At 49.2% G+C, this 67793-nt stretch overlaps 5 protein-coding genes and 2 long non-coding RNA genes across 18 annotated transcripts in view; 3 read left to right on the plus strand and 4 right to left on the minus strand.

Moving 5' to 3' along the window:
• Window positions 1-2504: 2504 nt before the first annotated feature.
• HMGCL (3-hydroxy-3-methylglutaryl-CoA lyase) lies at window positions 2505-26143 on the plus strand. 3 transcript variants are annotated; one of them, XM_004024896.3, is made up of 9 exons: window positions 2505-2643; window positions 7409-7492; window positions 10417-10524; window positions 11231-11326; window positions 13668-13816; window positions 17200-17263; window positions 19668-19856; window positions 23469-23594; window positions 25461-26143. In XM_004024896.3, the coding sequence occupies exons 1-9, from the start codon at window positions 2584-2586 to the stop codon at window positions 25560-25562; spliced, it is 978 nt and encodes a 325-aa protein (XP_004024945.1). In that variant the 5' UTR covers window positions 2505-2583; the 3' UTR covers window positions 25563-26143. The 3 variants fall into 3 exon arrangements, with proteins under 3 accessions (XP_004024945.1, XP_055243674.1, XP_018868212.1); XM_019012667.3 differs by having other exon boundaries at window positions 2546-2643; window positions 19776-19856; XM_055387699.2 differs by lacking the exons at window positions 13668-13816; window positions 17200-17263 and having other exon boundaries at window positions 2531-2643.
• Window positions 22807-25469, minus strand: LOC129533720 (uncharacterized). The gene is made up of 3 exons (XR_008680055.2): window positions 25435-25469; window positions 24066-24104; window positions 22807-22905 (listed from the first exon to the last, which is right to left on the minus strand). It is a non-coding gene; the product is annotated as an uncharacterized lncRNA (long non-coding RNA).
• A 1059-nt stretch (window positions 26144-27202) lies between the features above and the next one.
• Window positions 27203-32425, plus strand: GALE (UDP-galactose-4-epimerase). Of its 8 annotated transcripts, none has more exons than XM_004024890.3 (12): window positions 27203-27314; window positions 28586-28656; window positions 29010-29135; window positions 29292-29407; window positions 29801-29914; window positions 30160-30336; window positions 30885-30998; window positions 31090-31156; window positions 31250-31335; window positions 31446-31523; window positions 31767-31881; window positions 32025-32425. In XM_004024890.3, the coding sequence occupies exons 3-12, from the start codon at window positions 29015-29017 to the stop codon at window positions 32081-32083; spliced, it is 1047 nt and encodes a 348-aa protein (XP_004024939.1). In that variant the 5' UTR covers window positions 27203-27314; window positions 28586-28656; window positions 29010-29014; the 3' UTR covers window positions 32084-32425. The 8 variants fall into 8 exon arrangements, with proteins under 8 accessions (XP_004024939.1, XP_018868178.1, XP_055243649.1 ...); XM_004024891.5 differs by having other exon boundaries at window positions 27290-27639; XM_019012633.3 differs by lacking the exon at window positions 31446-31523 and having other exon boundaries at window positions 27221-27314.
• A 66-nt stretch (window positions 32426-32491) lies between these two features.
• LYPLA2 (lysophospholipase 2) lies at window positions 32492-36913 on the minus strand. 2 transcript variants are annotated; one of them, XM_004024894.4, is made up of 10 exons: window positions 36781-36913; window positions 35272-35375; window positions 34993-35024; window positions 34816-34881; window positions 34280-34327; window positions 34102-34172; window positions 33895-33968; window positions 33708-33809; window positions 33433-33606; window positions 32492-33351 (listed from the first exon to the last, which is right to left on the minus strand). In XM_004024894.4, exons 2-10 carry the CDS (start codon window positions 35347-35349, stop codon window positions 33301-33303), a joined length of 696 nt encoding a protein of 231 aa, XP_004024943.1. In that variant the 5' UTR covers window positions 35350-35375; window positions 36781-36913; the 3' UTR covers window positions 32492-33300. The 2 variants fall into 2 exon arrangements, with proteins under 2 accessions (XP_004024943.1, XP_018868150.1); XM_019012605.3 differs by lacking the exon at window positions 36781-36913 and adding an exon at window positions 36014-36619.
• Window positions 36914-39784: 2871 nt separating this feature from the next.
• PITHD1 (PITH domain containing 1) lies at window positions 39785-51382 on the minus strand. Its single transcript, XM_004024892.3, has 6 exons — window positions 49213-51382; window positions 48445-48488; window positions 47985-48062; window positions 42228-42332; window positions 41582-41690; window positions 39785-40730 (listed from the first exon to the last, which is right to left on the minus strand). Exons 1-6 carry the CDS (start codon window positions 49408-49410, stop codon window positions 40629-40631), a joined length of 636 nt encoding a protein of 211 aa, XP_004024942.1. The 5' UTR covers window positions 49411-51382; the 3' UTR covers window positions 39785-40628.
• Window positions 50024-56666, plus strand: LOC129533719 (uncharacterized). Its single transcript, XR_008680054.1, has 3 exons — window positions 50024-50110; window positions 55474-55632; window positions 55727-56666. It is a non-coding gene; the product is annotated as an uncharacterized lncRNA (long non-coding RNA).
• Window positions 56667-63649: 6983 nt separating this feature from the next.
• Window positions 63650-67793, minus strand: part of ELOA (elongin A) — an 18775-nt gene continuing 14631 nt past the window's right edge. For both annotated transcript variants that reach the window (XM_004024889.5, XM_019012584.4), the window contains exon 11: window positions 63650-66226. In XM_004024889.5, the coding sequence (XP_004024938.4) occupies window positions 66165-66226 (62 nt within the window). In that variant the 3' untranslated portion in view covers window positions 63650-66164. The remainder of the gene's footprint in view (window positions 66227-67793) is intronic.

Here is a 67793-nt window from a genome sequence, read left to right on the forward strand (position 1 = left end):
CACCAATTAACATCCAACCAGTAGCCCCTGTGACTATTTAAAAATGCAAATTTAATCAGATTTCCCTACTCTAAATCATTCAAAATCACTGCTATTCGGACAGCTGGTATTAGTGTGTTCACCAAAGCCCTGTGAGACAGTTCCTGCCAAACTCTCCAATCTTAGTAGGAAGTCCCCTTCCTACTCCCTCCCCGCTCTCCAATCATTCCAGCCTTCTTTTCATCTTGCTAAAAAGATGTTTTCAAACAATTCCAAGTGCAGCCCACAGTAAGAAATTTATTTTACATTGCAACCTTGTTGATATATATCATGAACAAAAGTTTTGCAAAGCAGTACTTGGCTTTACTACTTTTATACATTGTATTCTAATATTTTTCTTATTTATTATTATTTATTTATTTATTTATTTTTTAGACGGAGACTCGTTCTGTCACTCAGGCTGAAGTGCAGTGGCGTGATCTCGGCTCACTGCAACCTCCGCCTCCCAGGTTCAAGTGATTCTCCTGCCTCAGCCTCCTGAGTACCTGGGATTACAGGCACACACCACCATGCCCAGCTAATTTTTGTATTTTTAGTAGAGATGGGGTTTCACCATGTTGGTCAGGCTGGTCTTGAACTCCTGACCTCAAGTGATCCGCCCACCTCGGCCTCCCAAAGTGTTGGGATTACAGGTGTGAGCCACCACACCTGGCTATTTTTCTTATTTATTGAATAGACTTGGGGTCTCACTTTATTGGCCAGAGTGGTCTTCAAGTTCTGACCTCAAGTGATCCTCCCACCTCGACCTCCCAAAGTGCTGGAATTACCAGTGTAAGCCACCGCACCCAGCCTTTTCTCTTTTATTATTATTTTTATTTTTTTAGATCACTCTTTTATTATTTTATAGAGCAATATTTTATATTTGGGGCCTGGCACAGTGGCTCACGCCTGTAATCCCAGCACTTTGGGAGGCCGAGGAGGGTGGATTGCTTCAGTGCAGGCCAACATGGTGGAATCCCCCATCTCTACTAAAAATACAAACATTATCTGGGCACGGTGATGGGCACTTGTAATCCCAGCTACTCCGGAGGCTGAGGCAGGAGAATCGCTTGAACCCCGGGGGCAGAGGTTGCAGTGAGCCGAGATCACGCCACTGCACTCCAGCCTGGGCAACACAGTGAGACTTCGTCTTAATAAATAAATATAGATGGATAGATAGATAGATAGATAGATAGATAGATAGATAGATAGATAGATAAAATTCTAGTTCTTTGTTTTAAATAAAGTTTGTACCCACTAAATTGATACTGTGACCAATTAGTGGGGTACAACATACAGTTTGAAAAACAGTGCTCTGGCCGGGGGCGGTGGCTCTCGCCTGTAATCCCAGCATTTTGGGAGGCCAAGGCGGGCGGATCACCTGAGGTCAGGAATTTGAGACCAGCCTGGCCAACACGGTGAAACCTCGTTTCTACTAAAAACACTAAAATTAGCCAGGCGTGGTGGTGCACACCTGTAATCCCAGTTACTCGGGAGACTGAGGCACGAGACTCTCTCTAACTCGGGAGGCGGAGGTTGCAGTGAGCCGAAATCGCGCCACTGCACTTCAACCTGGGTGACAGAGTGAGACTCCATCTCAAACAAACAAAACAAAACAAAACAAACCAACAAAACAAAAAAGAGAAAAACAGTGTTCTAAGCATTTTCTTTGCCTCAGGGCCATTGCGAATGCTACACCGTCTGGAAAGTTTTTCTTGTATCCTCTTCACCTGGATAGATTTTTTTTTTCAGCCCTTCAGAAAGTACACCTAGATAAATCTTAATCATTTTTTTAAGGTATGAAATCTAAGGATGCCCCCTCTCTGGAGCTGCCTACCTGTGTTTGAATCCTGAAGATCGTGATGCGTGAGTTAATCCGTGCTAAGAACTCGGAACAGTGAGTAGCAAATCGTTGCTTCTTATAGTGCAAGTTAGAAATGACACAACTGTTTGTGTAACTATTAATATGTGTCTCCTCACACCTCCCACACTCTAAACACAACAAGCCACAGAATTTGGTTAATTTCTTTTCATGTTTTTGTTTGTTTGGTTTTGGGTTTTTTTTGTTTGTTTGTTTTTGACAGGCTCTCACTGTGTCGCCCAGGCTGGAGTGCAGTGGCACGATCTCCGCTCGCTGCAACCTCGCCTCCCGGGTTCAAACAATTCTCCTGCCTCAGCCTCCCAAGTAGCTGGGATTACAGGCGCCCACCACCACGCCCGGCTTTTTTTTTTTTTTTTTTTTTTTTTGTATTTTTTGTAGAGACGGGGGTTTCGCCATGTTAGCCAGGCTGGTCTCGAATTCCTGACCTCAGGTGATCTACCCGCCTCGGTCTCCCAAAGTGCTAGGATTACATGGTGTCCAGGCTGATTCTGTTCATCTTTATATTCCTAGCGTCTCACTTGGCCTGGCATGGAAGAGGCGCTCGGAATCAAAACCTAGAGAGGCTGGGGGTGGAGCCAGCTTCGGAAGTCACTGCGGAGGGGCGGGGGCGGGGCCGCGCCCACCAGACAAGCCATCGGTCACGCGGGGCCCAGCTGGACTGCCGCGGGGGATTCTGGGCCAAGATGGCAGCAATGAGGAAGGCGCTTCCGCGGCGACTGGTGGGCTTGGCGTCCCTCCGGGCTGTAAGTGCCCCGAGCCGCCGAGGCGGCGGCCCTGCAGGCACTCTGACTGTCAGGGTCGGGGGCTTGGCCCGCGGTGGCTGCTCTCTTAGAGGCGAGGCCGGACAGCTCTCAGGCCAGAGTCGGGAGGGCGTTGGAGTCCTGGACCCTCCCTTTTCCCCTCAAATCCTTTGAAGGGGATGGGAAAACTGAGGTCCGGAGAGGTGGAGTGACTTGTCTGGGTCATGGAGACCTGGGACGCCATCCTAGGCGCCCTGATTCCCCGCCCAGGGCCCTTTCCGATGACCCTGGCCCCTTTCTCCCTCTAATTGAACTTCAGACCTCTCCAACTCTTCATTAGTGAAAATCAAGAACACCCTTCCATTTCCTTCGTCTCCATTTCCAACTCTTGTTGCTTTTAGAGATGCTTGGGGAACTATCCCAAGCCTACCGAGCGGGACTTGAGTTGATTGGAGCCGAGCTGTGATTCCCTTGGAATTGCACTTTGATCCTGTTCGATCCTGATGTTTTCCCCTCTCCCATTCTCAGCGCAGAAAAAGTGTGGGAGACGTAGCTGTATGGAGCAGAAAAAATAAAAGCTGAAGCTAGGGTGTCCCAATAGTTCTGCCACTTTCTAGACTTAATGACATAGTTATTTACTTTCTCTAAACCTCAGCTCTTTCATCTGTAAAAGGGACAACATTCCCTTGGGGTTGTTTTGGAAATTAGAGAAAATGTAAGTAACACATTTGGCAGTGTTCTGGCTCCTAATAAGTGATCAGTCGGTGGTGGTATTTTTACCTTAGAGAGTTGAGAAGGAGTTATAGCTGTATAGAGGGAAAAATACACTCCTGGCACTGGGTCCCTCTCAGAAAGCCACGTTAATATCTTTACTTGGCCATTCACCTGCACCACCTGCTCATGTGTAAAATGAAGATGGCAATTCCAACTTGGAAAGTTAAAATTAAACGCAATAGTAGATATTAATCAGCTTTTAAGAAATATTTGGTGTAATGAGATGGCCCTCCATGGGGTTCCAAGCATAGGAACCAGTATTAGTATTAGGACCAGATATGGGTTCAAGTCCAAGCTCTGTCACTTTCTAATTGTGATTTTTGGGTAACCTTTCTGAGGCTTAGTTTCTTCACCTACGGAGTTGGGATAATAATAGTCCCTGGCCTGTAGTTTAACACTGGGTTTAGTCAGTATTCGCTGTTGGTGTTGATGCAGGTACACCATACCTCAGGACACTGTGGCACAGTACTTGTGTGGTTAGGGGGACCCTCTCTGAGCAGAGCTTTACAGAGGAGGAACGGGATGTTTAACCAGGAGAAGACTGTGGACCGAACGGTGGTAAAGAGGCAACAGTGGCCCAGAGGTTAGGAGCTTGTGCTCTAGAGCCACACTGCCAGGTTTAGATACTGCCTCAGTGAGTAACTCCCCATGTCACCTCGGGAAGATTACTTAATCTCTTTGGGTCTCAGATTTCTTTTCTTTTTTTTTTTTTTCCTGAGATGGTGTCTTGCTCTGTCATCTGTCACCCAGACTGGAGTGCAGTGGCTCAATCTCAGCTCACTGCAACCTCTGCCTCCCAGGTTCAAGCAATTCTTCTGCCTCAGCCTCCCAAGTGGGGCCTTAGATTTCTTACAGTAAAATGGGGATGATGATAGTTCCTACCTGATAAGATTGTTGAGAGGACAGTATGGGTTAATATGTAAATGGCTCACCAGGCGCGGTGGCTCCTGCCTATAATCCCAGCACTTTGGGAGGCTGAGGTGGGTGGATCACTTGAGGTCGGGAGTTCGAGACCAGCCTGGCCAACCTGGTGAAATCCCGTCTCTACTAAAATACAAAAAATTAGCCAGGTGTGGTGGTGCGCACCTGTAGTCCCAGCTACTCGGGAGGCTGAGGCAGGGGAATCACTTGAACCTGGGAGATGGAGGTTGCAGTGAGCCAAGATTGCGCCACTGCTCTCTAGCCTGGAGACAGAATGAGACTCTATCTCAAATAAATAAATAAATAAATAAATAAATATGTAAATGGCTCTTGTATGTGCCTGGCAAATATTAAGTATTTAAAAACTGTGAATTATTATGTGAAGAGCTGTTACGGGGAAGGAAGGAAGTGGAATTGAGTTTATAATGTTCTGATAAAAGCAGCTTGGAAGCAGGTTTTAGAAACTTTTTTTTTTTTTTTTTGAGATGAAGAAGTCTCGCTCTTGTCCCCCAGGCTGGAGTACAATGGCACGATCTCGGCTCACTGCAACCTCCTCCTCCTGGGTTCAAGCAATTCTCCTGCCTCAGCCTCCCGAGTAGCTGGGATTGCAGGCACCTGCTGCCACGCCTAGCTAATTTATGTGTTTTTAGTAGAGACAGGGCTTCACCATGTTGGCTAGGCTGGTCTCGAACTTCTGACCTCAGGTGATCTGCCCACCTCGGCCTCCCAAAGTGCTGGGATTACAGGCGTGAGCCACCACGCTCGGCCTGAAGCAGGTTTTAGATTATTTCAGCAACACTCAACTTATTTATCGAGCCCCTATTATGTCCCAGGGCTTTAGAAATACAGCATTGAATAAAACAAAGTCCCTGTCTCATGAAACTTATGTTCCGGTGAGATAGTTTTAGGGTGATATACTAGCAGAGGCTGAACATCCCTGTTGGAGGGAGATTCAAGTTGCAGGGACCTTCCAACTTAGCCTGTTGATGTCATGAAATTCAATGGCTCATCGCCTTAGTCTGTAAGAAGGCTTGTTGGCTAAAACAAGGCCAGTCAGGTGAGTTGTATATGTTCCAGCTGCTTCCTAGCAGGGAATTCCTGGGGGACTTCAGGGGGTTAAGATCCTTAGCAGATCACACAGTGTATCTTCCGCTTTGCCCCGTTGTAGTATATTTATCCAGATTAAATCTGTAAAACAAAGTTGATTTGAAAAGTTACAGTATCAAGACAGGTAGAGGAAAGAGGAAAAAAAAAGTATTGTGTTACTTGATAGGAAAGACTAAGATTTTGAGCTGACTTTATATAGAGGAGACTCAGGGCATTTTGTAAAAACTGTCTTCAGCTACTGGGGGTGTCACCTCCCCTTAGACCCATGCTTGTCATCACCCAGCCTATGACTGTAACAGAAGAGAGCCCTCCTGCATCTCGCCCATACCCCGAAAAGTCCAGGACTGACTACTCCTCCCCACACTCAGTAATTGCTCTCTTCTGGGACAGCTATGTCCTTCATGGTTTATGTGTTATTTTAATAACTTTAAAGAGTGGCTACTTTGTACCAAACACGGTGCCAAACACTAGGGATGAAGTGGAGTTGAGACAGACAAGGTCCCTCAAAGAGCTTATGTTCTACTGGAAGAGACATTGAGTAGGCATTCTTTATCATGCTTTGAAGGAAATAATTATAGCTCTGCAATAGCGAAAATAATGGGGGTGGGAGGAATGGCAACTTTCCAAAGGGTGGTCAGAGGAAGCCTCTCTGCAACTGAAAGATGAGAGAGAGATGTGAGAACAGCCAGTTTTTTTTAAAAAAAAGCCAGATGAGGAACCCTGGGGCAGAGAGAAGAGAAGGCAGGGAGCTTAGCAACCTGTGGGGTGGAGGTTGGGAGTGGACAGTAGGGGCAAGTGATGACTCCAGGAGGTCAGAGGAGGCGACTCATACAGTCTTCTCTTTTCTTTTTTTAATTGGAAAGCATCAAGTGACATATAGAGTCATTTAATTTTTTTTTTTTTGAGACAGGGTCTCGCTCTGTTGCCCAGGCTGGAGTGTAGTGGCACAGTCATAGCTCACTGCAGGCTCAACCTTCTGGGCTCAAGCGATTCTCCCACCTCAGCCTCTTGAGTAGCTGGGACTACATGTCCATTCCACCACACCTGGCTAATTTTTCTATTTTTAGTAGAGACGGGGTTTCTTCATCATGTTGGCCAGGCTGATCTCGAACCTCTGGCCTCAAGTGATCTGCCTGCCTTGGCCTCCCAAAGTGCTGGGATTACAGGCATGAGCCACCGTGCCTGGCCTTTTTTTATTTTTTTTGGAAATGGAGTCTTCCTCTGTCGCCCAAGGTGGAGTACAGTGGCACGATCTTGGCTCATTGCAACTTCCACCTCCCTGGTTCAAGCAATTCTGCCTCAGCCTCTTGAGTAGCTGGAATTATGGGCGTGCACCACCACACCTGGCTATTTTTTGTGTATTTTTAGTAGAGATGGGGTTTCACCATGTTGGTCAGGCTGGTCTCAAACTCCCGACCTCAAGTGATCGCCCGCCTCGGCCTCCCAAAGTACTGGGATTACAGGCATGAGCCACTGCCCCCCGCAATACCCGGCCTTTTTAAACTACTTCTAACATACATACAGCAGCATACAGAGTCCTGTAGGCCATGGTGAATAGGTGAAATGGATCAATGAAGTTCTGGCTTATGCAGTAGGGTACATGCGATGCCTTTGACAGAGATGGAAAGGATGGAGTCAGATGGGCTTTAGGAGAAATTAGAGTTCTGTTTCGGGACTGCTAAATTGAAGAGATGCAAATAGAGCTGTCAGGTAGGCAGTGGAAAAGGAGTCTGGACTTCAGGGGAGAACCTGTACTGGAAGGACGAATCTCTTGCTTGTTCCTGTTACTAAGTGAAATATTCTTTTTGTTCTTAATTCTAAAATAGACCAAATGTGAATTAAGTGGTGAGAAATATTTCTTCTTGTCTCATTATTAGTGAAGATAGATCCATTCTTTCATATTGGTCTCCCTGGGAATTGTGGCAATCTCTTCCTCATACTTTTTGTTTCCTCTTTTAAACCAAAGGTCAGCACCTCATCTATGGGCACTTTACCAAAGCGGGTGAAAATTGTGGAAGTTGGTCCCCGAGATGGACTACAAAATGAAAAGGTAAAGTTGGAAATGAGCCAAAAAAACAGTTTTTTCAAGCGTCTGCTTTGAGTATTACGTGTGATAGGTGCAATGGCAGTTGACAGAGCTATGCAAGATGTGATTCCTCTGCACAAGTTAGGGGAGAGTAGAGGAGGCCAAACAGGGACAGACACCTGTGACAGTTAAATGATCTAAAATGAGGGGGCAAGCTGGGTGGGTGGCTCATGCCTGTCATCCCTAATTACTTGGGAGGCTGAGGTGGGAGGATGGCTTGAGCCCAGGAGTTTGAGACCAGTCTGGGCAATATAGCAAGACTCTATCTTATTAAAAAATATATGTATATATATAAACTGAATGGTGGTGCAACAGGTTTGGTGTCCCCAGGTCCACAGCCCAGTGGGGTGGGGTAGACCCAGCAATTCCATGTAAGGGGATTTATCCAAAGCAAGTCACGAAGGCCAAATGTAGAGATTCAACCTTGGGGGTGTTCCTTACAAACCTGTTTGGTAAGCACAGAACAGTTGGAAACAACTTAAATATTTAGTATGAGGAAAGTTGGGTCAGATACACTATGGACTTTTTATAAAATGAAATATGAAGCCATTAATAACATAGGTATATATAAAGTGACTCAAGCAGGTTATAAAATAGTACATGTGACTGGGCATGGTGGTGGCTCATGCCTGTAATCCCAGCACTTCAGGAGGCTGAGGCAGAGCACAATTCTGTCTCCAAACAAAAACAAATAGTGCATGTGCGCGTACGCATGCATGTGTGTGTGTGTGTGTGTGTGTGTTTGGGAGATAGCATTTCACTCTGTCACCCAGGCTGGAGTGCAATGGCGCAATCTCGGCTCACCTCAACCTCCTCCTCCGGGGTTCAAGTGATTCTCCTGCCTCAGCCTCCCGAATAGCTAGGATTACAGGCCCCTGCCACCATGCCCAGCTAATTTTTGTATTTTTAGTAGAGATGGGGTTTCACCAGGTTGGCTGGGCCGGTCTTGAACTCCCGACCTCAGGTGATCCACCTGCCTTGGCCTCCCAAAGTGCTGGGATTACAGGCATGAGCCAATGCGCCTGGCCGTGTATTTTTTAATCTTACACTTTTATGTAAGAAAAAAGTTTATATATGTATGGGAGCATTTATCTAGACTAGGACCTAGACCAGCACTTTCTGTGAAGATGGAAATATTCTGGACCTGAGCTTTTCCATGTGGTGGCCACTACACCCATGTGGCCCTTGAGAACTTGAGATGTGACTAGTGTGGCCAAGGAATTGTATTTTTATTTTTATACAATTTTTATTAAATTTAAATAACCACATGTGACTAGTGACATATTGGGCTGCACAGATCTAGAAAGTTACACACCAGGGTGTTAATAGTGTTATCACTGGGAGGTTCTAAGGGTAGTTTTCTTTTGTTTTTGGCATGTTTTTCTGAAAGAATCATATATTGATTATTTTTTCAATAAGAAAAGCTTTTTTCTTTTTCTCTCTTTTTTTTTTTTTTTTTTTTTTTAGCACGTCCATCCTAGCTTTAATAGTGAGTGCTTGTTGGAAACAATAGTGTGTAAGTTCCCGAAGGGCAGAATCCTATCTGTTCTGCTTCTGCTTACTGCTATATCCCCGGCACCTAGCACAATGCCTGCAACATGGAGGGCTTTCAAAAATTATTTGACAGGCTGGGCATGATGGCTCATGCTTGTAATACTGGCACTTTGGGAGGCTGAGGCAGGCAGATCACCTGAGGTCAGGAGTTTGAGACCAGCCTGGCCAACATGGTGAAACCCCATCTCTACTAAAATAAATGAGCCGGGGTGGTGGCATGCTCGTGTAATCCCATCTACTCTGGAGGCTGAGGCAGGAGAATCGCTTGAACCCGGGAGGCGGAGGTCGCAGTGAGCCGAGATTGTGCCACTGCACTCCACTCTGGGCAATACAGTGAGACTCCATCTCAAAAAAAAATTTTTTTTGTGGAAAGATTAAGTTAGAGCAGTGGGAGAGAAACTGGAGAAGGCAGGCGAGGGGAAGACCTAGCGAGAAGGACGTGGAGTATTTTTGTGTGTTCTTTTTGTTTGAGACAGGGTCTTGCTCTGTGTCACTCAGTGCAGTGGCACAATCATTGCTCACTGCAGCCTCGACTTCCCGGGCTCCAGTGATCCACCTCAGCCTCCTGAGTAGCTGGATCACAGACACGTGCCACCACGCCTGGCTAATTTTTGTATTTTTTGTAGAGAGGGGGTTTTGCCATGTTGCCCAGGCTGGTCTCAAACTCCTAAGCTTAAACGATCTGCCTGCCTCAGCCTCCCAAAGTGCTGGGATTACAGGCATGAGCCAATGTGTTCGCCTGGACCTGGAGTTCTTAGAATTTTTTGCCTAATCCTGTAAATATTAGGGAGCCATAGAAAGCTTTTGATGCAAGAGAATGGAAGATTGGAAGCTGCATTTTAGGAGGATTCCTGTGTAAGATGAATTAGTGGCTTGAGACTATGCCATGTTATATACAGGATAATGATGGTAGATTTGGAAAGAGGAATCCATGGAATCTGTTGAGCTACTGGACATGGTGGGGAGGAAGATAAAGAAGCTATACGCTGAACACATGAGGCTGAAGTCCTATGCCAATTGGGAGACAGAAGCGAGGAGGTTGTGATACTTTGGGGGCCCCATCCCATACTCCCCAGAGGGTTAGTCATCTCTGCCCTTTCAGGCCATCACACATTGCTCTCAGTTTGTTTATGATGGGATTATAAATTAACACACATTTACTTACGGGAAAGCCTGCATGGCAGAATAATGTTTCCATGTAAATAACTCCTTTTCAGGTGAGAAGCTGCATCCACTGCAAAAAATTATCTATAGTACTTGAACTAACAGGTACTGCATTTTGAGGCTGTTTTGTTACTAACTTTGCTGCCTTGGTGTTTCTCTCTCCACTATAGAATATTGTATCTACTCCAGTGAAAATCAAGCTGATAGACATGCTTTCTGAAGCAGGACTCTCTGTTATAGAAACCACCAGCTTTGTGTCTCCTAAGTGGGTTCCCCAGGTGAGCCCTAGCCCTCAATGAGAGGCCTTTCTCCAGGGATGAAAAGTTTTGCATTTGCCTTTGAAGCAAGTAGAAGTTGAGAACATAGGTTTCCAAGCCCCTGGCTTTGAGAGGTCTCAGGTGATTCATAGCACTGTGTTGCAGCGAAAGAACATGACCCAGGATTCAGGGCCTTGGGTTCAGTCTTGGCTCTGCTCTGACTTGCTCAGTGACATTGCTAAGGCCTTTCCCCTCCTCAGTGTTAGAGATGACCTCTTCTAGCCCTAAAGTCTAAAACCCTCTATGCCTGTCTGTGGTTTCTTTGTTTGTAAAAGAGGAAGACTGACAACTCCTGCTTCACAAAGATAGTTAAGTGAAGAAGAAACATCCTGTTACAAAGGAGTGCTTAACACAGAGCTGAGCTCAGTGCCTGGCCCAGAGTACATTCTCAATAAATGGCTGGTAGTAGTATTCCTGCTGTTTCTGCATATGTAAAGCTGGCAGTATGGGCCATATGGAGAAATCGGGATCTCACCCAAACCAAGGGCCCTTCTGAGCCATCAGCAGTCAAACAAACAGTAAAAGTATTGGAGAGACTCAGCTCTGCAGAAGGAATTACTCACTAAGAGTTCTGGAGAACAGAGGTTTTGTGATGAAAAGGTTTTCTCTAACTGAACTCTCTGTCTGCTCTTGGTGATGACTTGGCAATGTCTGCCTTGGTTCCTAGATGGGTGACCACACTGAAGTCTTGAAGGGCATTCAGAAGTTTCCTGGCATCAGCTACCCAGTCCTGACCCCAAATTTGAAAGGCTTCGAGGCAGCGGTAAGAGGATAGCTTGTTGGTGGGGGCTCCTGAAATGAGATTGATGACATTGGTCCCTGCCTTGTCTTGGGGCCTCAGTCCCCTGTCCTGGGATGTCCATCTGAATAGCTTGTCTGTCAGCCAGACCCTGGGGCAAACCTGGCCCTGCCACTCACTGCTCTGTGATCTTGACAAGTTGACAAGCCTATAAAATAGGGCTAAATGATAGTACCTGAAGTTGTGAGCATTTCAGAAGATAGGATGCATGTACATTGCTTAGCAAGAGCCAGATAAAAGGTAACTGCTTAATAAATGTTAGCTCTTTTGATTATCCACTTCTTTAGAGAAAGGTAACCAAACTCTCCACAAGAGTTTCAACAGTAGTTGCTGGCATCTGCCAACTTTCTTACAATTTTAGACAAGAACATCTTTGGAGACGTTGGTTCTGTATTTAGGCAAAAACCTTTTTTTGGCTGGGCACAGTGGCTCACACCTATAATCCCAGCACTTTGGGAGGCTGAGGCAGGAGAACAGCTTGAGGCCAGAAGCTTGAGACTAGCCTGAGCAACATAAGGAGACCTTGTCTCTACAAAAAAAAAAAAAAAAAAAAAATCAATTAGCTGGCTGTGATGGCATGCACCTGTAGTCCTAGCTACTCGGGAGACTGAGGCACAGGATGGCTTGAGACTAGGAGTTCGAGGCTGCAGTGAGCCATGATAATACCACTGCACTCTTCCAGCCTGGGTGACAGAGCAAGAAAAAAAAAAAAGCTTTTTCTCAAGAGTGACTTCCAGGGTGGTGATGGCAGTGGTGGTGGTTTCCTTGGGGAAAATCAAAGTTTTTTTTTTTTAATTAAGAGAAATTACTGTGTTTGTTTCCTAGTGCTACTGTAAGAAAGCACTACAGGCCGGGCGCAGTGGCTCACGCCTGTAATCCCAGCACTTTGGGAGACCAGGGCGGGCGGATCATGAGGTCAGGAGATCGAGACCATCCTGGCTAACACGATGAAACCCCGTCTCTACTAAAAATACAAAAAATTAGCCAGGCTTGGTGGCAGGTGCCTGTAATCCTAGCTACTTGGGAGGCTGAGGCAGGAGAATCACTTGAACCCGGAAGGCGGAGGTTGCAGTGAGCCAAGATCATGCCACTGCATTCCAGCTTGGGTGACAGAGCAAGACTTTGTCTCAAAAAAGAAAAAAGAAAAAAAAAAAAAGAAAGCACTACAAATTGGGTGGCTTAAAAACAACAGAAATTTATTCTCTCACAGTCTGGAGGCCGGAAGTCCCAAATCAAGGTGTCAGCAGGATTGGTTCCTTCTGAGGCCTCTGGGAGAATCTGTCCTATGCCTCTCTGCTGGGGTCTGGTGGTGGCCAGCAGTCCTTGGCATTGCCTGGCTTGTAGATGCATCTCTCCAGTCTCTGCCTCCGTTTTCCCAGGGCCACCTTTTCTGTGTCTCTGTGTCTTCACTTGGCCATCTTTTGTTTTTGTTTTTTTTAGACAGAGTCTTGCTCTGTCGCCCAGGCTGGAGTACAGTGGCATGATCTCGGCTCACTGCAAGCTCCACCTCCCAGGTTCAAGTGATTCTCCCACCTCAGCCTCCCGAGTAGCTGGGACTACAGGCGTGTGCCACCACGACCGGCTAATTTTTTGTATTTTTAGTAGAGATGGGGTTTCACTGTGTTAGCCAGGATGGTCTCGATCTCCTGACCTCATGATCTGCCCGCCTCGGCCTCCCAAAGTGCTGAGATTAGAAGCGTGAGCCACCGCGCCCGGCTGGCCATCTTTTTTTAAGGTCACCAGTCGTATGGGATTAGGGGCCCACCCTATTCCAGTATGGCTTCATCTTAACTAATGATATCTGCAATGACGCTGTTTCCAAATAAGGTCACATTCTGAGGTGCTGGGTTTTAATCCTTCAACATATATTTTTAGGAGGACACAATTCAACCCATAACATTCACATAACATAAAATTTACCTTAAGAGAAATTTTTTGCTACTCTGTGTCAGTGTTCTTTAAAGAGAAAAGTGCTGGCCGGGCATGATGGCTGACACCTGTAATCTCAGCACTTTGGGAGGCTGAGGTGGGTGGATCACAAGGTCAGGAGTTCGAAACCAGCCTGACCAACATGGTGAAACGCTGTCTCTACTAAAAATACAAAAATTAGCCGGGCGTGGTGGTGGGCTCCTGTAATCCCAGCTACTCAGGAGGCTGAGGCAGGAGAATCGCTTGAACCCAGGAGGTGGAGGTTGCAGTGAGCCGAGATCATGCCACTGCACTCCAGCCTGGGCGACAAAGCAAGACTCCATCTCAAACAAAAAAAGAGAAAAGTGCTGAAAGGAGTTCACCTGGATGTTGGCAGGTTGCTGCTGGAGCCAAGGAAGTAGCCATCTTTGGAGCTGCCTCAGAGCTCTTCACCAAGAAGAACATCAATTGTTCCATAGAGGAGAGTTTTCAGAGGTTTGACGCAATCCTGAAGGCAGCACAGTCAGCCAATATTTCTGTGCGGGGGTGAGTCAGAGCACATTGGTATCCTTTCCTCTGTACCGTTCTGGAATGGGGCTAGACTCTGACTCAAGTGGTCCTCCTGCCACAAACTTCTTATCCTGGGTCGGGGCAGCCTGAGCTCCACACCTAGACATCTTTTCCCAAATAAGTGTGGTCAGAAGAAATCCTAGCAAGTACTTTCTCTCAAACCTGAATTTTGGGTCAGTTTACCAGCTAGCCATGATAGCATGTGCCTGTAGTCCTAGCAACTTGGGAGACTGAGGCAGAGGATGGTTTGAGACCAGGAGTTCGAGGCTGCAGTGAGCCATGATAGCACCACTGCTATCATGCTAAAGGAATCTAGCAGGACAGGACACTAACGGGTTTGTGGAGGTCAGTTGAGTCCTGGCTTTATCACTAGCTCTTCACACATCCCTGGAGAATTACCTAGGCTTCTATGTTTCCAACATCACATCTCTAATATCAGTGGTTCCAGGCATTGTGTGTGTATTATCTATAATAATTGAAACCTCACAATAGCCCAGCAGGGAGTAGGTTATCTCCACTTTATAAATTACAAAACCGAGGCCCAGGAAGGGCAAATAGTCTACTGTAAGGTCACACTGCTGTGCAAACTGCGGCCAGAGGCCGGGCATGGTGGCTCACACCTGTAATCCCAGCACTTTGGGAGGACAAGGCAGGTGGATCACCTGAGGTCAAGAGTTCAAGACCAGCCTGGCCAACATGGTGAAACCCCATCTCTACTAAAAATACAAAAATTAGCTGGGCGTGGTAGTGGATAGAAACCCCGTCTTTACTAAAAATACAAAAATTAGCTGTAATTCCAGCTACTTGGGAGGCTGAGGCAGGAGAATCACTTGAATCTGGGAGGCGGAGGTTGTGGTGAGCCGAGATCACACCACTGTACTCCGGCCTGGGTGACAGAGCAAAACTCCATCTCAAAAAAAAAAAAAAAAAAAACATTGCAGCCAGAATGATCGTTGAAAAGTGCACATCTGGGCTGAACATGGTGGCTCATGCCTGTAATCCCAGCACTTTGGGAGGCCGAGGCGGGCAGATCACCTGAGGTAAGGAGTTCGAAACCAGCCTGGCCAACATGGGGAAACCCCATCTCTACTAAAAATAACAAAAATTAGCCAGGCGTGGTGGCATGCACCTGTAATCCCAGCTACTCAGGAGGCTGAGGCAGGAGAATCACTTGAACCCAGGAGGCAGAGGTTGCAGTGAGCCAAGATCACGCCACTGCACTCCAGCCTAGGTGACAGAGTGAGACTCTGTCTCAAAAACAAAAACCAAAAAAAAACCCCACAAAAGTGCACATCTGATCACATCCCTCCTGGTTAAAAAGCTTTCAGTGACTAATCAAGTGCAGACTTTTTAATGAGGCTTACAAACCCTGCATGATTTGGTCCCGGCCCTTTTCTGTAGCCGTACTGTTCAAGTTCCCTTCTGGCCCCTGCTTCCTCTTCATGGTACACTCCAGCCCAACTGGAACTTCTTTATGTTTGTCGCATGCCTCCACTCTTGCCTCTGGGCCTTTGCACGTGCTTTCTGTAGACTCAGAACAACCTTCCTTGGGAGGCCAAGGTGGGCAGGTTGCTTCAGCCCAGGAGTTTGTGACTGGCTTGGGCCTGGGCAACATGGTGAAACCCCAGCTCTACAAAAAAAAAAAGCCAGGTGTGGTTGCATGTGCCTGTAGTCCCAGCTACTCAGGAGGCTAAGGTGGGAAGATCACCTGAGCCTGGGAGGTCCAAGCTGAAGTGAGCCAAAATCATGCCACTGCACACCAGCATGGGTGAAAGAGTAAGACTCTGTCTCCAAAAACTAAAAAAGAATACTTCCTCCACATCATGCTTCTCAGGGATAACTCCTGCTCATCCTTCAGGTCTTCTTGTGGGAGTCAGTTCCTCTGAGAAGCTGCTCCAGTCCTTCAGCTGAAGTTAGTGCCCTTCTCTGGGACCCCATGGTGTCAGGACATCCTCTAAATGTAGCACTTAGCTGCTTGTTAAATTCCCTCCCTGCCCCACCCCACTAGACCGTGACCATGAGGGCAAAGCCCACATCTCTCCCAGTCCCTGGGGTGCTCCACTCTCCCAGCTTGGGGCCTAGCCACAGTGGGCACTCAGTCACTGACGGGCAGGTGGATGAATGGGGAAGCAGGTGCTCCAGTAACATCGGCCCGACTCCCAGATCTGTGTCTTTCTAAGCATCTCTCTTACCTTTTTCTTGCTCAGCAGTGGTTGGAGAATAAGTGGGAGCATCAAAATGGAAAAGTACACTGAGATCTTTGAGTCTGAAATTATCTGTTGAACATTTATTATGCCTCTTAATATGCAGAATTTGCTTGACTCTAAAGGGTTTTAAAGACAGCTCCCAAAGGGGCAGGTGGGAATAGAAGTCACCTACATCCCAAATCCACCCTCCTTACCATAGCCCTAAGACCCATGATCAGACCTGTGCCCACCTTGCTGACCTCCTCATCTCATACTTCCTTTCCCCTTGCTCTGTCTGCCTCAGCTATCCTTTGTTCTGTCTGGAGCATGCCTGGCTCTTCTGTCTCAGGGCTTTGCCCAGGTCTTCCCTCTGCCTGGAATGCTCTTCTCACAGACCACCCCCGGCTCCTCTCGGCTCCAGCATCCTGTCCTCAGAGGGATCTTTCCTGGACCCTCACTACAGTTGGCCTCCTCCACTTGTTCCTATCATTTCCCATCTTTGTAGCACATCACTTCTGAGATTTTCTCCATTACTTACTTGGTTGCTTTTTTATTGGCCATCTCCCTAACTTGAGATAAGCTCTGAGAGGGCAGGAACCTTATCAGTCTTGCCCACTGCTCTGTGCAAGTGCCTGGCACATAGCAGGCAACTCAGTAAACATCAGGTGAATAAATGAATGAATGAATCCTCTAGCATCTCACTGGGGCAGCTCATCCCTTGGTCCTCAGGCCAGCCCAGCCTGTTACTGACTCATATCCAACTCAGCTCTTGTTCTGAGTTTGGTTTTACCCAGTCTTTGGTCTCCTTTTGGAGTACTGGCCCCAGCTCCCCTGGCAAGTAGTTTTGCTCCATCTCCCCACCTTACAACCCAGCTGCTTACTCTCCTTGCCCTCTCTAGCTCCTCCTCCGCTTATTGTAAATCCTTGGCTGCCTCTCCTGAGGCCTCTGCAACTTCTGCTTCCTCAATTGTAGGTCCATTGTCCCCCAGTTCCCTGCCATTGCTCTCTACCGCCTCCTCCTGGCACTGAATTGTACCATCCCTGCCCTTACTCCACCCAGCTGCAGGTGTTGATTGCACACTGATCAGAAATGTGTGTTAAACAGCCCTACCTCAGTTCTGCTAGCCAAAAAGCTCAGGACACTGACCTCATTCCTCCCCTGTCTTCCCACAGGTACGTCTCCTGTGCTCTTGGCTGCCCTTATGAAGGGAAGATCTCCCCAGCTAAAGTAGCTGAGGTGTGTGCATGTGTCAGGGTGGGGGGTTTGGTGAGGGTTGGCCACCTTGTCTGCCCCTGAGCGCATAGGTTCCTCTCCCCACCCTTTCTGGCAGGTTCCTGACTTCATTCATTCACCCAGCTCCTTCATTAAGCTCCCTGCTGTGAGCACAGCCCTGCACTTGCTCCCTAAAGGCCCCCCTCCTAGCCGAACATGTAGTCCTTGAAGCCCCTGGCCTCTATCCAGCCTGAAAACCTCCAATTCAGTTTCCAGTCTGGTCGTTGAGGTGATTCTCTGAGGAGGGGCTCCTTACCCAGGAGTTCCCATAGTTCCTTGTAGTGATTGAAAGGCCACAACCCTGATGTCCTCTGAACAGTCACCAGGTCAACACTGAGAAGAACATGGCATGGGAATTGAGTTTGACCAGCCCAAGAACTTATGTCATTTAGTCCTCAAAACCACTGTGCAAATTTGGTATTATTATTCCCTTTTACAGTTGAGAAAACTGACACTAAATAACTTGCCACACAGGTTACAAATGGTGAAATCAGGTATCAAACCCCATTTTTTCTCTCTCCAAAGCCCACTTTTTCCCAGGATACTTTGTGGCATCCAGATAGGTGGAATGGTAACAGTAGCAACTGTTTCTTGAGAGCAGCTGCCCTGCTCCAGGTCTTAGCCTCAGTTGCCACAATCCTTGCCATATGACCAAAGGGTCATCACCATTTTTCAGAAGCAGAAATTGAAGCTCAGAAAAGTGAAGTTGCTTGCCAAGGCCCACAGCTAGTGAACAGCAGAACTAGGACTTTAACCCAGCATCTCGTGACTTCAAAGGCCTGCTCCTTCCCCTGCACCCTGCTGCCCCCTAAAGGCCAGCCACTGCCGCCCCACACTCTGTGCAGGGCCACTGGGGAAGCGACGTCACCATTTCATTTATTTAGCAGATCACTGGTGTCTTCTGGTCCCCTTTCCCTGCCACATCCCTCTGCACCTTGTCCAGCAGCCCCGTGTGGGCAGCAGCTCCTTGGGTGAGGCCATCTTTTTTTAAGTTCACCAGTCATATGGGATTAGGGGCCCACCCTATTCCAGTATGGCTTATTCCAATTGGACCCATATTGGACCTATTCCAATATGGACCCATTTTGCAGTGGTTTTAGAGATGTGCAAATGGGCTTCCAAAAATTTAAATAGTGATGTACCTCTATTAAAAAATATAACTATTGGCCGGGCACGGTGGCTCATGCCTGTAATCCCAGCACTTTGGGAGGCTGAGATGGGCGGATCACAAGGTCAGGGGATCGAGACCATCCTGGCTAACATGGTGAAACCCCGTCTCTACTAAAAATACAAAAAAATTAGCCGGGCGTGGTGGTGGGCGCCTGTAGTCCCAGCTACTCGGGAGACTGAGGCAGGAGAATGGCGTGAACCCGGGAGGCGGAGCTTGCAGTGAGCTGAGATTGCGCCACCACACTCCAGCCTGGGCAACAGAGGGAGACTCCATCTCAAAAAAAAAAAAAAAGAAAAAAAAAATATATATATATAGACTATTGATTGGCCGGGTACGGTGGCTCACGACTGTAATCCCAGCACTTTGGGAGGCCGAAGCAGGTGGATCACCTGAGGTCAGGAGTTCAAGACCAGCCTGGCCAATATGGTGAAACTCCGTCTCTACTAAAAATACAAAAAATAGTGGGGCGTGGTGGTAGGTGCCTATGATCCCAGCTACTTGGGAGACTGAGACAGGAGAATCACTTGAACCCAGGAGGCAGAGCTTGCAGTGAGCCGAGATTGTGCCACTGCACTCCAGCCTGGGTGACAGAGTGAGACTCTGTCTCAAAAAATATATATATGTAAAATATATATATTTTTATACATATGGTCCAAGCTACTTGGGAGGCTGAGGTGGGAGGATTGCTTGAGTCTGAGAGGCCAAGGTTGCAGTGAGCCGAGATCACACCACTGCACTCCAGCCTGAATGACAGAGTGAGACCCGGTCTCAAAAAAAAGAAAAAAAATATAACTAGCATCTCACACCCATGATTTCATGGATTTTATTGCTGAGGATAAAACGACATGGAAAGATCAACTTCACTGATTCCAGCACCTGGGTCTGACAGTATGATGTGACGGTGGTAAGTGAGACTGAAGTCTGAGGGGCACAGGTAGGGAGTAAAGCACGGGGGTTGGAGCTTCAGGACTGTGGGCTGGCTGCAGCGGCTGGCTCTGCCCCTTATGCCTCAGCCTCCTAATCATAGATTGAGGATCATCATTCCCAGTTGGAGTGGTGAGGAGCATGTAATCCAGTAGGAACTGAGTGCGTCATACCCAGAAGTGTTCTGCCCAGGCAAAGGCCCCCTGCTTCTGAGTGCACGGATACCCTGGCTGGTGGATTCTGTATCCTCCAAGTGCCTGCTTGCTTCCTTAGGTCACCAAGAAGTTCTACTCAATGGGCTGCTACGAGATCTCCCTGGGGGACACCATTGGTGTGGGCACCCCAGGGATCATGAAAGACATGCTGTCTGCTGTCATGCAGGAAGTGCCTCTGGCTGCCCTGGCTGTCCACTGCCATGACACCTATGGCCAAGCGCTGGCCAACACCTTGATGGCCCTGCAGGTAATCAAAAGCATATGCCCATTCTCCCAAAGGTCATGGTGGGCAGGACAGCTTGTCATCATTTATTCTTTCAGCAAACATTTACTGATGCCAGTATGCCAGGTTCCGAGCTGGCAATGGTGGACACAGTCATGGTGACCCTGCCCAGATGTGAAGTGTACACCTCTGTGTTGGGAAGACAGTCAAGGGAGTTACATGGCAATCCCACTGCATTATGACAGATGCCATGAAGGGAGGAAGCACGGGGCTCAGGAAGCCTAGAGGGGCCCCATCCCAGCTGAGGAGATCTGGGAGGATTTGCAAAAGAGGCCTCAGCAAAGCTTGAAGAACATAAAGTAAGCTGCTGTTGAGGGAAGAGGAAAGGTGACTAGGCAGAATTGCACCTCAGGACTGATGTGGGGTTCAGGGAGGACTCACAATATACAGGGTTTTCAGTGTGCGGGTGTGTAGCAGAAGCAGGTGAGGAAGCAGGAGGTAGAGAAGCTAGCAGAGGTCACTCAGAGGGAGAGGCTTTAATGCCGTTCCCCACAGATTGAGCTAAGACCTCAGATTAGTTTCCTTTGAGGTTTGCTTCTCGTGGGCTGGTCCAGAATGGAGATCCATTGGCTGGCAGCCGGATAGAAGGAGCATTCTTAGTGTCTGACCACAGCTACCTTGCTGTAGCATTGGCCTAACCTTCCATCTCTAGGATAGTGATGGCAGTTCCAGCCACTTTTTTTTTCCTCTCAATTATCCCCTAGAGGTTCGTGTCTAAGCCAGGTGAGTCTGTTACGTTCTGGGTTGGTTTCCTCAGAGTTGTGGCTGTCAAGGTTAAGGTTCGTAGTTCTGTGGTCTCCTCATTTCTCAGCTTACTGTGACACCCTGCCCTGGTTCCTGGGCTTTCCTTCAGCTCATGTGTTTCCCAGCCAGGCAGACAGGAAGAGTGACTTCCTCTCCTATGCCTTGCCAGGCAGGTAAAGGGGAATTCTGCACAGCTGAGGTGAGTCTGAGGCAAAACTTCATCCTGATCACGCTCAGGACACTCCTGCTCCTCTGTGCTTCTCTGTTTCATGGCAGTGATATCTCAGAATCCCCTTTTTGAAAATTTATCAGGGAACAGGTTGAGCTGTGTGACGTCTGGCAGTAGCTTCCTCTGACCTCCCTCTTCCATCAGTTATTTCGGAAATATGGATCGATGTGCCAGGTTAAGTGCTGACTTAGACAATAGTAACAAGACCCAATCCCTGCCCTCTGGGAGCTCATGTTATGGTGGGTGGGGAAGATGGATGGAAGATTACAGGCGTGTAAATAATACATTGTAAGACCATTTATTCACCTATTAAAACCTAACCTAATGGTGCCTAGTGTGCTAGGCACTGTTCTCAGCATTAAGGATTCAGCTGTGACCAAAACAGAGTCTCTGCCCTCATGAGGCTGACACTCTAGTACGATGAGACAGATAATAAATAAACAAACATACAGCAGGCCAGGTGTTCATAAACACTGTGGAGAAAAAATGAAGCAGGTTAAGGCAGTGCCAGGCCTTTCTGTAGAGTGGCCTCACTCAGAAGGTAGCATTTGAGAGAGACCTGAGGGAAGCGAGGGAGTGAGCCCTGCGGATCCCTAGCAGGGAGGGGGAGGGAAGGGAGCCCCACCCAGGAAAGCAGGCGCAGAGCCCTGAGGGAGGAGTGTGCTTGCTGTGTTCAGGGATCAGGAGGAGGCACGTGGCGGGAGCAGTGTGACTGAGGAGAGGGGGGCAAAGATGTCAGGGTTAGAGGAAGGCCAGATCGGGGGCCTTGTAGGACTTTGACTCTTTCAGACTGAGCTGGGAAGCTAACAGAGAGTCTTGAGCAGGGGCGGGGAGGGAGATGATCTGAAATGTTCCATTTGAGAGGCTCCTCAGCCAGGCACAGTGGCTCACTCCTGTAATCCCAGCACTTTGGGAGGCTGAGGCAGGTGGATCACTTGAGGTCAGGAGTTTTGAGACCAGCCTGGCCAACATGGTGAAACCCTGTCTCAACTAAAAATATCAAAATTAGCTGGGCGTGGTGGCATGAGCCTGTAATCCCAGCTATTTGCGAGGCTGAGGCATGAGAATCACTTGAGCCCGGGAGGTGGAGGTTGCAGTGATTTGCAGTGAGCTGAGATGGCGCCAGTGCACTCCAGCCTGGGCAACAGAGTGAGACTTCTTATTGAAAAAAAAAAGAGGCTCCTCTGGGTGCTGTGTAGACAATACACTGTAGAGAGACAGAAGAACCAGTTTGGAGCCTACAGCAATCCAGGTGAGAGACATGGCAAGGAGGCCTGGAGGGCAGAGGTGCGTGACCGGATCTTAGCAGTTCGTGTTCTGATCTGTGAAGCTCGAGACATCTATAGGCAGGTGTGTTAACCTGGGTGCAGTTAACTGGGAGTGAGTGGAGATAGAGAAGCTGTCTGAGGAATGAGCAGTAAGGGCTCCAGCCGAGATCAGGGAGGTGAGGAAGAGCCAGCAAAGACTGGATCGAGGCCTCAGGAGAGGCTAGAGCACTAGGAGGAAAACCAAGGGATGTGGAGCCCTGGAAGCCACATGGAGAAGGTGTCCAAGATGATGCGGCTAGTCAAGTGCAAAGATGAAGAGACCTGACCTTTGTACTTAGCTACATGGAGGCCACCAGTGGCCTTGACTAGAGCTGTTTCAGTGGAGGAGTTGTGGGGACACGAACCTGTTTCGAATGGGTTCAAATGAGAATGGTAGATGTTAAATGGGAACAGCTCTTTTGAGGGACTTTGCTTTGGATGGGGGGAAAGAAATTGGAGGTTAGAGGGTTCCAAAAAGGTTTGTAAAGATGGGAGAGATCGCAGGCCGTGTGAGGATGACCCAGTGGAGGGGAGTAAGAGGTTGCAGCAGAGAGGGAGAGACTTACTGGAGCACATCCTGAGGCAGGTGGGAATGGGCCTCACGCCAAGGTGGAGGGGTTGGCCTTGGCTAGGAGCTCGGGGTCCATCTCAGGCAGCATGAGGGACAGTGGGTCTGTAGGCCCAGATGTAGGCAGGTGGGTAGATGTGATGGTGGGAATCAATGGAGACATCTCTTGATTGCATCCATTTCCATAAAGCAGCAGATGAGAATGAGGATGGGGAAGGGGGTGATAGAGGTTTAAGGAGAGAGGAGAAAGTGAAATAGTCACTTGGGATAGTGGGAGGTGACTGACCTGGGAAGATGGGATGTGGCCCTCGTGTGGCAAGGCCCTGACTGAGTGAGAGTAGCCTGGAGGTGGTGGGGGGTAAGTGGGGGGGGGGGGGTAATAAATGAATCACAGTAAACAACAGGGGTCTGAAATCTCAGCAGTGGGAGGGGGTTAGGCTGGTGATCAGAAAAGGTCTCCCTGAGCAGGTGGCTTTCAGACTGGAACCTAAAGAATGAGAGTTCACCATGAAAGGAAAGATACTGCTGGCAGAGGAAACAGTTTAACAGAAACTAAAAGGAGAAGCACTGTCTCTTTCTGTGGGATTGTCGTGTCAACAGAATAATAAGCCAAAGCAAAGAATGACTCTAGAATTTCAGGCAACAGATGATTGGGAGGTTTGCAAGGCTCATCTCTGTGGCCTCTTGTCCCCAGCAACAACCGTGTTTCACCATCCTTATGTTTCTAGATGGGAGTGAGTGTCGTGGACTCTTCTGTGGCAGGACTTGGAGGCTGTCCCTACGCACAGGGGGCATCAGGAAACTTGGCCACGGAAGACCTGGTCTACATGCTAGAGGGCTTGGGCATTCACACGGTAAGCCCATCCACCCCCTGGTGGCGACAGCCCCGAACTGACCAGGGGGCCTGAAGCTGAGAACAAAAGTGGATGGGGGTATTTGGGGTTGTTAAGGTGCTGAGGAGTAAAGAGGGAAAGGGTTAGCCAGGCACAGTGGCTCATGCCTGTAATCTCAGCACTTTGGGAGGCTGAGGCAGGAGGGTCACTTGAGCCCAGGAGTTTGAGGCTGCAGTGAGCTATGATCCTGCCAGTGTACTCCAGCCTGGGTGAAACAGCAAGACCCTATCTCTTCAAAACAAAACAAAAGAGGGGAAGGGTGTTGGGGATTACGGATATTTGATCTAATATTGTAATGTTTGTGAGAGTAGGGTTGAGTGAGGCCACACGCATGGGCACAAGAAGGCTGGATTGTCAGGGTGACTTTGACAGTTCAGTCCTAGGAGACACCAGGAACATGGAAGGGGCCCTGGGAAGGGTCAGGTTCATGACCTGAAATGAGTCAGTTCTCTCTTGGCTTTGTTTTGTTCTCTGTAAAATGAGGACAGTAGCGTTAGACAGCTCACCAGGGATCCGCCAGAGTCCACCGGGGCCCTCAGTGACGGGACGGAAGCAGAATAGCATCTGTGCTTAAAGATCAGATGGCACTGGGTTTAAAGCCTACTCCTGCCACTCCCAGGCTGTGAGACCTCAGACAAATTATTTCATCTCTCTGAACCTAAGAAATGGGAATAATAATGGGAATAATAATGCCATCCATCTCATGGAGCCATTGTGAGGATTAAGTAAGAAAACGTATGTAGAGGGCCAGGCGCACACCTGTAATCCCAGCACTTTGGGAAGCCAAGGCGGGTGGATCACCTGAGGTCAAGAGTTCGAGACCAGCCTGGCCAATATGGTGAAACCCTGTCTCCACTAACAATAGAAAAATTGCTGGGCACAGTGGCTCACGCCCGTAATCCCAGCACTTTGGGAGGCCAGGGTGGGCAGATCACCTGAGGTCAGGAGTTCGAGACCAGCTTGGCCAACATGGTGAAACCCCATCTCTACTAAAAATACAAAAATTAGCTGGGTGTGGTGGCGCGCACCTGTAATCCCAGCTACTCGGGAGGTTGAGGCAGGAGAATTGCTTGAACCCAGGAGTCGGAGGTTGCAGTGAGCCAAGATCATGCCACTGTACTCCAGCCTGGCGACACAGTGAGACTCCCTCTCAAAAAAAAAAAAAAAAGAAAAGAAAAATTAGCTGGGTGTGGTGGCACACACCTGTAACCCCAGCTACTCGGGAGGCTGAGGCAGGAGAATCACTTGAACCCGGGAGGCAGAGGTTGCAGTGAGCTGAGAGCATGCCATTGCACTCCAGCCTGGGCGACAAGAGCAAACTCTGTCTCCAAAAAAAAAAAAGAAAGAAAACTTATGTAGAATGCTTATCACAGAGCTGAGCACAGAGTGCACTTCAGCAAATATGAGCTAGTGTATGAACAGAGGGTTTCTGTCTGGCCCTTTCAGTTGGTGTTTTTATCCCTCCCTCTCTGCCTCACAATTGTCACTTGAATATCAGTTTTTTACCTCTGTGGGCCAGGCCCTGTGCTGGGCCCTGAAGAGGGAGTACTGAACAAGACTGAGAAGATCTGATAAGATCTGTGCCCTGGTAGTGGCACTACAAACCATGATAGAGATTGGGCATCTTACACGAGGGGAAGTCAGAGGAATAACCCAGGTGCCAGACAGACAGGAGCTCACAGACAGCTGGTGCCCCGCTGTCAAGGAAAAAGCCTGTTTATCTTCACCTTTACTTTTCAGTATCACAGTTGTCTGTCCATGCTGATGTTTTCCCTGGTGTTGAGGGCATACCATGACTTACCACATCCTCTGACTTGTTTCTCAAAGGGTGTGAATCTCCAGAAGCTTCTGGAAGCTGGAAACTTTATCTGTCAAGCCCTGAACAGAAAAACTAGCTCCAAAGTGGCTCAGGCTACCTGTAAACTCTGAGCCCCTTGCCCACCTGAAGCCCTGGGGATGATGTGGAAATAGGGGCACACACAGATGATTCATGGATGGGGACATGGAAATGAGAATAGGTTAAATGGTGCAGGTACCTCATAGCCAGGTCTACACAGAGGTCTCTCCCGGCAGAAAGCAGGCGAAGGGCAGGAGGAGCTGCTTGGCAGAAGGACCTCCTGCCCAGACCTGAGTAGGACTGAGAGGCTTTGAGGGCTGAAGTCTCCCTTTGTTACGGACCCTGGCCCAGGAGTTGAATGCCTGAGGACTTGTGGGAACCCTATTCCCTACTTAGCATGATCCTTGAGTCTCTTCTCTGGATGGAATCCGCGAGCTGGCCACCTGGCCACCCTCTACACGGCTCCACCCTGCCATGGCCTTGGGGCCCTTGCTCTCTGACTTCTCAGGACACAGGTCATGGAGGTTCTTCCCAAGCTGGCAGAGGCCATTTGTGGAAAGTGGAGAGCTTCGTGGTGGCCATCTGCCAACTCCAGCATCTCTGGAAAATCTCCACGCTGAATGTGATTTTTGAAAACAGCTTATGTAATTAAAGGTTGAATGGCACATCATAATTCCAGCATTCGGTTGTGCAGCTGTGTGTATACATGAGCGTGGGGGAGTAAAATACTTTATCATGTTGCACTCTGAGAGGAAAATGGAGACTATGAACTAGTTTATTAATCTTTGGATTTCCTCCCTGTTTCCCCACCTGAGCCCCAAATCCATAGTGACTGGAAATCAGTGGTTTTGGGCTTACTCAGGAGGCTGCTTGCGGCAGTTGCTGGCCAGAACACCCGACGGGGTTGTTTCTGAGCTTTGCCTCTGTGACTGGGGCTATTGCACAAGCTCCCCTGAGGACACACTTGCTGCTTTGGGCCTCGGTGGCCCGGCCTCTCCCTGGCGCTCCCAGGCCCGGGAGCGCTCACCTGTCGGTTCCCCGGGCTCTGCGGGCAGGCGCTGGCTGATTCCCGGCTGCGGGGACACCTGTGCGCTCCTGCATTTAGGGCTCCTTTGCTCTGGTTTCATCACGCAGGATGTCACATTTTGTGCATATTATTCTCTAGCTCTACTACTTTTCATTGTAAACAAACAATCATTTTCTAACCTGCCGTCGTGGCAGGCAGAGTGCAGACCGACCCTTCCCGGCAGGTGGGGGCTGAGAGCCAAGAGCGCTGGAACCGCTAGTGTGGCCTGACAGCTTCCTCCAGCTCCTTGGTTTATTTGCAAACTGGACTTCCAGCACCAGACCCCCTGCGACCCCCTCCTGCCTTAGTCCCGTGGGATCGGGTAGTTCAAGATTTTGAATTCATGGTTTGGCACACCGGCAAGTCTGAAAACCTGCGGGTCAGAGTGGGGCGGAGGCGTGGGACACCTACCCTCTGCCCCCTGCCCCCTCGGAAGCGCAGCCCTCTTCCAGGGGTTGGGACGAGCTAGCGCGGGGACCCGGGGCACCGGCAAGGACCCACCCGCTCCTGGGACGTGGCGCCGGCGGCGCCTCTCGCGGGGTGGCACCGCCCACTTCCGCTTTCCGCGGGCGCGCGCGGCGCAGTCTTCGTCACAGCGCGGAGGCCTTTTGTCCTCCCGCCCTCCCCGTAGTGGCCGTAACTCGGGTGACACGTTTCCTTGGGGGCGTGGAGGGGCGGGGTCGGGGTCGGAGTGGGCCGTCAGCACTTAAAGGGCCCGCCGCTCGGGCGTAGGAGGCGGTGCCTCTGGAGCAAGCGTGGGGCGCGGGAACCCGAGCAGGTTCGGGAGACGGAATGAAGGGCCGGGTGGGCTCGCGAGGGGCCAGGGAGTCCGCGGGGAGCGAGGGAGTTTTCGAGGGGCGGGTCGTGTTCCTGGCAGCGTCCCTCCAGGGCAGGCCCGCCCCCTTTGTCCCAGTTCCCCGCTGCCCGGGCTGGGGCGGCCGGGGTTCATTCATTCCCGGCCTGGGGACTCCTAGCTCGGCCTCGCTCCGCGCAACAGCCCAAAGCCCAGCCTGAGACCCAGCCGCCCTCGAGTGCCCACGGCCTAGCTCCCCTTCCCTCCAGCAGACAGACTGGGAAAACCGAGTGGGCGACGGCTGAGCAAGGTCACTCCGCTGTCGGGGGCGCAGCCGGCCTCAGACCAGCTTTCGTGCTTCCCAGGGCTTCTCTGCGACCACTTTCGGGGTCCGCGCCAGGCGCGGGGCGGGGGCGGCTTCGGCGCGGCGGGCAGAGTCCAGCGGGGAGCGGTGGGGGAAGGGCGAGCCGCCTGGGGAGAGGGCCGGGCTGCGAGCCTGGCGATCCAGATTCCAGCCCGCTGTCGCCAGCTGTGGGACCGAAGGGCAACTGTTTCACCTCTCTGGCCCTAGTATCTGTATCTGTAAAGTGCCAGTGATAACACCTGTCTCACCGAGATGCTGGGGGAATTCAGGAAAATCATGCAAAAGTGCCTGGTACAGAGCCTGGCACTCGGAGGGCTCTTGGTCAAGTGGGTTGGAGCTGCGTGAGCCCAGAAGGGGATAGAGGCAGCGTGGAGGAAGGCGGCAGCGGGCCCGGTCGCTGGGAATGAAAGGCCTCAGTGTCTGGGGCTTCCTTCCCGTACTACCCGCAGAGTTTGTTCAGGGTGGAGGTGCGCACCTGGCCAAGTCCACGTCTACACGGCCCACCCAGAGTGGCCTAAGTTGGGCGGGATTCCTAACTCTGAGCCAGGAGTGACCGGGCTGGCCCTGGCATGGGCAGAGAGGCTGAGCGGGGGTTGGGGTGGGGCCCCCTCCAGGACCAACCACGGTGTGGTTGCCCCTGAGCTGGCCTCAGCCTGCCTGGCAAAGGACCTCACCCTTGAGGCCATGTGATCTATTTCCTGCTTCCTCCCAGCTGACCCTTGAGGGAAAGGGGGTGGGGGCCGCCTAGAGCAGGAGGTATTAGTCACTGCGCCCAGGAGCCAGTTTACACCTAGCGAAGGCGGAGGCATTGGACAAGCCTGGGTCTGAGCAGACAGAACCCCTTCCTGGGACCCTGGAGTCCCAATCGTGCTGCCATTTTCCTTCTGTCCAGGACTCTCCAGTCCTCAGTCACCTTGGACAAAGAAGTGTGGATCCTGAGATTCCATCTTTTCCAACTCCAAGGCAAGTGGAACTAGAAAATAAGGTGCCTGTGTGTCAGGTCTCCCCAGCTCTGCTGTGGCGGGCCCTTAAGATCACCTCACTGAACCCTCACGCTGCCTCATGAAGTTTATACAATTATTAGGTCTGTTTTACAGAGATAGAAACTGAGGCCAAGAGGCTAATTAATTTCCAAAGCCTAAGGCCAGAAAGTGATGGTATCCAGACTTGCCCCAGGGCTGACTTCTGAGCCAGTCTGGTACCTAGGGCACACTGCCGCCTCCTTCCAAAGCGAGCTTAGGGGGCAGGATTCCAGTGGGAAGGAAGCTCTGAGCAGGCAGCCTCAGCCACCTCTGAGACTCTGTATCCTGGGCCAGGTGCCATGGCAGAGAAGGTGCTGGTAACAGGTGGGGCTGGCTACATTGGCAGCCACACGGTGCTGGAGCTGCTGGAGGCTGGCTACTTGCCTGTGGTCATCGATAACTTCCATAATGCCTTCCGTGGTGAGCGGGGCAGTGGGGCTGGGGCTACTTGAGGGGATGGCAGAAGCAAAACCCTGGGTTCCACCTCCACCACCGGGCGGGGAATGTGTGTCTGGCTAGTCCCTGGGAACACAGCACCCCATGTCGTGATGATGTGGCCTGCATGTACCCTACCAGGAGGGGGCTCCCTGCCTGAGAGCCTGCGGCGGGTCCAGGAGCTGACAGGCCGCTCTGTGGAGTTTGAGGAGATGGACATTTTGGACCAGGGAGCCCTACAGCGTCTCTTCAAAAAGGTGGGTGCAGGCTGGGCACGGTGGCTCAAGCCTGTAATTCCAGCACTTTGGAAGGCCGAGGTGAGGAGATCACTTGACCCCAGGTGTTCAAGACCAGCCTGCTCAACACGGTGAAACCCCATCTCTACAGAAAAATACAAAAATTAGCTGGGCATGGTAGCGCATACCTGTGGTCCCAGCTACTCGGGAGGCTGGCATGGGAGGATGGCTTGAGCCTGGGAGGTGGAGGTTGCGGTGAGCTGAGATGGCACCACTGCACTCCAGCCTGGACAACAGAGTGAGACTGTCAAAAAAAAAAAAAAAAAAAAAAAAGGTGGGTGCAGGCAGGCAGGCCGAGGGCATTGCCAAGGACTAAAACCAGTAGAGCAACCTCTGGCCACGTCGCCCCTGCAGCACAGCTTTATGGCGGTCATCCACTTTGCGGGGCTCAAGGCCGTGGGCGAGTCGGTGCAGAAGCCTCTGGATTATTACAGAGTTAACCTGACCGGGACCATCCAGCTTCTGGAGGTGAGAGGCATGGGGCAGGGCACAGACACTAGGAGGGTGTCCAGCTGGACCCCAGCCTGGCAGGCAGTGCCAAACACAGAGCCCAAGCTGTATCATCCTGGACTCATGTCTTTACCTCCCAGTCTCAGTTTCCCCATCTGTAAATGAGAGTGCTCATCACCTCAGCCCCATTCTCCTGTGGAGGAGTAACAGGGTGGGAGTAATGTGTGAGGCAGAGGCCACTGATGCCATCTCTCCACGGCCAGATCATGAAGGCCCACGGGGTGAAGAACCTGGTGTTCAGCAGCTCAGCCACTGTGTACGGGAACCCCCAGTACCTGCCCCTGGACGAGGCCCACCCCACGGGTGGTTGTACCAACCCTTACGGCAAGTCCAAGTTCTTCATCGAGGAAATGATCCGGGACCTGTGCCAGGCAGACAAGGTGAGGGCCCCCTTGACAGTGCCCTGGCTCCACTGATCGATGGACTCCTCAGGGCCCACCCTGAGCCCAAGGGTGGGATTCCGAACACCCCCACTAAGGAGGAAGCTAAGGCTCAGGCAGTTGCAGTGGAGGGCCCCATCCCCTGCTTGTTTCTAAAGATAATAAATAGACAACTGGCCGGGCACAGTGGCTCATACCTGTAATCTCAGCACTTTGGGAGGCCCAGGTGGGCAGATCACCTGAGGTCAGGAGTTCGAGACCAGCCTGGACAACATGGTAAAACCCCCATCTCTACTAAAAATACAAACATTAGCCGGGCATGGTGGTGTGTGCCTGTGGTCCCAGCTATTCGGGAGGCTGAGGCACAAGAATTGCTTGAACCTGGAAGGCAGAGGTTGAAGTGAGCCAAATCAGGCCACTACACTCCAGCCTGGGCCATAGTGAGACTCCATCTCAAAAAAACAGAATAGGCATTGGGGAGGGCTCTGGGTTCAGCTGGGACACGTTGCCTGTGCCTCTGGCCTCACCACCTGACCCACATCCCACAGACTTGGAACGCAGTGCTGCTGCGCTATTTCAACCCCACAGGTGCCCATGCCTCTGGCTGCATCGGTGAGGATCCCCAGGGCATACCCAACAACCTCATGCCTTATGTCTCCCAGGTAAGGCAAAAGGGAAGGGACAGAGGAGTGGCCCTGGGGTTAAAGCTGGTGCCTGGGATCTGGGACGAACTGACCTGATCTCCACCTCCAGGTGGCGATCGGGCGACGGGAGGCCCTGAATGTCTTTGGCAATGACTATGACACAGAGGATGGCACAGGTGAGCCTAGGACCAGGGGGACCTAGGAGTGGGAGCCAGGAAGGAGAGTCAGGGGGAACAGACTCCCCATCCAACACACTCCCTTCTCTGCAGGTGTCCGGGATTACATCCATGTCGTGGATCTGGCCAAGGGCCACATTGCAGCCTTAAGGAAGCTGAAAGAACAGTGTGGCTGCCGGGTAGGAAGAAAAGGGAGAAGTGAGGGAGGGGAGGGACCAGATCCAGGCAGAGCGGCCCAGAGGGGTGGTCAGTCCAGCCCGCTCCATAAACCCTGTTCTCCGCGGGCCAGATCTACAACCTGGGCACGGGCACAGGCTATTCAGTGCTGCAGATGGTCCAGGCTATGGAGAAGGCCTCTGGGAAGAAGGTAGGCCCCCCCGCCCCACCCACCTCACCCACCTCACCCCACCCAGCTCTCAGCAGCAGAGCAGCTTTGGCCCTTCCCACTCACCTCTCTGGAGGGTACCTGGCACTGCCCAGTCTCCTCAGCCTGCCTAGCACCCGGTGCCTGCGGGTGAGCCGCTGCTCTGCACTTCCGCTTCTTAAAGACCTGGCCAGCAGCTGGGCCAGGGCCAGCTCAGCTAAGCTCCAACTACCTCCTGTCTTGCAGATCCCGTACAAGGTGGTGGCACGGCGGGAAGGTGATGTGGCAGCCTGTTACGCCAACCCCAGCCTGGCCCAAGAGGAGCTGGGGTGGACAGCAGCCTTAGGGCTGGACAGGATGTGTGAGTGCTGGCCTGACCCCTGCAGTTAGGGGCCAGGGAGGGGCTAAATCAGATCTGGGCATGCCCACCCAGGGCGGGCTGTGGGGTGGGGGAGGCTCTGCATTCCACCGTTGGCCCTGAGCACACACCTCGCCGTGTTGCAGGTGAGGATCTCTGGCGCTGGCAGAAGCAGAATCCTTCAGGCTTTGGCACACAAGCCTGAGGACCCTCCCCTACCAAGGACCAGGAAAAGCGCAGCTGCCTGCTCTCCAGCCTCTGGCAGGAACTCAGGGCCCTGGAGCTGCTGGGGCCAAGCCAAGGCCTCCCCTACCTCAAACACCAGCTGGGCCCGCTCAGCCCACCAGGCATGAGGCCAAGGGCTCCACTGACCAGGAGACCGAGGTCTCTAACTCTTATCTTCCACAGGGTCCAAGAGTTCATCAGGACCCCCAAGAGTGAGTGAGGGGGCAAGGCTCTGGCACAAAACCTCCTCCTCCCAGGCACTCATTTATATTGCTCTGAAAGAGCTTTCCAAAGTATTTAAAAATAAAAACAAGTTTTCTTACACTGGGGCAGGTTCTCACAGATGGTCACTATCCACCCCTGGAATAGAATCAGCCAGGCCTGAGCGTTGAGGAAGCAATTTCTTTAATTTTATCGGAATCCAGGACACAACAAGAAAAACACCCAAAAACCACATGGAGACAGAAGACGAGACACAACTCCTCCCCCACTGCCTCCCTGCTCTAGAGTGGGGACAAAGTGGGGGTGAGACAGCTGGGGGGAGACCTGAACCTCAGTCCAGCCCTACAGGCTCCAGGCCTGCAGGGAAGGAGGGTAACGGGGAGGCAGGGCCCAGCACCCCAGTGTGGGGAAACAGCTGAGGGAAGGCCCCCCTCAAAAGGCTCCACCTCCTCACCAGCACTCCTGCCCAGGGACAGGGAGCCCACAGCAGCAAGGGGACCCCGGGGCCATGGCCACATTCATGACTGAGAAGCAGCTGAGTGGAGGCAGGAGACACACGATTATCTGGGCAGAATCAGTTGGGGCAGGGGCCTGGGAGGGCCCCATGGGCCAAACCCTGAGGTCACAGGAGGGGGCCCAAAGCGGGGCTAGTGAGTGAGGTCCTGAGTGAGTGGGTCAGCGGCTGGGCCCCTTTCTCCAGCTGCCTGTAGCCCCTCCAATACTGCTGCCAGGGGGGCCCGCCTCCAGGGAAATGGATAAGAAAGCAGCCTGCCCCTGCTGCAGACAGAGCCAGGTGGCTAAGGCCAGGAAGGAAGGCCCGACCAGGCCTTGCCACCTGCCCCCAGAGGCCTGTGGGAAAAGGACAGGTCAGGAAGGGTGGGGACAGGGGCTCGACCGGCTCAGATCCAAGATGGTGCCACGCTTGCTTGCTGAGTCCCCCATGAGCTGGGGTACTGCACTGGGGCCAGCGACTAGTTAGACAGGAGGCAGCAGCTTCTCAAGAAATTCCTTCACAGCTGCCATCTCCTGAGGGGATTAAGAGGGGATCACGAGAGGCACCTGGCTGGAGGCAGCAAAGTGGGAGTGGGAAATGGTCCCCCCACTGACCTGAGGACAGGAGCTGTGCATGACACCCGGGTATGTCTTGAACTGGACCCTGGCAGGTGTGACAACAGACCGGAGCTTCTCAGCCGTCAGGGCCCCAAACCGTACGGGCACCATGGGGTCCAGCTCCCCATGGCACTGGAGTATGGCCAGGTCCTTGGCACTGCCATTAGCTGCCTGGGGGCCGGACAGGACTCAGGGCAAAGCTAGTGCTGCAGCAGTCCCCAAGCCACGAGGATGCAGACACAAAGGGCGGGGGGGTCAGTGGGGACATTCACCTGGGGGAAGGCCCGGTGCAGAGGCAGCCAGCAGCTCAATGCCACGATGCCAGCCAGAGGGTGGGGGCAGGTAAGGGCCGTGTAGAGGGACAGGGCCCCGCCCTGGAGGGAGGAGAGAGGGGTCATGAGGGCACAGCTCACTCACCGGCCACCCCTACCCCCTACCCCCCAACCCCTCTCCCCTCACCTGTGAAAAGCCTCCCAGGACGATTCGATTGGCAGGGATCCCGTTCTTCATTTCATGCTCAATCAAGGCCTTGACTGGGGGGAGGGGGCATGAGTGGGTAGAGGGAAGCTGCCAAGGGGCCCAATAAGGGAGCCAGGCTGAGGAACCGCCCAGCGCTTTCCTGGGGGGCAGGGGAAGGAGGATGTGGAGGAGGGGCTGGGGTCTTACTGTTCTCTGCTGCCTTCTTGATGCCAGCCTCGTCCTCTGGGGCATCTGGACTCAGCCCCATCAGGTCAAACCTTGGGAGTAGAGGCACTGGCAGCTATAGAAAACCCCAGCCAGCCCCCTGTGGCTCCCTCAGCCCAAGTGTCCTCATCCCCCTGCCCACCCCCACTCCCAAACTCACCAGGAGGGCATCACCATCTTCATGTTGAGGGTCACAGGGATCCTAGGCCTGGGGAAAGAGAGCCAGAGGGCCCATCATGCTCAGGAGGAATGAGGAGGCCAGAGCTCAGAGCCTGGAGTGGGGCCGCGCCGCCCCTGGTGGCCCCTCCCAGCAGGCAGGGCCTGTGTTTAAGGTGTTGCCAGGCAACCTGCCACGTGGGGCTGGAGGCTGTGGTTGGGGCAAAGCGCCAGCAATGGAGAAGCAGAGCCCAGCGCTTGGTGTGACGGGGTCCCAGGTAGTCGGTGAGTACTTGGGGAAGGGGCAAAGGGAGGTGTGGGTTCTAGGAGAGCTCAGGTCTAGGAGGCCCTAGGGCTGGGGGCTGGTGCTGGACCCCACTCCTGGGGGCTCCACAGGAGCTAAGGCTGAAAATGCCACTTCTGACTGCCCTGAGCCCAAGCCCCAGGATGCAACTGACAGGAGAGAACAGGCCTGGGATGACAGGACCACCCCCAGATGATCCCCAGCCTCAGCCCCTCCCTTGCTGGGGTGACACTCACGCATGGGGACAGATGTACTTGACGTGAGGGAGCCGGATGGTGGAGAGGGCGTCAGCCCAGCTGTGCCTGTAGGAGGGACGGGAGAAAAGGCTCCGATGTGGTAGGAAGAGAAGGCCTCTCCAGTCCGCTGCTGGGCCAGGACCCCTCCTTAAGGAGCACCCCTCCTCAGTCACTTACCCTGTGTCTCCAAGTCCATGTAAAAAAATAACCTGGAAAAGGATGGGAAATGGGGAGACAGGAAGGCTTCCCCTAGGTCCTCCAACTTCTGCCCACCCCTCCCCAACCCCCAAGGACCTGGGGGAACCCAGGTAGCAGCCAAACAGGTTACTACCCCGAGCCTGCTGGCCTCAGGATACTCCCTGCTCATCACTGCCACCTCCATTTTCCCACACCCCCTCCAGCCGGTCCTCCAGCTGCTCCCACAGTGTCTGGCCGTGGGTGAAAGGGGACCCTTACCGCGGCCGTTTCCCGCTCAGCTCCAGACACGGTGGCAGCATCGGTGAGCAGGGGCACAGACATGGTGTTACCACACATACACCACACGGCTCCACGGCGGGGGCCTGCACACATCGGGGCGGCAGTCAAGAGCAAAACTAGGCACGGGACACACTCCTGGCCCAAGAGGCCACCAGGCCATCAGCCCCACACAGCACCCAGGTTCTGTCCTGGGCACAAAGAATAGTCAAGCAAGAAGTCCCAGGGCACAGGAGAAGGAAGTCTGCCTCAGTTCCAGGGCTGAAAGGCAGAGACAGCCTCCCTATGGCCCAGAACATGTGTCTCTGGTTCTGGCCCAACCACAGGACCTGAGCTTGCTGGAGACAGGCAGAGGCAGGGCATAGGGACTGTAGGGCAGGGGGCAGAGGGGAGGCAGCGGCACGCCTGCTTCATTCCCCCTCTAACTCCTCGGGGGTGAATGCCTTCCCCCTCCTCTCCAATCATCCCTGGGTCCCTGCCTCCCCAACTCCGGGCCCTATGGGAAATGGAGAGAAAAATGCCAGGGAAAGGAGCTTCCATCCCCTACTCAGTGCCGCCTCCAACCCCCATCTCAACCTCCCCCCACCCAGCCCCCATCCAGCCTTCACAGCAGTTTCTGGCCCATCCATTCCCAGACCCCCAGGGGGCTGCCCATGTCCCCAGAAAGCGTAAGAACTCCACCCACCCCCAAACTGGTGCTCCACGCCCCCCTAAACGGAGCTACCTGCTGCTGCTGCCACTGACTGCAAACGAGCCCCGGCTTGACCACGCTCTGGGACTCCCAAACACACAAAAGAATGTCAGGCTGGCTGGCCCCTCCCCATCCTCGGCGTCCTCCAAACTCGCCGGAAGCTTCCACTACCTGCCTCAAGTGCCTGCCCACCCCTCCCAACTGGCCTCACCTTCCATCTCTGACCCCTGAGGGCAGCTCCCCACAATGGGATCGTTCACCTGTGACCCGGGGTTCCTCTTCCCATGGGGAATGCACCTCCTGCCCTGAGCTGCGATTCCCTTCCTTCTCCACCGTGGGGACTTGCACCTCCCGCCCAGGCTCCCTCCTCGGAGGGGTGCCTTCCCCCTGACCTGTCTCTCTCTCTACACCTTGAGAACTTCCACCCTGACCCAGGATCTCCCGCTCCCCACAATGGGAACTTCTGTTCTGACCAAAGGTCACCCTACCCAGTGAAATTTTCTACCCTGACCCAGGACTCCCACCTGCCCACAATGAAGCTTTGTACCTTTGACTCTGGGGAAGCCCCCGCCCCACAATGGGCTCTTCTACTTCCGACCCTGAAGTCTGTCTCTTTATACTCAGACACCCCCTTGCCTAGCCCCGCTCCACTCCCGAAGTCCCCAAGACTGGACAGCGCCTTCGCACCTCACTCCCCACCCCCATTCCCCCCATCGCGGTTCCCCCTCCCCGCTCTCCGGGACCCTCCCGAGGCCGACCTCCCCCTACACGCCCATCCTCCGCAGCCGCCGGCTGGGTACCTCCACTCCCTGGGACTTCCGAGGCCGCTTGGGCGATTCTCCTCTTTCTCCCGCAGACACACACTCTTCCCCCTCGGCCGCCCCCGCCGGAACTTCCGTTCGAGTCCCGGGAACCCAGCCATCGCGCTGCCGGAAGTAGCCTGGCCGACAGTACGGAACCCGGAAGCGGGGACCCGGCTTCGCTGGATAGAAGCTGCCATGTTGGAGGCGGCGGGGCTACTCCCTGTCATTCAGCCGCGCAGTCGCTGGGTTCTCACCCGCTCCCACCTTGTAGATTCGAGACAGGGCACCCAAGACTCCCACTTGCTACCACCACCCATGCGCCTCCTGGAGGAGGGCCGACCGGAAGGAGAGGCATCCCTCACACTATTGTTTGCATAAACTTTACCACCTTCCCATCCTCATGGGACACACCTCTTAAGGCCTCGGGTGTCTGCCACTGGCTTTCATGCCCTATTCCAGGATCATGAATGGAATGACACACTCTGAACCGAAGAGACCTTACAGATCATCTAGTTCTCCAGCCTTGAAGATGGGGAAACTGAGGCTCAAGGAAGGCATGTAAACAGCAACCTCGGGATTCCATTTAAATTCTGCCTCTCTGGATCTGCTTCCTGAGATATAAAATGGTAATAACCACCCTGCCTCCTTCACAGCTTTGTTGGTAGGCTTAAATGAGGTTGTGTGAACATGGTTTATACAGTAAAATCACAGCGTGAGGTATTAATCACGCAAAAAAGGACCTAGGAAAAATACAAAGGCCGTATCAGGAGAGCTGGACAGGCACTGGCGGTGTTAGCGCTGCCCTTCACAAGCAATGTCATGCAGACAGTGCACAAACCGCTGCCATCAAGCTAAAGTGGAAATAGGTATCAGGGACCACAGAAAAGTCAGAAGGCAGGCAAACTGAGTTGAAGGAACATGTCCCTGAGAATGTGTGGGGATCTGCAAATAGGAAATGAGTCACATTTGCCCCTCAGCCGCTTAGGACTCACTCTCCCAGCCTAACCTATACTAGTGTTTTCTTTGAACAGAAAGAAAACAGTACAGCCGGGCGCGGTGGCTCACTCCTGTAATCCCAGCACTTTGGGAGGCTGAGGCGGGCGGATCACGAGGTCAGGAAATCGAGACCATCCTGGCTAACACGGTGAAACCCCGTCTCTACTAAAAATACAAAAAATTAGCCTGGCGCTGTGGCGGGCGCCTGTAGTCCTAGCTACTCGGGAGGCTGAGGCAGGAGAATGGCGTGAACCCGGGAGGCGGAGCTTGCAGTGAGTCAAGATAGTGCCACTACACTCCAGCCTGGGCGACAAAGCGAGACTCTGTCTCAAAAAAAAAAAGAAAAGAAAAAGAAAACAGTACAAAGTTGGAAGCTCAACAAAGCACTTTCCCCCAGGCCCAGAGGCACTTTGGTCCTAAGTACTCAACAGGTCAGGGAGCCTACAATACCAGGATTCGGGGCAGGAAACCTTTGAGCCTATGGGACCACCACAAGCCAAGGACCCAGGACTGAATGTCAAAAGAAAATGGAGGGTAATGTCCCCACTTATGGAAGAATGAACAGTTCCTCCTGCAACCTCGATCACCTGAGACACCATGACACTTAAAACAAATTCTTCAGAGTGAAGCTTCAAATTCAGAGGCTCAGTCCCAGGAGCTGTGATTAATGCTTTAATTAGTGGAATTAGTGAAGGGCTAGTCTGCTCTAAGATTTTTAACTTTATTTTTCCCCCTACTCCAAATTTAAACATAGCCCTTCTTTTAACTCCAAAAAATGATCCAACTGAAATAAAGAGGCTGTGGCTGAGTGAATAGGACCCTTCATGCTTTTCAAGAACAGCATTTGCATTCTGGTTTATTTCAGGCTGCATTTTAGAAATTTTGAGGGCCAACAAGGTTTGGTGGTAGCAGACCTTTCCTAGGACAGGCTGGAGAAACAGTGGCTATATCCTCCAAACAACAGCATGGGCCAATCCCTCAGAGGAATTCTCCCAAAAGGATCAGATTCAACACTAATTCCCTTTATTACCTGTTCCTGTTTTCTGCAAGGGAGAGAATACTGACCATATCAAATCCCCTTTTTAGATACTTACATTCTCTTCAATTGCTAAACTGACTTTCAAAATTTAAGTCCAAAGTCTTTGGTCTACCTGGAGACCACATGAGCTGCTCAATTACTTTCCTCACCCTCATTTCTTCTGATGAGTTCCAAAATCTGTTCTCCCTTATTTTTGTAAATGTCATTCTACAAATCACTTCCTTTTGTGCAAAATGAAAGACAGGGTTTTGTTGTTGTTGTTGTTTTGAGACAAGGTCTCACTCTGTTGCCTCAGGCTGGGGTGCAGTGGCGCAATCATGGCTTACTGTAGCCTCGACCTCCTGGGCTCCAGTGATCCTCCCACCTCAGCCTCCCAAGTGGCTGGGACTACAAGTGCACGCCACCATGCCCAGTTAATTTCTGTGAAATACAGGTTTTCAACCCCACCTTCTTCTTTACTATATACGGGTGTAGGAGTGTTTTTGGCCTACTGTACAAAATTAAGCTTGACCATTCCTGGAGAAACTGATCCAGTCTTTTTTTTTTTTTTTTTTTTTGAGACGGAGTCTCACTCTGTCGCCCAGGCTGGAGTGCAGTGGTGCGATCTCAGGTCACTGCAAGCTCCGCTTCCCGGGTTCATGCCATTCTCCTGCCTCAGCCTCCTGAGTAGCTGGGACTACAGGCTCCCGCCACCGCACCCGGCTAATTTTTTGTATTTTTGGTAGAGACAGGGTTTCACCGTGGTCTTGATCTCCTGACCTCGTGATCCGCCCACCTCAGCCTCCCAAAGTGCTGGGATTACAGGCGTGAGCCACCGTGCCCGGCTCCAGTCTTGATTTAATTGTGGCACTTCCTATAATCTACCTAGTCCAAAACAACAACAAAAAATTTCAAAGTTCAGTACAGTTCCCCATGAAATGAAAGTTGCATCAGTGGCTATCAAGAACTCAAAAGAAAATACAAACATTAAGTCTGGCAAGGATTTATTAGGAAGCTTATTAGTCACAGTGAATAAAAGCCATGAAAAGAAGAACTCAAATCTCCAAATTCTGGCATCGGACTTACAACACTAGTTAGAAGCTAATAAACATTAAGGAATTTCCAAGGGGAATCTTAACTAAGTCTCAATCTTACTGACCAGATTACCCACACACATAGAAATGATCCCCATGCTCTCCCCAGACTGCTTAGCTAGGCAGTGGAAAAGATCTTCTCCCCAAGCTTAAGCTATCACGCAACAGCAAGAGACTCCTGTCCTTCTAGCTATAACCACAGGACACATGTGCGTGACAGACAACTCCAAGCTGGGCAACTTGACAAGAATGCTGAACAATGAGAGGGGCAAGGAGCAAGCAGGAACAAGTGTTTTAGTTGGAGACCCTCCTGATGGCTACTACTAACACAATCCTGAGGCGTCAGAAAGTTTCCTATAGCCCACAAATAGTTTCCTTTAAAAAAAAAAAAAAACAAGTCACACAACAATCCTGCCACAAAGCAACATGACACTTGGAATCACATGGCCACATTAACTGGAAAAGCAAGCGTTATCCATGACTGCCAGATGCCACCCAGCCCAAGACCCAATTTCCGCAGCGCTCTAGAGAACCACGATGGTCCCCTGGCACCTACACAACCCTCCCAGTGGTGTCGTATCTTCCGTAGGCCAGGTTTCTGCAGCAAGCCCCAAAGACAAAGCTTGGCAGAGGCTGTGGCAGCCAACTCTCTCTGGAGCCTCATCCCTTTGTCCTTCCCAACAGGTAGTCGTACATCTTCACTGACACAGCGCCTCTATGGGAGCCTTGGCCAGCCCTTAGGAAATAAAGTGTGTCTGTGGGGTAACCTGATGGACCCTATGGTCTGCTGGGTTGGCAGATGCTTCGTAATTGCAGATGGTCACCTCGTGTCGGCGAAGCTGCAAGAAAATTGAGGCTGGGTCAGCCAGCCATTAAAAGAACTGTCCTTTCCCACACCACACACATTGCGGTAGTCCTTATTCAGGTTCATTTCTAGGAGTCATCATTTAATATCTCCTTATTTTAATACTTAGATGTCATCATCTAATGTCTCCCAATTTTGATACTTTTTAACTCCAGAAAGCTGCAAAGATCATTATCATTGATTCACCCTGTAACTCTGAAGATTCAGTCTCCCTACTATAATGGGGGTACCATGAGAACAGGAACTTGTCTATGGTATTATCTTATCCCTGGTTCATGAATAGAAAAGATTATCAAAAATACTCAATGAAAGCATTTGAAAGTAAAAAACTGAGAATTAATATAAATGACAATTTCAGGCTGGGCAAGGTGGCTCACACCTGTAATCCCAACATTTTGGGAGGCTGAGATGGGCAGATCACCTGAGGTCAGGAGTTCGAGACCAGCCTGGCCAACATGGTGAAACCCCGTCTCTACTAAAAATACAAAAAAATTAGCCAGGCGTGGGAGTGGGCACCTGTAATCCCAGCTACTTGGGGGGCTGAGGCAGGAGAATCACTTGAACCTGGGAGGCAGAGGTCGCAGTGAGCTGAGATATATATATATATTATATATATATTATATATATAAAAATAACAGTTTCAACCCCCTTAAAAATACCTGTAGTTTCTCAAATGAGACGAAAAGTTTATACTGATAAAACCAAGAAAAATAATAAACTGGGAGTAATTATGACACTTGCTCTTTTCCCTTCCCTGGAAGCTCCCATCACCACAGTGTGCAGATATGTAGACATGAGGGGAAAACCTTTCCAACCCCATCTTACCTCAGTCCACTCTCCTCTCAGGCCAATATAAAAGACCTTTGTCGTATCTGCTCCGAAGTTTTTTGAAATATGAATTGAGAGATGATAGACATTTGAAAAACGAGAAATTCTAGAGGATGACAGGAATAGGGAAAAAAGGTATGAATTATAGTTCAATGAGTATCTCACCACCATGTGAAACAACAATTCAGCTCCAGCTTGTAAAAGCCAGGCAAAGTCAGAGCTCCTGAGTTCTTCCTTCTCCTTTGGACAGGCAATTAATTCAATGACCATTTACTGAGCACCTGCCAGATCCTGTCCAAGGTAGTAGGGATAAACACTGCTCCTGCCCTCAAGGAACAGGAATGAGAAATGCTGCATAACCCAGCAGGGATTCTAAAGCACATTTAGTGTTAACCTAAACTAATGGGAGACACATCTTTCCTAAAACCACCCTAGGAGTTCATTCAGATCTGCCAATTGCTTGCAAGTTAACAAGTCTGTGGCTTGCACTGAATCTCTGCCAAAAAAATTGACCAAGCCAAAGATCAAGTCTCCTCCACTGTTTTAACTCATTTCCAATGCTAAGAGAGCAGGAGACTGGCCAAAAATAAATGGCAAGCCCTATGAGAAGCCACAGAGAATGGAAGACAGGCCCAGTGCTTACTTTGTAGCATACTCTAATTCTCCTGTAAGATCCCGGTTCAGACTAAAGGTCTGATCTGGCTCCCTTTCTGTATCATCAAAGGACATCTGTGGAATATTCTTGTACCTGAAAAAGGAAAGGAAAGAAAAGTCAAGAAATGTGCATTATCACATGTTTCAGGTTTTCAACATTTTCTACTGACTGCTTAAATGGCTTTGGTTCTATCAATAGGAGACTGAATTTGGGGGTCATATTTTAGAAATGACATTTTATACAAGTATCTCCAAATATCTTTTTTTTTTTTTTTTTTTGAGACAGAGTCTCACTGTGTCACCCAGGCTGGAGTGCAATGGTGCAATCTCAGCTCACTGCAACCTCCACCTCCCGGGTTCAAGTGACTCTCATGCCTCACCCTCCTGAGTAGCTGGAACTACAGGCGTACGCCACCATGCCTGGCAAATTTTGGTACTTTTAGTAAAGACAGGGTTTCGCCATGTTGGCAATGCTGGTCTCTAACTCCCAACCTCAGGTGATCCGCCTGCGTCGGTCTCCGAAAGTGCTGGAATTACAGGCATGAGCCACTGCGTCCAGCCTACAAATATCTTTAATCCAACAAAAAAAGAGCTGAGATCTGCAACATAACCCCATGGTATCTTTGAGTGGGTTAATATCACATGAGAAGCAATACACAAAGAGACGGCTCAAACTAGGTCACATGCAGCAAATGCATGGAGAAAATAAACAACTCAGCACATTCAGACCAAACTGAGGATGTTATTAAATAAAACAGCTTACTCATGGGAAAAATACATACTTTGGCAGAAACATATTACACACAGTTAAGAGATAAAAGATCAGGTAACCCAATGCTCAAGCATTTTTTTGTGTCCAAAAACCACGCATACACTCAGTCACCTTACAGTTCTTAAAACATTTATAACATGAGGATTTCCATTTTGAAAGATCACAAAAGACTGCAATCTCACATTGAAACTGCTAGAGAGGGTGCAATGAGCCAAGATCACGCCACTGTACTCCAGCCTGGGTGACAGAGAGACTCAGTCTCAGAATAAATAAAAAGTAAACTGCTAGAGAAGAAAATGTTTTTCAAAGAGTAATCTAAAAAGCAGCTGTCTCTATAACCCACAAATTCCCAAAGACTATAAGCCACATGTCCCCACCAATTCCAGGGTGTTTTATTGACACACCCACACAGAACAGGCCTCGATATTGGCTGGGGCAAAATGCATGTAATTTAAGAAAGCCGCCGGGCGCAGTGGCTCACACCTGTAATCCCAGCACTTTGGGAGGCCGAAGCGGGCGGATCATGAGGTCAGGAGATGGAGACCATCCTGGCTAACATGGTGAAACCCTGTCTCTACTAAAAATACAAAAAATTAGTCGGGCGTGGTGGCAGGCGCCTGTAGTCCCAGCTACTTGGGAGGCTGAGGCAGGAGAACGGCATGAACCTGGGAGGCGGAACTTGGAGTGAGCCGAGATGGCGCCACTGCATTCCAGCCTGGGCAACAGAGCGAGACTCCGTCTCAAAAAAAAAAAAAAAAAAAAAAAAAAAGAAAGCAAACGTTTACTTCAAAGTGTTTCTAAGAATGATGCACCACAGAATAATAATAATAGTAAACATTTATGAGCGGCATAATGAGAAGCAGTATAGCGCTGTAGTTAAAATCTAGAGCTAGACTTTCTAGGATTCAAGCCTGGCTCTGTCACTTACCAGCTGAGTAAATTTGGGCACCTGATTTAACCTCTGTTTCCTCATCTGTAAAATGGGAATGGTAATAGTACATATTCCACACAGTTGGTATGGAGATGAAATTGAATCGATTCTAAGTAACGCATATATTGAAAAAACTTTACTATGGAAAAGTTCAAACTTACACAAAAGCAGAGATTACATAATGAATCTCCACATACTTTTCACTCATCTTCGATGATCAACATTTTGTTGATCTTGCCCATCAGCCCGATTTTGTTTAAGCTCAATATTTTAAAGCAATCCCAGACACATCATTTCACCTATAAATATTCCAGTATGGGCCAGGCGTGGTGGCTCACGCCTGTAATCCCAGCACTTTGGGAGGCGGAGGCAGGCGGATCACTTGAGGTCAGGAGTTCGAGAGCTGCCTGGTCAACATGGTGAAACCCTGTCTCTACTAAAAATTAAAAAAAAATTAGCCAGGCCTGGTGGTGCGTGCCTGTAATCCCTGCTACTCAGGAGGCTGAAGCAAGAGAATCGCTTGACCCCAGGAGGCGGAGGTTGCAGTGAGCCAAGATTGGGCCACTGCACTCAAGCCTAGGCAACAGAGCAGAACGCCGTCTTAAAAAAACAAAAAATACACACACACACGTATATATACACATATATGTGTATATATATATGCGTATATATGTATATACACATATATACACACATGTGCCTGTGATCCCAGCACTTCGGGAGGCTGAGGTGGGCGGATCACGAGGTCAGGAGATCGAGACCATCCTTGCTAACACAGTGAAACTCTACCTCTACTAAAAAATACAAAAAATTAGCCAGACATGGTGGCGGGCACCTGTAGTCCCTGCTACTCAGGAGGCTGAGATGGGAGAATGGCGTGAACCCAGGAGGCGGAGCTTGCAGTGAGCCGAGATCGCGCCACTGCACTCCAGCCTGGGCGACACAGTGAGACTCTGTCTCAAAAATAAAATAAAATAAAATAAAATACATATATGTAATACCATTTTATAATAATTGACAATATCAACAGATAACAAAATTAACAGCAATTCACTTTTTTAAATTTTTTTTTGGCTGGGTGCAGTGGCTCACTCCTGTAATCTCAGCACACTGGGAGGCTGAGGTGGGCAGCCTGCTTGATCCCAGGAGTTCAAGACCAGCCTGGGCAACATAGCAAAACCCCATCTCTGCAAAAAAATACATAAATTAGCTGGGCGTAGTGGCACACGTCTGTATTCCCAGCTGCTTGGGAGGCTGCGGTGGGAGGATTGCTTGAACTGAGGAGGTCGAGGCTGCAGTGAGCTATGATCACACCACTGCACTCCAGCCTAGGTGACAAAGTAAGGCCCTATCTCAAACTATATAAATAATTTTTTTTTAAGCCTTGCTCTGTTGCCCAGGCTGGGGTCCAGTATATGATCTTACGATCTTAATTCACCATAACCTTTCATTCCTAGGCTCAAGTGATCCTTTGGCCTCGGCCTCCCCAAAGTGCTGGGATTGAGGCATGAGCCACTGTGCCCAGCCCAGTGGTAATTCTTTTTTTTTTTTTCTTTTGAGACAGAGTCTTGCACTGTCACACATGTTGGAGTGCAGTGGAGTAATCTTGGCTCACTGCAACCTCCGCCTCCCGGGTTCAAGCGATTCTCCTGCCTCAGCCTCCCGAATAGCTGGCATTACAGGCGACTGCCACTATGACTGGCTAATTCTTGTGTTTTTAGTAGAGACAGGGTTTCACCATGTTGGCCAGGCTGGTCTTGAACTCCTGACCTCAGGTGATCTGCCCGCCTCGGCTTCCCAAAGTGCTGGGATTATAGGTGTGAGCCACTGCGCCTGGCTGAATGGTAATTCTTTAGTAACACGTAACACCTCATCTGTGTTCAAACTTCCCTGATTTAATACTCTCAATCTAATTTTTCTGGATGTGTCAATCACATGTCATAGTTCAATACCATTTTTTCTGTATTAATTGAATATAATGGTACATTTTACAATCAATGACATCTTACATTTGATAAAGTATAACATATGTAGTGTGCTTAGAACTGAGGGCTATGTATTCGTATCTGTTCACCCAAAATTGGACACTTAACTGTGTTCCAGACCTAATCTAAGCTCTTTACATGTTTTATCTCATTTAAGCCTCTCCACAATCTTATGAGGTATGTATGCACTGTTACCATTCCCATGTTAGATATAGAAAATCCAGGCATAGCGAAGATAAGGTCTCAAAGTCATGAAGCTAGCAAGTGGTACAGCCATTATTTGAACCCAGTTTACTCCAGATCCCACACTCTAAATCACAATGCAGCATGGATGCCTAATATTCTCAGGTCAGTCCATCATCTTCCACGTAAATGAGTCTCCAAAAGCATCAAAGGTATTATTTCTTTAAAATGATTAAATACATGGATTTGCTTTCAAATTCACGTTTCTAATACTCAACTATAATATATCTTAAATCTTTGGAAGTCCTTTAATCAATTTTTCAGATGAATTTTTTTTTTTTTTTTTTTTGAGACAGAGTCTCACTCTGTTGCCCAGGCTGGAATGCAGTGGTGCAATCTTGGCTCACTGCAACCTGCACCTCCGCGGTTCAAGTGATTCTCATGCTTCAGCTTCTCCAGTAGCTAGGATTACAGGCCTGTGCCACCGCACCCAGCTAATTTTTGTATTTTTAGTAGTGACAGGGTTTCGCCATGTTGACCAGGATGATCTTGAACTCCTGGCCTCAAGTGATCTGCCCGCCTCGGCCTCCCAAAGTGCTGGGATTTGAATTATTTTTTTCTTTTGAGATGGAGTCTTGCTCTGTCACCCAGACTGGAGTGCAGTGGCACGATCTTGGCTCACTGCAACCTCTGCCACCTGGGTTCAAGCGATTCTCCTGCCTCAGCCTCCCAAGTAGCTGGGATTACAGGCGTGTGCCACCACACCTGGCTAATTTTTGTATTTTTAGTAGAGACGGGGTTTCAGCATCTTGGTCAGGCTGGTCTTGAACTCCTGACCAGTCTCGGCATCCCAAAGTGCTGGGATTACAGGTGTGAACCACCATGCTCGGCCTTTAGGATTTGAATTTTTTATTTATTTGTTTTTATTATTACTTTTGAGATGGGGTCTCCTTCTGTCATCCAGACTGGAGTGCAGTGGCGAGATCTCGGCTCGCTGCAACCTCCGCCTCCCAGGTTCAAGCAATTCTCCTGCCTCACCCTCCCTAGTAGCTGGGATTACAGGCACGCACCACCAGGCCCAGCTAATTTTCGTATTTTTAGTAGAGACGGGGTTTTACCAGGTTGGCCAGGCTGGTCTCGAACCTCAGGTGATCCGCCCGCCTCAGCCTCCCAAAGTGCTAGGATTACAAGTGTAAGCCACCGTGCCCAGCCTATATATCATCTTTTATTGGTTTTGTGAGATAAGCTACTGCACCCGGACTGAATTTTTTAAATGTAAAGTTCTTCTTATATGTTTCTCCAGCACTCAGAAAGCAGTTTTCCCTTTCTTTTAGGAAGGCTGTTCTGGAATAAGGTAAGTTGTCAAAAAGGGTACTAGCTCTGGCGGCAAAAGATTCAGTGTTGCAAGAGGTATACACAACTTTGCTAACTAAATGCCACGCAAAGTCAGGTGGAGCAATTCCATGTCAACAAAACACATAAGATCATTACTGTATGAAATAGCAAGGAAAAATGTTGAAGCTAAGCCCAAGAAAAGAATCCATAAGATCATATGAGATCTGCAGCTAGTTATTAAGAAAACTGCAGAGTCATCAACAAGTGACATTTACACAATGCTCTCTGAATGAATCATGTCATAGTAAGCACTTTGAAATATGAGACACACTGTTGGGCCTAAAGATGCTTAATCTAAAAAAGTCATTAATTCAGGAAAAAATACATGTATTCCAATGCAGAATGAGAACAGGACCAAGATATTTTAAAAGGGGAAATATTAAACCCGGTAAGAAGAAAAATGATACTATTCTGGAATAAAATGTTACCAGAAAAAGAGAATTAGGAGCTCCTTTGAGGGCCTAAGCCTTTGCCACTTACAGTCTCATCTCAGAGGGGTGTGAGTCATCATCCTCTCCCATTATAATGATGCCTTTGAGCTTGACATTGCCCGTAAATCTGCCAGAATGCAAAAGAGAAGGTTGTCAAACCTGGGTTTGAATACCTGTTTAGTTGTGTGACCCTGGGCAAGACCCTTCCCCTGTATGGGCTTCAGTTTACTCATCTGTCAACTTGTACTAGATAATTTCTAAGATCCTGTCTACCTCTAGCATTCTACAATTCTAAGAAATTTACCTCAATTTCTCAGTTATTGTTCTACAAATACATCTGTTTCCAGTCTGCACCAAGAAAGCTATGATGCTTTCCTCCTCAAACCCACCAAAGTAATTTATCCCATTTCTAGAAGCAAATGTGTGCTCTTGACACCAGCGAATGAATCCATCTGAGGCAACTGGGTACAGCCTATTTAGCCTGAGGTAGGCACCAAGGAGATACTTACGGAATATTAAACAGAAGCTCTTCATCTGCATCACTTTCAACAAACTGGAGGGGATGGGGAGGGGGGAGGAGAAAGCAACAAATATTTGCTGAGAGCCTACATTTTCAGGCATCTCCCACCCTGTTCTACAACTGGGGTGCAATGGGAAGAGTCACTCTCCCTTGGTTTTCCAAGACTTATGAACTTGAAGCTAACCAGTCTTATCCAGTGTCATAACAGCCACAGGCCACCCAACTGGAAGGTTCTTAACAAAAAGCCCATGAATGAATTTCCAGGGTCGAAGAGCCTTCTGAAGTGTGAACTGAAAGGCAGGTGTTTATGTGCATTTTTCTGAGAAGAAGGTCCACTGCTTTCAAACAGATAGCAAAGGGGCCTGCGACCCCACAATGTAAAGAACCTTTGCTCTATATGGGAACCACCTTTCATCTCCCTAGGCTCGTCTTCACCAGGTAATATGATGAGGCAGCCACTAGCACCAATGGTCCAACGGCCCTCACGACCATCCTCTCTAACCCACACAGCCCTGGAATAGAGCGTTAGGCTGTGTAGCCTGACAAAACTGTCCCCGTTCCCTCTAGGCCTCAGTTTCCCTATATGCAAAATGGGGAGACAACGCTGCTCGCCTCCCAAAAAGCTGGCAGGAGACAGGCACGGAAAAGCGCTTGGCAACCAGGCTGTCGTTATTCTTAACATCAGAAATGAGTAGACCGACGGCCCGAGGCCCCACACGCACCCTGCCCCGCCCGCCCCAAGCCCCAGGCGGCCCACCTTGGAGCGGTCGGTCCGCTCCTCCCACGGCTTGAAGACGCCGCGGCCGCTGCCCTCGCGGCTCTCGTTAAGGCACTGCAGCCGCTCCAGGTCGATGCGCAGGTACAGGCCATAGGCCAGGCCGCGCTGCTCGGGCGGCTCCTCCCGTTCGGCGGCGCAGCGGCAGCCGCCCCCGCCGTGGCTGTGACCGTGCGACATGGCGACGCCGCCACCTGCGCGTCCTCTCGGCCCCACAGCCGCGCTCGCTCGGCTCGCCTCGCCTCAGACCAGCTCCGCGCCGTTCACCTGCGGCAGCCAAGCGCGCCGCGCCTGCCGCGTCGTAAAAGGCGCCGCTGCGCGGCGCATGCGCGTGGGGAGAAGGCGGGGGTGGGGTCGAGCGGAACTGACGTAGGACGCGCGCCTCCCAGGTGCCAGAGTTCCTGTTGACTCCAGTCCTGGCGCTGGGTGCTGCTGCTGTCCCAGCTTCCTAGGTGTGGAAACTGAAGGACCAAGAGATTAAACCGGTGTGCTGAGTAAACTCACAGGCTGAGATTCGAATTCTCCTCCCCCGACGAGGCTGGAGCCTGTGCTCTCTTCCTTGATCGCCACGTTTCTTTGCGAGCTGATGAAGGAAAGCGTGAGGAATGATAAGGCCCTGGAGACTGGAGAACGCGAGCTTATCGCTGTCTCACATGCGCACGGCTTAGACGTTGAGAGCTCACAGGCCCACTTGCATAACCACTTTCTTGATAGCGGGGTTACAGCTTGAGAGCACGGGGCTTTGTGCACGGCCAGACCTAAAGACTACTCCTGTGTCTGCTACTGGCCATTGTGACACCTTAAGTCATTTCCCCTATTCTGAGACTCCGTTTCCCCGTCTGTAAGGTGGAAAGAATAGTATCTGTTTCATAGGATCACAGTGAGTATTAAATGAAATAATGCAATTAAAGAACTCAGCAGGCCGGGCGCGGTGGCTCACGCCTGTAATCCCAGCACTTTGGGAGGCCGAGGCGGGCGGATCACGAGGTCAAAAGATCGAGACCATCCTAGCCAACATGATGAAACCCCGTCTCTACTAAAAATACAAAAATTAGCTAGGCGTGGTGGCGCGAGCCTGTAGTCCCAGCTACTCGGGAGGCTGAAGCAGGAGAATCGCTTGAACCCGGGAGGCAGAGGTTGCAGTGAGCCGACATCGCGCTACTGCACTCCAGCCTGGCGACAGAGCAAGACTCCGTATCAAAAAGAAAAAAAAAGAAAAAACTCAGCAAATGGCTGACACATGATGGGCATTCAGTAGCCGATGGTTATTACGGTCAAATCCAACGACAGCCACTTACTAGCTGCGTGGCCTTGGGCAAGTGACTTGATCTTCTGAGACTCAGTTTACCCCCTGTGAAGTGAAGGGATTGGACTAGATGATCTCTGCATTTCCTCCCCCATGTGATATTTCAGAGTACTTTTTTTCAAACAGCTGGTTGTGGCCTGTCAGTAGGTTTTAAAATCCGTTTATAGAGAATTGTGATCAACATTAAAAAAAAAAAATAGAATACAAAAAAAAAACACCAGGATGTATCACACATTTCAAGTCTCAATTGATGAAACTTTTGTTTCAGTTTTGAGTTTGTATTCAGACACAATATGATGTGTTTTTCATATTGTGGGTTGAGATCAAAATAATTAAAAGCCACTGTTTAGAGGTGAAATAATCTTGTTTTCAGGATAGAATGTTTTCCTACTCCCTGGTGGGGAAAAGACAGGATACAGAAAGAGAGTTATGGGATACCCTGGCTACCCTCTTCCCTTCACATCTGGCTCTGGAGTGCTCAGTGGGGCTGGTGAAGTATAGACCAAAATATCCATTTTTTCAAGTTCCATTCAGAAATATTTTCTGGGCCACATGCAGTGCCTCATGCCTGTAATCTCAGCACTTTTGGGAGGCCAAGGTGGGAGGATCACTTGAGCCTAGGAGTTTGAGACTAGCCTGGGCAACATAGGGAGACCCCATCTTTACAAAAATAATTAAAAATATTAGCCCAGCATGGTGGCTCATGCCTGTGGTCCCAGCTATTTGGGAGGCTGAAGTGGAAGGATCTCCTGAGCCTGGGAGGGTGAGGCTGTAGTGAGCTGTTATCATGCCGCTGCACTCCAACCTGGGTGTCAGAGCAAGACTGTCTCAAAAAAATAAAAACAAGAAAAATATTTTGATGTCCTATTTTAGTTACTTGTGCAATAAGCAAGCTTGGTTCTGTTTCAAAATAGCTCAGTGCCATGAATTATTCCTGCTTTTAGGTCACAGTTTCAGGTAAGGGACCTGGAATGTGGCAAACAGTAAATGTTTACTTGACTGATACACTTGGTAGCCTTTCTTTGGAAAGACTGTCCTTTTGAAGGACCAACTCAGGCCTTACCCAGGAGATCTGCTCATTTTGACTTTTTCCTGTTGCCTTCATTAATGATTTATTTGAGCACTGTGTGCTAAGCACATTATGTAGTTCATCTCAATTAATTGTCACATGAACTTTAAGAGCTAGGTACAGCCAGGTGTGGTGGCTCACACCTGTAACACTTTGGGAGGCCGAGGCGGGTAGATCACTTGAGGTCAGGAGTTTGAGACCAGCCTGGCCAGCATGGTGAAAACCCGTCTCTACTAAAAATACAAAAATTAGCCAGGCATCATAGCGTGTGCCTGTAATCCCAGCTACTCGGGAGGCTGAGGCAGGAGAATCGCTTGAACCCAGGAGGCAGAGCTTGCAGTGAGCCGAGATTGTGCCACTGCACTCCAGCCTGAGCGACAGAGTGAGACTCCATCTCAAAAAAAAAAAAAAGAGAGCTAGGTGCTATTACCTACTGTTATCTCCAATTTGAAGATGAGGAAAACTGAGGCTGAAAGAGGCAAACTAACTTGCCCAAGACCAGGTAAAGTTAGGAGGTAACCAGGCTTTGAACACATCCTGCAGTGTTCTTGTAACACATCAGTAGTTTCCTGGTTAGGGTGGGGAGGTTGAGGCGGGAGGTGCACACAAAGTAAATATGCTGTATCAATTAGCTTGTGCTGTGTAACAAATTACCCTAAAACTTTGATAGCTTTAAACAACAAACATTGATTAATTCGCATGATCCTGTGGATTAGCTTTTCTGGGCCAGTTCAGCTTGGGCTGGAAAGTTTGGGATGGTCTCACTCTCGTCTGCTTGATGCTGGCTGTTAGCTGGGATGATGGGACCACGTGTCTCCAGCAGACAAGGCTAGCTAAATTACATGGTGATAATTGCAGAGTTCCCAGGAGCAAGAGAGGGCAAGACTCAATTGCACAAGCACTTTTTTTTTTTTTTTGAGATGGAGTCTTGCTCTGTCACCCAAGCTGGAGTGCAGTGGCACAATCTCTGCTCACTGCAACCTCCCCCTCCCGGGTTCAAGCGATTCTCCTGCCTCAGCCTTCCGAGTAGCTGGGATTACAGGCGCCTGCCACCACACCTGGCTAATTTTTGTATTTTTAGTAGAGATGGGGTTTCACCATGTTGGGCAGGCTGGTCTCAAACTTCTGACCTCAGGTGATCTGCCCACCTCGGCCTCCCAAAGTGCTAGGATTACAGGCATGAGCCACTGCGCCCTGCCAGCACAAGCACTTTTTAAGCCTTACATCTATAATCTTTCTATAATGACCCATCAGCCAAATCCAAATTCTAGAGTGGAGAGCTAGACTGTAGACTTCACCTCCTGATTGTAAGAACTGCAAAATACTGTGGCTCCTCCCCTCCCAGTAGGTCTGTATTAGTTGTGTTTTGTTGTGTAACAAATTATTCCCAAACTTAATGGCTTAAAACTGTAGCAGGACAAGCAGCAGACAAAACCTGTCAGACACCAGGTTAAAGAAGGAAGAGACTTTATTCGCCAGGAGCGTTGGCAGAGTTGTGTCTCAAGAACCAAGCTCTCCGAAGAAAAAGTTCCTGGCCCTTTTAAGGGCTTATAACTCTAAGGGGGTCCACGTGAAAGGGTTGTGATAGACTGAGCAAGTGATCTATAGGTAACACATGTGGTTAGGGTGGGGGCGTTAATCTTTAACCTCAGGCCTGGTAAGTGGCATCAGTTGGTCTTGCCACTGACTTCATTCCTGTTGTTTTTCAGCTTTTACTTCTTCCTTCTCTTCAGAGACAGTAAGAGAAATGGCCTCTCTCCTCAAAACAACAATTAACATTTATCATCTCACAGTTTCTGTGAGTTAGGAATTTGAGAGCGTCCTAGCTGGGTGGTTCTGGCTTGGGGTCTCTCATGAGCCTGAAATCATATGAAGGCTTGGCCAGGGCTGGAGAAGCCCCGGCTGGCAAGTTTGTGCAGGCTGTTGGCAGGAGGCCCCAGTTCTTAACACATGGACCTCTCAATAGTACTGTTTGAGTGTCCTCATGATACAGCAGCTGGTTTTCAGCAGAGCAAGTGATCTAAGGGCAAGGTAGAAACCACCAATGTCTTTTATGACCTAGCCACAGAAGTCCCATATTGTCAATTTTGCAACATCCCATGGTTTCACAGGTCAGCCATATTCAGTGTGTGCGGGAACTTCATAAGAGTGCAGATACCAGGAGGTAGAAATCATTAGAGGCCACCTTAGTGGCTGGCTACCATGCTGCCATACATGTTAAGTGGCACTGAAAATGGCTTTATTCTACTGTATTTAATTGGTGGTTTGGCTATGGATAGAATTCTTTCATAATTGTGAAGAAATTGCTCTGTTTTTTTTCTGGCTTTGATAAATACAATGCTGTTCTGAATCCTGATTCTTTGTATGGGTTTTCCCCCCACCCCACCCCGTTTTCTGGAAGCTTTTAAGATCTTCTCTTGGTATTCTAGAATGTGATGATTTTTGTTGTGCTTTGGTCTCTTTTGTCATTCATTGTGCTGGATACCTGAGGGACCTTTTCAATTTAGAACCCCTAGAACAAAGTGTGAGCACACAGGTTAGGACCTCTGCATGCGTGGACACAAGGCCCTGCCAGGCAAACAGATTTAGAGATATGGAGAGAATGGGGCAGGGCTAGGGTCCTGTTCTCTGCCTCCCACCACCTTCTAGTACAGAACTCTGAGAGGCCCAAGAATGTGAATGTGGTCTTCCAGGTCATTGTGAAGGTTTATTTATTGACATAGCAGAATAGATTGTCTTTTATTTAATAGTTCATTAGGGTCATTTATAACTTTTTAAGTGTGCATTCAGCTGTATTCTTGCCCCTGTCCTGCAAATATTAGGTTTGGCCTGCTAGGCAAATTGCTTAACCTCTCTAGGTCTCAGATTTTTTTCTTTTTTCTTTTTCTTTTTCTTTTTTCTAGGCCTCAGATTTGTCTTACATAAAATGGGAATCATAAGAGTACCTATGTTGTGGAGTGCTATGACAGTAATGTGAAATAACACATGAAAGTGTTTGGTATAACATCTGGTCCACAGGGAAAGGCTATTGCTGTAGCCGCCCCCCCCCTCCGCCCCTGACTCAGTTTTGCTTTCTGTGGTTTCAGTTACATGCAGTCAACCACTGTCCAAAAATATTAAATGGAAATTTTCAGAAATAAACCATCTGTAAGTTTTAAATTGCATGCTGTCCTGAGTAGCGTGATGAAGTCTTGTGCTGTCCCGCTCTGTCCACCTGGGGAACCTGAATTGTCCCTTTGTCTAGTGCCTCCACGCTGTATACACTCCCTGTTCGTTAGTCACTTACTAAGTAAGTGCCCTGTTCGTTATCGGATCGACTGCCGTGATATTGCAATGCTTGTGTTCAAGTCACCCTTATTTGACTTAGTAGTGGCCCCAAAGTGCAAGAGTAGTGATGCTAGCAATTTGGATATGCCAAAGAGAAGCCATAAAGTTCTTTCTTTAAATGAAAAAGGTAAAAGTTATAATAAGGAAAGAAAAAATAAAGTGTGCTGAGGTCGCTAAGATCTGTAATAAGAACGAATCTTCTATCTGTGAAATTATGAAGGAAAAAGAAATACCTGCTAGTTTTGCTGCCACTCATGAAACTGCAAAAGTTATGAGCACAGTGCCTGATAACTGTATTACATCATATTGCTATAATTGTTCCATTTTATTATTAGTTGTTTAATCTCATCATGCCTAATTTATAAATTAAATGTAATCATAGGTATGTATGTATAGAAAAAAGCATAGTACTGTATATATAGCGTTCAGTACTATTCAGTCATCCCCTGAGGGTCTTGGAACATATCGCCCACAGATAAGGGGGGACTGCGGATAATCCCCAGTTTATGGTGGTTCGACTTATGACTTTGTGACTTTACAGTGGTGCAAAAGTGATAAGAATTCAGCATTCTCCTCGACAAGTGGACGACCATCTACTGTGGTTTCACAGCGGCTATCACTATTGCCAGCAGCAAGACTGTCAGCTCGGCGCCCTCGTCTGGTTGGATGGGAAACTGCAGTTGCTAAGGGAGCTGGGTTTGTAAGTCAGGGTTGCAGGGTGGCTTAGCTGTGATTTGGGAGTAATGCCTTGTGCCTCTGCTTACTGTCTCCTCTCTTGCACTCCTATGTTGCAGGAATCTCTGAGGACAAATGGGAATTCTCACTGATTTCTAGGACTACCCTGGGGCAGGTAAGAAAAGCATCCAAGTTTTTTCCCATCGCTCCATTTATAAACTTTTTTTTTTTGGAGATAGGGTCTCACTCTGCCACCCAGGCTGGAGTGCAGTGGCACAATCTTGGCTCACTGCAACTTCTGCCTCCTGGGCTCAACCAGTCCTCCCACTTCAGCCTCCTGAGTAGCTGGGACTACAGGTGCCTGCCACCATGCCCGGCTAATTTTTTGTATTTTTAAATAGGGACAGGGTTTCACTGTGTTAGCCAGGATGGTCTCCATCTCCTGACCTCGTGATCCGCCCGCCTGGGCCTCCCAAAGTGCTGGGATTACAGGTGTGAGCCACCACGCCCAGCCTATTTACCTCATTTTTAGAGAAAGAAACTGAGAAAGAGATTAAGTGACATGCTCAAGGCCACATGGCTAGAAAGTGTGGGGTTTGAAGCAGAGTCTGACGTCTGACTCCACAGCCTGTGCCCTTAGCTGCCCTTCTCCGAGCCTTGTGGATTACCTAGAGCCCAGGCTGTCATGATTACCTTTGGAGGTTTTTTTGGTTTTTTTTGGTCAGCATACATTTTTCTCTGGATTTTTAGTTTTTTCCGATAAGTTTTGGGGGAACAGGTGGTGTTTGGTTACATGAATAAGTTCTTTAGTGGTGATCTCTGAGGTTTTGGTGCACCCAACCTTTGGAATCTTTAATGCTGTTAGCAAATATTCCCAATTCTCTGCATCCAGGAACATGGATGGATTGTGCTTCCTTGACCCCATGAATTAAGGTGCAGCCAATGCAATATGATGGCAATGATAGATGTCACTTCTAGACATAACAACAGTTATATCAATATTGTAATTAATATTATTTTTCTATTATAATTAATGTTAATAAATATTAATATTCTCTACTTGCCTCGAAGATCTTACAAGCATGGGAATGGCACCTCCCTTAGCCTGGGCCCCTGAGTGAGGATGACATAAAGCAGATCCCTGTCAGACTCACAATGGACAGGCGGTGAGACCTCTGTTGTTGCAAGCCACTGAGATTTGGGGGTTGTTGCTGCAACAGAACCGTGTCCAAGGCTTCTCAACCTTGGCTCTATTTACATTTTCGGCCAGATAATTCTTTGTTGGGGGAGGGGCGCTGTCTTGTGCATTGTAGCATGGATAGCAGCATCCATGGCCTCTGCCCACTAGATGCCCATAGCTCCCCAACAACAGCGACAACCAAAATGTCTCCAGATGTTGCCAAGTGTCATACTGGGAACAAAGTCACCTCTAGTTGAGAACTACTGCTGAGCCTATTCCTTTTTCCTTTTTTTTTTTTTTTTTTTGAGACAGGGTCTCTCTTTGTCACCCAGGCTGGAGCTTTGTCACTCAGTGCAAACTTTGCTTCCCAGGTTCAAGAGATTTTCCCACCTCAGCCTCCCAAGTAGCTGGGACTGCAGGCATACGCCACCACACCTGGCTAATTTTTGTATATTTTGGTAGAGACGGGGTTTCACCATGTTAGCAGGCTGGTCTCAAACTCCTGACCTCAAGTGATCCACCTGCCTCAGCCTCCAAAGTTCTGGGATTACAGGCATGAGCCACCGCACCTGGCCGGCCATTTTCTTTAAATCCAGAAGAGGTGGCAACACTGGGCCCTGTCTTCAACCCGGAAGCAATAAAGTGGAACTGTGTGAATAGCTCCATTTTCTTTCTGTTCCCATCACAGCCTGCTGTCACATACCAAACCCCTGGTATTTGAGTTTGTGGCCGTAAGAAGAAATTAGGTGGTCTTCCTTTTTAGTGGTTGTTAGAAGCTGCAGTTTAAGGGACCCAAAAATATTAGAATGGGGCCCCAAAACAGAAAAGTCAAACTAACTCTGAGGAAGCAGGCACTAAGATTTCAGTTATCAGGAAGGACTTGTTGACCTCAAAATAGTTCTTAGCTTGTGACCCTAAAGTTTGAATTCCCATCAGTAAAAAACAAAACCTTTTTCTTTCATTCCACATTGAGAGGGAAAGAAGGAGGGACACTAAAATGTGGCTCCCCTTCTGTCATTGAATCCTTATAAGAATTCCTGCGGAGTGTCATAATTCCCATTTTACCAATGAGGAAACTGAGGCTCAGAGAGGTGTGGGAGTGGTGGAGGCAGGATTTGAACCTGGGTCTCATCCCAAAGGTCATGCATGCTTTTTCCACTACACTAGGCATTCCCAAACCAGGCCGCTCATCGAGTTCATTGGGGGAGGCCTACAAAAGCGTACCTGTTTCCAGATCCTACCTTTGACCTATTCAACCATATTTCTTCAGTAGGGCCCGGAAACCTGTACTTTAAAGAATTATTTGTGGCCGGGCGCTGTGGCTCACGCCTGTAATACCAGCACTCTTGGAGGCCGAGGTTGGTGGATCACGAGGTCGGGAGATCAAGACCATCCTGGCTAACACAGTGAAACCCCGTCTCTACTAAAAATACAAAAAATTAGCCGAGCGTGGTGGCGGGAGCCTGTAGTCCCAGCTACTCGGGAGGCTGAGGCAGGAGAATGGCGTGAACCCGGGAGGCGGTGCTTGCAGTGAGCGGAGATCGCACCACTGCACTCCAGCCCTGGCGACAGAGTGAGACTCCGTCTCAAAAAAAAAAAAAAAAAAAAAAAAAAGCCAGGCGCGGTGGCTCACGCCTGTAATCCCAGCACTTTGGGAGGCCGAGGCGGGCAGATCACGAGGTCAAGAGATCGAGACCATCCTGGCCAACATGGTAAAACCCGTGTCTACCAAAAATACAGAAATTAGCTGGGCATGGTGGCGCACACTCGTAGTCCCAGCTTCTCGGGAGCCTGAGGCAGGAGAATTGCTTGAATCCGGGAAGCGGAGGTTGCAGTGAGCCAAGATCGCGCCACTGCACTCCAGCCTGCCAATAGAGCGAGACTTTGTCTCAAAAAAAAAAAAAAGAATTATTTGTGCAGTTATTTGATAACTGTCTCCCTACTACATTGAAAGCTTCATGAGGGCAAGGGCCATGTCTCTTTTTTTTTTTTTTTTTTTTTTGAGACGGAGTTTCGCTCTTGTTGTCCAGACTGGAGTGCAATGGCACAATCTTGGCTCACCGCAACCTCCACCTCCTGGGTTCAAGCAATTCTCCTGCCTCAGCCTCCCAAGTAGCTGGGATTACAGGCATGCACCACCACGCCCAGCTAATTTTGTATTTTTAGTAAAGACGGAGTTTCTCCATGTGGGTCAGGCTGGTCTCGAACTCCTGGCCTCAGGTGATTCATCTGCCTTGACCTCCCAAAGTGCTGGGATTACAGGCATGAGCCACCATGCCTGGCCTTTTTTTTTTTCTTTTTTGAGACAGGGTCTTGCTCTTTCACCCGGGCTGGTGCGCAGTGGGATGATCTTGGCTCACTGCAGCCTCAACCTCCCCGAGTTCAAGCAATCCTCCCACCTCAGCCTCCTGAGTAGCTAGAACTACAGGTTCATGCTACCATGCCCAACTAACATTTTATTTTATTTTTATTTTATTTTGAATGGCATGATCTTGGCTCACTGCAACCTCCACCTCCCAGGTTCAAGGTATTCTCCTGCTTCAGCCTCCCGAGTAGCTGGGATTATAGGCATGTGCCACCACGCCCGGCTAATTTTGTATTTTTAGTAGAGATGGGGTTTCTCCATGTTGGTCAGGCTGGTCTTGATCTCCTGACCTCAGGTGATCTGCCCGCCTCAGGCTCCCAAAGTGCTGGGATTACAGGCATGAGCCACCGCGCCTGGCCTAATATTTTATTTTTTTAGAGACAAGATCTCACTATGTTGCCCAGGCTAGTTTCAACCTCCTGGACTCAAGTAATCTCTCACCTTGGCCCCCCAAAGTGCTGGGATTACAGCTGTGAGCCACTGTCCCCAGCCTGCCATGTCTGACTTAGTCAGTGACACAGAGTGGGAAGCAATGCAAGTATTTGCTTACTACTAAATCAACAAGCTTCCTAGTCCTGACCTAGGGACCTGCTGTGAAGAGCTATTCCACTGTGGCAAATTCTCTGGAGCAGTTCTCAAACTTCAGTGTACATTTTAAGAATTGCTTAGTGTCGGCCGGGCGTGGTGGCTCATGACTGTAATCCCAGCACTTTGGGAGGCAGAGGCAGGTGGATCATTTGAGGTCAGGAGTTCAAGACTAGCCTGGCCAACATGGTGAAACCCCGTCTCTACTAAAAATACAAAAATTAGCCGGGTTGTAGTGATGCATGCCTATAATCCCAGCTACTTGGGAGACTGAGGCAGGAGAATCGCTTGAGCCTGGGAGGCGGAGGTTGCAGTGAGCTGAGATCACGCCACTGCACTCCAGTCTGGGGAACAGAGCAAGACTCCATCCCAAAAAAAAAAAAAAAGCTTAGTGTCAGGCCAGGCACAATGGCTCATGCCTGTAATCCCAGCACTTTGGGAGGTCGAGGCAGGTGGATCTCACCTGATCTCACCTGAGGTCAGGAGTTCAAGACCAGCCTAGCCAACATGGTGAAACCCATCTCTACTAAAAATACAAAAGTTGGTGGTGCACCCCTGTAGTCCCAGCTACTAGGGAGGCTGAAGCAGGAGAATCACATGAACCCGGGAGGCAGAGGTTGCAGTGAGCCGAGAGTGATCAAGCTACTGCATTCCAGCCTGGGTGACAGAGTGAGACTTCACCTCAAAAAGAAAAAAAAAAAAAAAATCACTTAGTGTCTCAGTCATTTCAGGCTACTGTAACAACTTACCATAGACTGACTGGCTTAGGCAACAAACATTTACTTCTCACAGTTCCAGAGGCTGGAAGTCCAAGATCAAGGCGCTGGCCAATTCTGTGTCTGGTGAGGGCCCTCTTCTTGGTTTGCAGACTGCCGTCCTCTCATTTCCTCACATGGTGGAGAACAAGGAGCAAGAGCAACTCTCATTTCTCTTATGAGAGAGAATCCTATTCATGAAGCCTCTACCCACGTGACCTAATTACCTCCAAAGGCCCATCTAATATTGTCACACTGGGTCTTAGGATTTCAGCATAGGAATTTTGGGGGGACACAAACATTTAGTCCATAACACTTGAGTTGCGTCTTTTTAAATGCATATTCTGAGGCCCCAACCCAAGACTCTGTGCTTGAGAAACAGATACAGTGATATAAAATTTTGATGGCTGGAACTTTCCTTAGTCTTTGAAAAGAGTTGAGACAATAGACATCATAGAGAAGTTCAGGGGGCCGGGCGAGGTGCCTCATGCCTGTAATCCCTGCACTTTGGAGGCCAAGGTAGAGTGATTGAGCTCAAGAGTTCAAGACCAGCCTGGGCAACACGGCAAAACTCCATCTCTTCCAAAAAAAATACCAAAAAATTATCTGGGAGTGGTGGTGCACATCTGTAGTCACAGCTACTTGGGAGGCTGAGGTGGGAGGAATACTTGAGCCTGGGAGGTTGAGGCTGCAGTGAGCCAAGATCCCACTGCTGCACTCCAGCCTGGGTGACAGAGTGAGACTGTCTCAAAAAGAGTGAGAGAAGTTCAGGGGCCTCTGAAGACAAACTGTTTCACCATTTAGCAAATAACCAGAAAGAGATGAAAGTGGATGAGAAACCCTGTGATGGGGGCATCTGTCAAGTTGATAAGCCAGGTAGGATTCTGCTGGGCATCAGTTACATGAAGCAGACAAAAGATATCATTCTTAGAAATGACTGTTGAACTTGAGGATAAAGAATTTTTAGGCTGGGCACGGTGGCTCACACCTGTAATCCCAGCACTTTGGGAGGCCAAAGCGGGCAGATGGCTTGAGGTTGGGAGTTGGAGACCAGCCTGGCCAACGTGGTGAAACCCTGTCTCTACTAAAAATATAAAAATTAGCTGGGCGTGGTGGCACATGTCTGTAATCCCAGCTACTCGCGAGGCTGAGGCTGCAGTGAGCCGAGATCGTGCAACTGCACACCAGCCTGGGCAACAGAGCGAGACTCCATCACAAAAAAAGAATTAAAAAGCAAACAAACAAACAAAAAAACAGAAACGACTCTGGCCTTGGCTTAGACATCTTTTGTTTTGGAGGTCAGCTTTGCTTCAGAGGCCAAATTGGGTACGCATGTCAGTGTATGAGATGGTAAATGTGACTGAGAGCATGTGTTTTGGAGTCAGGCCAATACACAGCACCACTGCTCACTGATTCTGTGACCTTAGGCAAGTTCTTCATCTCTCTGTGCTTCGGTTTTTCTCATTTTCATTAAAACAATTTTTTAAAATTTATTTCTACAGACACTATGGTGACTTAAGTTCTCATTTTTATTTTTTAATCCCCTGGATTTACCAGGATTAAGTTGTCATTTTTAAAATGGGGCCATGACTGTTTACCTCACAGGATCATTGTGATAACAGAGGCAGTGTACAGAAGAAGGAATGGTGGCACCTAGTAGGTGCATAATCAATAAAGTCAGTTACTCCTCCCCAACTGTAAGTGTCAGAGTCTATTACTCCATATCCTAAGGTCTAATACAGGTCCTGGCTCAGCAAATGTTTAATTAATCGATAAAGGACAGATTTGTATGTTTGATGGAAGGTCCAATCCACTTGCTGTATGCAGGGTTGAAGCCAAATCCGTGGCTCCATTAGCAAGTGCTAAAGCTCCTGCAGGTCAGCCAGAGCCACCACAGCAGGTTCTCATTAAGTCTTTGCTGGCAGGACTTTCCTGCATTCATGTTCCTTCTGTACTCATTAGAACGCCCGTGTAAGCTGAGACCTACTGGTCCCTCACAGCCCGTGGAAACTGAAAGGCAGAGTGGCACAAACCTTGCAGTTAGAGAATCACGGTGTCAAATCCTTCCTTTTGCCACTTTATTAGCTACGCAACTTGGCCGTGTTAATTTCACTCCTTTCCCCCCACCCCCACCCCCCCCCATTTGTTTTTTGTTTTTTTGGAGACAGGGTCTTGCTCTGTCACCCATGCTGGACTGCAGTGGCAATCATGGCTTATTGCAGCCTCAACCTCCTGGGCTCAAGCCATCCTCCCACCTCAGACTCCTGAGTGGCTGGGACTAAAGGTGTGTGCCACCACACCCAGCTAGTTTTGTATCTTTTGTAGAGATAGAGTTTTGCCATGTTGCCAAGGCTGGTCTTGAACTCTTGAACTCCAGCAATCCACCCTCCTTGGCCTCCCAAAGTGTTGGGATTACAGGCATGAGCCACAGTCCCTCCTAACCCCCTACCCCTGTTTTTTTTTTTGAGACAAAAAAAGAGATGGGGTTTTGCCATGTTGCCCAGGCTGGTCTTGCTCTGTCACCTAGACTGGAGTGCAGTAGCATAATCACAGCTCACTGTAGCCTTGACCTCCCAAGCTCAAGTGATCCTCCCACCTCAGCCTTTCACATAGCTGGGACTATAGGTGCACCATCACACCTGGCTAATTTTTAATCTTTTTCTAGAGACAGGGTCTCAATATGTTGCTCAGGCTGGTCTTGAACTCTTGGGCTCAAGCAATCCTCCTGCCTCCGCCCTTCAGTGTTGGGATTACAGATATGAACCACCATGCCCGGCCCCATTTCACCCCTTTGAACCAGTTTCTAATTTTAAGATGGGGTTACCAGGGTTCCAAGTATAATAAGGGACAGTGCCTGTTCCCCACAAATGCTGAGTTCCCGCCCTTTGCTCACAGAATTCTTTCCCCCTGAAATTCCTCTTCCTACTAAATTCGGCATCGTTTAAGGCCCAGCCCAAGGATGCTGATTAAGATCTCTGCCTTAGGAGGTTGCGGTGAGCTGAGATTGCCTCCTCCAGACGTCAGCCTAGGCAACAAGAGTGAAACTCCATCTCAAAAAAAACAAAAAACAAAAAACAACTCTGCCTTAAACAGTCCAAGAATCAGGCATTTTCTAACTTCTTTCCACTGACGTTGTAAGTAAGGAAGACACAGTATATGGAGTTTGTTTTTTATTTAGACATGGAATTTTCCTTTTCATATAACTTATCTAATTAAAATATTCATCTCGGTAGTTACCACAAAAAAGTAACATAGAAAATTGTATTTACATTTTGGGACCAAAATACAAATGAAGAGCAGGATGACACCTTGCTCCTTTCCCTCCCGCTTCCCAGAAAGAAAAAGCCCCAAAGAAACTGCTCAGTACACCAAGGATCACAAAAGGGTAATTTGTAATTTGGTGATTTGTATGTAGTGTAGCACAGAAAAAAAATTGCACAAGTTTTTCCATAAATGAGACCAAAGGTTCAAATTCATCCTGTGTCAGGTTCAAATTCATCCTGTGTCTGCTCTGCAGCCATTTTAGTAAGCTGGGCAAGGAGGTCATTTAGAAATTGGGTTTTTCCTCTTTCCCCTGACTCTTCGCACCAAGTCACATCCCTGATGTAGATATTCTTGGGGGAGGGGAAAACATCTGGCTCTATGCAAACAGGGCTCATCAAAAATCTTTATGTGCCAAAATGGATACTGACATTGCTATGAACAAATCTGTTTTTTCTTCCCTCCCTGCCTAAAGACTCCTAATAAGGGAAATTAAATCATACACAACTGAATCTAAGATATGAAAAACTAGTTTCAATGACAAAGACTTGAACACACAGTTAAGAGATAAATTCAAGGTGGCAGACACCTAGAAAAAGCTATTCTAGGCAGCAGACATCTGGCACCTGACCCAAATGTTCATTTTGTTTCAGTTAAGAGGCTTCCTAATATTAGATTTGTGGGCAGGCTAGGGATAGGGGTGGTGGGCAGGCTAGGGATAGGGGTGGAATGGTGGTACAAGTAACCAAGAGAAGTAAAGTAATGCTTTACCCATTCAAAAATATAGCAAATTAAAACACAGTAACGTTTGTGTCCTGTCATAATAGGCACCCTGCACAGCAATACACACTGAACAATGTCGAGTTTCTGCTGAATAGACTTCCTACGTTGCTCTGGAATTCGAAGTTGGCCTAATTGAGGTCTCCAGTTACAGAAAACACTGGCTCTGTATCCTGGGCTTTGAGAAAACTTGTCAGGCTGTCACACTTACCATCCCTTCAGTCTGTTTGTCAGGTTCCTTAAGGACGCATATCTCAAATGTATGGCATCTACCTCTACCTGGGTCACAACCAAGTGGGTTTCTACTAGATCGGCATTCCTTGACAGCCAACAAGGGAGCTGACACTGCCCTCCTAAGTTCTGATCTTGCTCCTGTTCAACTGGAACTTGATGGATCCCATGTGGTTTCCCCCATCCTGACGCTGTGGCTCAGACACTCTCCCTAAGCTGGTCCTTCCCTCCAAATCCTGCCTTAAACACACTCAGAAGGTAGAAAACACTTCAGCGGCAAAGTCCTCTTCCCAAGCCAACAGTTGTGTTCTTCCAATCACATGATCTTACCTTTTCAATAAAAGGCAAAACAAACCAACTTCCAACATAGCATTACAGCCTTTAAAACCATTCACTTCTCATAGTGATTCACAGAGAACAAGAGATTAAAGTGCTGGCTTTTAAATGTCTAAAGTTGCATTCAGGGCTACAAAAAGCCCTGCCGTGTGTGTTTTTCCTTCATGGTGTTGAGGGGAAGGAAAGATAGGGAAGGGCAGTGGGGAGAAACCCTAAAATTTTCAATCAGAAACTGGAAATTGTAAAAGTGGGAGGTGGGGAGTTCTGTGCAATTCAGCCTCCCAAGGTTCTGCATCCTCTAGTGAGCCTCAAAGAAAAAAAAAAAACAAAAAGGTGGGGACTCGCAAAAAGGATGAGGGAAAGGCTCCAGACCTACAGAGCACCTCCCTTAATAAATACCAGTTAGTGAGTAAGAAAGAGATGCACCTGCACAGGAATGCACAGCAACACTGGGGAGGGCCTGAGGTGGAGTCCGCCGAGCACCCTGTTGCCCCACTGAGGCTCCCTTGGGGACAGGCGGTCTAGTGCTCATTCCTTGCCCTACGTGCAGCAGGTACTGTGCAGGCTCTGGAGATGCCCAGTCCTCTGTCTGGACCAGAGTCCACACAGAGCTGAGCTGGGGCAGGAGACTGGCTTTCACTAGGCTTTCATCTGATTTTAATAAGGACCTGGAGGATAAAAGGCTAAATGTGTGGTAGAGGACAAAAAACAAAAACAAACCTGGGGGATAATATAAATACAATCTGGGGGCAATATTTATTAATTAAAACTATGTCTTATAGTTTACAAAGATGCTAATGAACAAAAAAAGTATAATTGACCTTTAAAATCCTCAGTGAGACAGAGGCTTCACATCTTCTTCAGAATTCTAAAGTGTGCTCCAGGCAGGGAGGCGGGGCTGTGGCACGCAGGTTCCCAGGGGCAGCACCTGCAGACTGCAGGACTCGGAGACCAAAAGGATCCACAAAGCAAGACTCCAGTCTCCTGTAGAATTCCACTCCCCAACCCCCACTGTCCTTGTATTCCTGCCTCCCCAGATTCCATTTCCAAGGCAAGTCCTCAGTTTATCGTCGGGAGAATCTGTTCTTGAAAGCTTTAATTGTCTTGGCCATCATTGGGGCAATTTCTGTGAAAAGAGAAACAAGGCAGCTGTCTCAGATCTGTGGCGGCTTAGACACACCCCCAGTAGTTTACAGTCAAAGCCAGCTCTGCTATTCTTGGCTGTGCACCACCAGGCAGAGATACAAGTAGTAACTATCTCCTCTGTTCACAATGCAATAAAAGCAACAGCACAGAGCAGACACTTTCGGAGGACCTGCCAGGGGCATAACCACCACTCTCTCTAACCACCTGCACCAAGGCTCAGAGAGCCTGGCCAACTTGCCCATGGTTGTACAGTAAGGTACAGAATTACAATTCAATCTCTGTCAGACTTTCTTGTTTTTATTTTTGTAAGGAAAGAGTCTCACTCTGTCACCCTGGCTAGGGTGCACTGGCACAATCACAGCACACTGTAGCCTCTACCTCCTAGACTCCAGAGTAGCTGAGACTACAGGAGTGTGCCACCATGCCTGGCTAATTTTTTTTATTTTCTGTAGAGTCAGGGTCTCACTATGTTGCTCAGGCTGGTCTCAATCTCCTGGGCTCAAGCACCCTCCTACCCCAGCCTCCCAAAGTGCTGGGATTACAGGTGTGTGTGAACCACTGTGCCCCGGCCCTTGCCAGACTCTAAAGGCCATACTCAGTCATAACTTAACTTTGCCTCACAAATAGCCAAACCAGTAAACAGCACGTCTACCCCCAATCTGTCCAGTGTAGAAACAGGTCTAAGGTGGCTATGCAAGTACTACCTAAGGAAGGCCAGCCTGCCTCCTGAATGGTTCATCTGAGCATAGCTGTAGCTCAAGCCAGCTCTCCCACCCTCCCATGGGCCCTGCAATTAATACAGAATAAGACTTAAGTTAGGACATCCCCTTAGGATACTGGGGATAGTCTATGGTAATAAAGTTAACAAAATACAAAATAGACGCAACTAGATATAAAGAATAAATATTTGGAAGACCCGGCCAGGCATGGTGGTTCACGCTTGTAATCCCAGGACTTTGGGAGGCTGAGGCGGGCGAATCACAAGGTCAGGAGTTCGAGACCAGCCTGGCCAACATGGTGAAACCCCGTCTCTACTAAAAATACAAAAAATTAGCTGGGCATAGTGGCAGGCACCTGTAATCCCAGCTACTTGGGAGGCTGAGGCAGGAGAATCGCTTGAACCTGGGAGGTGGAGGTTGCAGTGAGCCGAGATCACGCCACTGTACTCCAGCCCAGGCGACAGAGTGAGACTCTGTCTCCAAAAAAAAAAAAAAAAAATTGGAAGACCCAATTAGATATAAAGAATAAATATTTGGAAGCTAGAGTTATAAGACTATAGAAAAACAGTAAGAGGGCCTGTCATTTAGCTGTTAATATTAGTAATTATGAACACTGTGGTATTGCCTAGAGAAGTCAGTTTACATTTAGGTGAAAAAAGAAGAGTGCCAAAATGGTCATTCACAATGATATTTATTTATTTAGAGACAGTGTCTCACTCTGTCATCCAGGCTGGAGGGCAGTGGCACAATCCCGGCTCACTGCAACCTCTGCCTCCCAGGTTCAAGCAATTCTCCTGTCTCAGCCACCCGAGTACCTGAGATTAAGGC

Source organism: Gorilla gorilla, chromosome 1, assembly GCF_029281585.2.
Source record: "Gorilla gorilla gorilla isolate KB3781 chromosome 1, NHGRI_mGorGor1-v2.1_pri, whole genome shotgun sequence".
NCBI classification, from domain to species: Eukaryota; Metazoa; Chordata; class Mammalia; order Primates; family Hominidae; genus Gorilla; species Gorilla gorilla.

Coding starts and splice junctions, on each gene's coding strand:
- HMGCL (XM_004024896.3), top strand. CDS start 2,584: ATGGCAGCAATGAGGAAGGCGCTTCCGCGGCGACTGGTGGGCTTGGCG. Junction 10,525..11,230: donor CTCCTAAGTGGGTTCCCCAG/GTGAGCCCTAGC, acceptor CTTGGTTCCTAG/ATGGGTGACCACACTGAAGT. Junction 11,327..13,667: donor TGAAAGGCTTCGAGGCAGCG/GTAAGAGGATAG, acceptor GGATGTTGGCAG/GTTGCTGCTGGAGCCAAGGA.
- GALE (XM_004024890.3), top strand. CDS start 29,015: ATGGCAGAGAAGGTGCTGGTAACAGGTGGGGCTGGCTACATTGGCAGC. Junction 29,408..29,800: donor TACAGCGTCTCTTCAAAAAG/GTGGGTGCAGGC, acceptor TCGCCCCTGCAG/CACAGCTTTATGGCGGTCAT. Junction 31,882..32,024: donor CTTAGGGCTGGACAGGATGT/GTGAGTGCTGGC, acceptor GCCGTGTTGCAG/GTGAGGATCTCTGGCGCTGG.
- LYPLA2 (XM_004024894.4), bottom strand. CDS start 35,349: ATGTGTGGTAACACCATGTCTGTGCCCCTGCTCACCGATGCTGCCACC. Junction 34,882..34,992: donor CATGGACTTGGAGACACAGG/GTAAGTGACTGA, acceptor TCCCTCCTACAG/GCACAGCTGGGCTGACGCCC. Junction 33,607..33,707: donor TGCACCGGGCCTTCCCCCAG/GTGAATGTCCCC, acceptor TCCGGCCCCCAG/GCAGCTAATGGCAGTGCCAA.
- PITHD1 (XM_004024892.3), bottom strand. CDS start 49,410: ATGTCGCACGGTCACAGCCACGGCGGGGGCGGCTGCCGCTGCGCCGCC. Junction 48,063..48,444: donor GAGCTTCTGTTTAATATTCC/GTAAGTATCTCC, acceptor GCATTCTGGCAG/ATTTACGGGCAATGTCAAGC. Junction 40,731..41,581: donor TGAGAGGAGAGTGGACTGAG/GTAAGATGGGGT, acceptor ATTTTCTTGCAG/CTTCGCCGACACGAGGTGAC.